This window comes from Amblyraja radiata, chromosome 15 (assembly GCF_010909765.2).
Source record: "Amblyraja radiata isolate CabotCenter1 chromosome 15, sAmbRad1.1.pri, whole genome shotgun sequence".
Classification (NCBI taxonomy): Eukaryota; Metazoa; Chordata; class Chondrichthyes; order Rajiformes; family Rajidae; genus Amblyraja; species Amblyraja radiata.
This window is the reverse complement of record NC_045970.1, coordinates 48,164,721-48,236,809: the sequence shown is the minus strand read 5'-3', so window position 1 is coordinate 48,236,809 and position 72,089 is coordinate 48,164,721. Positions and strand designations below refer to the sequence as shown.

The 72,089-nt window shown below is 40.1% G+C and overlaps 1 protein-coding gene across 2 annotated transcripts; it reads left to right on the top strand.

Moving 5' to 3' along the window:
* Window positions 1-28,827: 28,827 nt before the first annotated feature.
* sgms1 (sphingomyelin synthase 1) lies at window positions 28,828-71,313 on the top strand. 2 transcript variants are annotated; one of them, XM_033034359.1, is made up of 6 exons: window positions 28,828-28,906; window positions 38,510-39,402; window positions 41,468-41,585; window positions 63,426-63,579; window positions 68,161-68,327; window positions 69,735-69,920. In XM_033034359.1, exons 2-6 carry the CDS (start codon window positions 38,777-38,779, stop codon window positions 69,918-69,920), a joined length of 1,251 nt encoding a protein of 416 aa, XP_032890250.1. In that variant the 5' UTR covers window positions 28,828-28,906; window positions 38,510-38,776. The 2 variants fall into 2 exon arrangements, with proteins under 2 accessions (XP_032890250.1, XP_032890252.1); XM_033034361.1 differs by lacking the exon at window positions 28,828-28,906 and having other exon boundaries at window positions 38,777-39,402; window positions 69,735-71,313.
* Window positions 71,314-72,089: the final 776 nt, after the last annotated feature.

Below are 72,089 nucleotides of genomic sequence, written 5' to 3'. Positions count from 1 at the left end.
CCACTTCCTAATCTATGTATCTCCCTCTCCGCTGAGTCTGAAGAAGGGTCTCAACCCAAAAAGTCACCCATTTCTTCTCTCCAGAGATGCTGCCTGTCCCACTGAGTTACTCCAGCATTTTGTGTCTATCTAAAGTTCTACAGCATCCTGGACAACATATCTTGTTTCTTTAAGAAGGAACTGCAGATCGAAGGTAAACAAAAATGCTGGAGAAATCAGCGGGTGAGGCAGCATCTATGGAGCGAAGGAAATGGGCAACGTTTCGGGTCGAAACCCTTCTTCAGACAGGTGGGGGCTGGAAGAGGAAAGGAAGAGGTGGAGCCAGTGGGCTGAGGGAGAGCTGAGAAGGGGAGGAGAAAGTAGGGATTACCTGAAATTAGATAAATCAATGTTCATACCGCTGGGGTGCGAATTGCCCAAGCAAAATATGAGGTGCTGCTCCTGCAATTTACGGTGGTCTTCATTTGCACGCTTGTCTCCAAGTCTCATGCCATCCTGACTTGGAAATGTATTGCCTGTCTTTCACTGCTGTTGGGCCTAAATACCAGAAGTCCCTCCTAACGGCATTGCGGGAGACTTTCAGCTGAATTACTTCAGTGGTCCAAGAATGTGTCTAATCACTGCCTTGAGGGCAGTTACGTATAGGCAATAAATTCTGGGCTTGCCTGTAATTTCAGATTGGCCCGATCCCAAACATTGTGTAGGGGGAGCATCTTCTAAAATTGAGTTCATCAAAAATTTAATATCTATTAATCAATGGCACGCATGAATGTAATATTGAATGGCTTATAGGTTTGAAGCAATCATGGCTCACCAGTAAATCCCTGGCTTACACAGTGATTGGAACAAACAGTCATGCAATGAGTTGACCTTTTGAATAGTCCCCCTGCTTGCTGAGCAGGGCAGTATTAATGCGTATTGAGTTGTTGACTAGTTCCTGTAACTTGGTCATAACAGCTGAAGGATGTTGCTTCACAGAGAAACTAGGGAAACGAAACAAGAACAAAATATGTAAAAACCTGTTTGATTTTGCAACTTTCTTACTTGCCTGTGTAAGCAATTGGAAGTTCATTTCAAGTTATGTTTACTGTAGTATTATTCCTCCAACTTGCAAAATAGCTTTCCTTCATTTATAGTAAAGTTTTATTTTATATTCTCCTGTTTTTATTGGGCAACACTTTTTATTGGACATCACACATTTAAAGTCTGACTAAAGTTATCAGTCTCTTATATTTGGTAGTTAACTTTGTTGCTTGGGATAGGCTTCAAAAAACTAATTTGATTGTAGCGTTAGCAAGATGCATTGCATTGAAAAGCAAAACAAGATTGGACTAATTTGAGCCACTTGATCAGGAGGAGTTCATTAAAGCTGCAGTGTGTTTTATTGCCATTGTAGATAGTTATACCATTAGAACTGAATAAACCTGATGTTTGTATCCTATTGAAACAAAAAACAGCAAAGTAATTTTTTTTTGATAGATGAGATGTGTGTTATGGAAAGAGATTCATTCAAGCTCTGCTACACTTACAATTTCATGGGGAAGGGAAAATATGTGAAATCTGTCAGTCATATTCGCATGAGGTTAGTTTCAAGAAACCAGGCTCTTTTACCCTCATCCTGTGATGGCTGACACTTAACTGTGCTTTAGTGGTGTTATTCATGTACTGTAACATGCTTAGGGGGTTGAAGGAGCTGAGAGGATTGGATTGATAACTGAATGATGTGCTATAGTTATTTGAGACCAATAGGGCCAAATTGACCAAATCAATAGAACAAATATTTTAACTTTTGAAAGATTTAAAGCTGGATACTACATTTCAAGTTTACTCAAGAGGCAGAAAGTTTGATTATCAAAAGATACCAAATTTTTGGTCTAATCATTAGATAAATTGATTACATTTATTTCAAAACTGAAAAGCTATCCTTAAAGAACAGCACATAACAAGGCAAAGCTTCCATTTCTGTACATGATATTTTTTTAGGTAATGCACGTGTCGTGAGTAATTACTCAGGGTAGGCAGTCAGTCGGCTTTAAAAGCGCAGATTGTTCTCCTCTCCGTAAAAATAAAAAATAAAAATAAGTAACAATTCAATTTGCCCAAGGCTTCCAAATCTCCTTCATTTTGAATTACTGAATGGGTGGGGGGTGGAGGATGACGGCAGGTGGAGAGATGGTGGGATAAACGGGAGCACACCGGGACAAGTTGAATCAATTGTGATCTTATTGAATGACAATACTAGTTCAAGGGACCAATTGGGGGGAGAGTTCCTTTCACGGCGTGTTGAGAGTCTAGCCAGGGGTTAAAGTTGCGGGGAGGGCAGGAGTTGAGAAGGAGGGGGTCGGGGATCATACCAGTAACTCTCTCACCGCTGCCGCGGCACTCCAGGCAAGGAGCCACGGCATTGTGGCCGGGGAGGGAAGCAGCTCGGGTGGCTGCGAGCAGCCGCCAGGACCTCAGCGCTTTCTGCCAGCCCGCTTTCCTTAGGCAGTGCTCTCCGTCTGAACATCTCTCACCTGCCGCTCGCCGGCTTCGCTCAACGCGGTGGTTCTGTGCCCGGAGCGTCGCAAGTGGGTTACTGGCATGACCCCCGACCCCCTCCTTCATAACGCTCCTGCCCTCCCCAAAACTTTACCCCAGGCCAGACTCCCCAAACGCTGTGGAAGGAGCTTCCCCCCCCCCCCCCCCCCCACCACGGGAAATATGGTATTTAAAAACATATAGCATCAAGAGATTTACCTACCACATTATTGGTACACAAACTCCATTCTTCTCTCTTTGTTTCCTAAGATACTCTTAAGATAATGACAATCCATATTTGAAAAACCCGTCAAGAAACTTGCGCTGCGCATGCGCAGTACTGCAAAGGCAGAATTTCAGCTGCCTTCAGCTCCCCTTGAAATTGACGGCTTGAAGAAGCACAGACGGCACGTCAGCTGCACAGACTTTCGCGTGTTGCAAGTATTGCGCATGAAAGGCACTGAGAATTATGCCTACCTAAGAGATCGATCTCTTAGATAGGCATAATTCTCCCATGCCTTTAGTATTTATATTTAATAATTACCATTTTATAATTTTAGTCAGTGTAGGCAGTGCCTTCCCTGATGGCACGTGCCTGTGCCAAAGAGAAGCAATGGCTTTGACCATGTCAAAGTAATATCAAATGAAGAAATCCTGAATAGCATGTTCTGCCTAAAAAGATTTTGCAATTATGTAAAATATAACGAAGCAGCAATGATCATATAACAACTTTGTTTAAAAGCAGATTTGACAGTGCATCATTGAAGCATAAATCAACAAAGGCACACAGAAGTTCTGGCATTGTCCAGAGTTGTTTCATTTGTCAAAATAAAGCCTGTCTGAGATTTGAAAATAAAGTAGTACGTTAGTCTATTCACGCAAATACAAAATATATTTTGTTAGTTTATGTTAATCAAGCAGATTTCAGATGCAAGCAAGTTGAATCCTGCTTAAGCAATCACTCAATTTAGATTAATTGCAGTTTAAAATAAATAAAGTCTTCTGTTATTCTAGCAAACATATGGTGCAACACCATGGATTTGTGGAATGGCCATCCTGATGAGGGAGAGGATCCCTTTTGAGGAATGCAGACAGGCCTAAATTTATACCATTGTGGGTACAAGTAGAGAGGAGAATGGCCAAGAGTAATAGCTATTGAGCATTTCCATCGTCAAAAGAGCAGATGTTGGATGTTTTGTAGTCTATTAGTTGGATGGTATGAACTCCTTAACAGGCTCAATGTTATTACTGAGTTGCTATGATAACCTCAGAAGGGAAAGGATGAACAACATGAATCCTGGTCTGTATATAAACCAGTGACATAAGTGGAAAATTCTGAGTCATGGAATGCCATGTGCTAGTGGGTAGAGAAATAGAAGGATACACATGAGCCTTTAGTTGGAGGTGATTATGTTGGAGCTCTTAGATTGTTGTGTTATTGATGCTGGTCTTGGCAAAAGTGGAACCTATTCAGTGGGGTTGGGATCAATATCTTTGTAGACAACTTTGACAGAGTGTTTAACTTAGTTTGGCAGCTGGACGAGAAGCTGAGCAAAGACTGTGAAGGAAGAAGAGCAGATCTGAGAATACACGACAGAAAATACTAGTTTGGAAGGCTGGGGAGAAGTTTGACCAAAAAGTCTGCCTACACTCAATGGTACACACCTAAAAGCAAAAATGAGACAGATGAGGTGAAAGGACATGAATGTGTAATTGTAACTATCGTGGAATTGTGGCTCGCGAAGGAACAAGAATTTGTAAGTTTCCAGCCAGGAGGCGAAGCAGAGCAGCAGTAAGAAGATTTAAGATCATTGTCAGAAAGCTGAGCTAGTGCATTTCTAGCCAGGAGGCAGAGCAGAACAGTTGGAGGGGAAGCCCACATTTGTTAGGCATTGAGGAAACCTATCTGATTGGCGGATTTGCTTCACAATAAGCCAGGAAAATAAGGCAGGGTGTAGCAGTAGGTGATCAAGGCTGAAGTGCTTGTTTTGAGCTAGTTGGATACATAATTGGCTTGATGGTAGGAAATAGAGGGTGGTGGTTGGTGGAGGGTTGATTGTTTCTTGAACTGGAGACCTCTGACTAGTAGTGCGCCACAGGGATTTGTGTTGAACTCGTTGCTATTTGTCAACTATATAAATGATTTTAGATGAGAATGTGCAAGGTATGGTTTGTAAGTTTGCAGACGGCACTAAGATAAGTGGCGTTGAAGACAGTGTAGGAGACTATAACAGGTGGTGAAAAAGGTGTTTGGCACACTGGCCTTCATGTCAGCATTGAGTATAGAGGTTGAGAAATTATGTTGCAGTTGTACAAGATGTTGACTGCAGTTTTGTTACCCCGCAATGGGAATGATGTAATTAAGCTGGAAAGAGTGCAAAGTAGATTTAGGAGGATGTGAGGACTCGAGGACCTGAGTTATAGGGAGAGTTTAGGCAGGCTAGGACATTATTCCCTTGAAGCTTAAGAGACTGAAAGATGCTCTTGGCGAAGTAAATAAAATCATGAGGGGCATAGAAAAGTTGTATAGAAAGTGATATTTTCCCAGGGAAGGGGAATTAAGAACTCGAAGGCTCAAGTTTAGGGTGAGGGGGGGGGGGGGGGGGGGGGGATGTTTTAAAGGGGACCCGAGGAGCAACCTTTTGCACATGCAGGTGGTGTTTATAGTGGAATGAGTGCCAAAGGAAGTGGTTGAGGCAGGCACAGTAACAGCTAACTTAGATGGGTATCTTGGTCAGAATGGGTCTGTTTCTATGCTGTTTTATTCTAAGTCTCAACTGGAGTTTAGCATTCAGGCTTGCAGAATTTTTGTTTGAGATGGGGGATTCTAGAAAGAGGAAGGGTGTGGTATTGATTCAAGATGATAAATCAGTTGTGAAAATCAGTCATATGTTGCAAAGATGAAATGAGATGATCTTTTTCAACATGTCATTCATTCTGAGTTAAAGTGAAAATAGAAGGTACAGTTGTGGTTGGAAATGTGGGAAAATTGATGAGCAGATTTGCAAGAGTGTATTTGACGAGTGTAACTATACTAGGATAGAAATAGTTGGTCGATTGTATGTTAACTGAAATGCCATTAGTACAAATGATATATAGGGCACATGGTTGTGCACATGTACTTGAGAGAATACTATTTGGCAAGCCCAGCCATGAAGTGGCTTTGGAATGGGGGTGGGTTCAATTGTGGATTTAGTTTTTGGGGGGGGGGGGAGAAAAGGATGGGTGTTCCCCAAAAACTAAATATTATCAACAAAATAATGTTTTGAGTAGTGTTGATAATTCCATTCTTTTCTACACAATTATGGAAATTTAATAAGATATAGTATGGTATAAGTTCCTATCCGGGATACAGCTTTACTAGACTGAAGTGATTGAGCAAAAGTAAGCTGGAACCCTCAAGTTGTCAGTGAATCGGTCTTAGCAAGGAAGGCATTTGGAAAGGAATTCAGAAGTTCAGGCTAAACAATGGAAAAAATGTGGGTTTGCCAAACGTAGAGTCCTTGGACAAAGAATTCCATGGAACATGGCAAAGAAAAAAGTGGGCTATTTATACAAGATATCAGTAACAAAATACTGTAGAACACAAAGAAGAATATTGAAGGTGTAAGATTGAAATTAAAATGTAAATTATGAGAGCAAAGAGGTAAAATAAAAAAAACTAACAAGTAAAATTGAAAGAAATCCAAGAAATGAACATAAAAAGCAGGAAGTTATATAGGGAAGGAGAAGAGCATGTTAGGAACCAAATGATATATGAACCCTATGGGGAGATGATTATTAATATTTTTCAGTACTTTGCAGCTGTTTTTCTGGAGAGGGTGACCATTGATGTAGTTAAGGAGGAAGTGAAAGAGATGTTGGATGGGATAAGTATAGTAAAATTGGAGGTAGTAAAGGGTTTAACATATTTGAAAGTAAAATTGTCACTGGACTAATCTGGTCTTTGTCAACCAAACCTTTCAGCATCAAAGATAGATAAGGTTGTTATTTAAAAAAAGGCACATGTGAAACTTGCTTTTATTAAGTGAGGATCAGAATGCAAAACTAGTGTCTGAAGAAGGGTCCCCACCCAAAAAAACACCCATCCTTTTTCTTCAGAGATGCTGCCCGACCTGCTGAGTTACTCTAGCAACCATTTTTTTGGAAGGCAGGATTTGCTTAGGTAGATTTGTTTTTTTGACTGGCACAAGTCCAATCGGGTGAATGGTCTTCTGTGTCAGCATTTTATAAGTGTACGATTCTATGATTTTAAAAATGCAATTAGTTTTAAATTCCTACCTTCCTCTTATTTTGCAATTTTCTTGCACTCAATGTAGTGATATCGCTCCACATCTGGCCTCTTGATTTCTGAAAACCAATTCATCTATATGCAATCTTAATATCAGTAGTCATGGTGCTGATCTCTGGAATTTCCTCCTTGAACCTGTCTGTTTCCCAATTTCTACACAGGGCTATCTCTTTGACGAAGAGTGTGTAGGAAAGAGCTGCAGATTCTGGTTTAAATCGAAGATAGACACAAAATGCTGCAGTAACTCAGCTGGACTGAAGAAGGGTCTCGACCTGAAGCCTGACCCGCTGAGTTACTTCAGCATTTTGTGTCTATCTTTGACCAAGAGTTTGGTTGTGTCCAACCATCAACGGTTTGATGTCAAGTTTTGTTGCAAGTGCTGTAGGTCTTGGAGTCATAGTTATACAGCATGGAAACAGGCCTACTACCCAACTTGACATGCCAACCAACATGCTCTATCTACACTAGTCCCACTTACCTGAGTTTGTTCCATATCCTTCTAAACCTATCCCATCCATGTACTTATCCAAATTTTCTTTCAACGTGATAGTACCTGTCTCAGCTACATCCTCTGGCCGCTTGTTCCTTATAACCACTATACTTTGTGTTTATATATTTTTTTTTAAAGTTGCCCCTCGGGTTCCTATTACAACTTTAAATCTGTCATCTGGTTCTTGATTCCCATACTCTGACTAAAAAACTGTGTGCTTACCCTAGCCATTCCTTGCTACTTTAAATATGCTACTTTGCTAAAAGCTATTGTTGCTAATGGATAAACCATAACTTGGCACTCTGCGCACTTTGCCACTAAATCAAAAACCTATGGAATCTGCCTCTTCTAAAACATACATAGAAACATAGAAACATAGAAAGTAGGTGCGAGAGTAGACGACCAGGTCCGTCGAGCCCGCACCGCCATTCGCTCATGGCTGAACACTAAACAGACACACTTACCCACGAACAGTAGACACAAGACACAGAACACAAGACACTACCCTCCCATTTATACCACTATCACCCCTCTCCACCCCAAAAACCTCGTGATCTCCTGGGGGAGGCAAAAAACCGGATAAAAACCCAGGTCCAATTCGGGAAAAAAATCCGGGAAATTCCTCTCCGACCCCAATCCAGGCGATCGACACTTGTCCAGGAGATCACTCAGGTCTTACTATACTAACCATACCTAGGTCCATATCCCTGCCCTCTCACGTAGCCCCTTATCCCCTTGGCAGCTAAAAAACCATCTATTTTAGTCTTAAATATATTTAAAGTTTCTGCTTCCACTGCTCCCTGGGGCAGTGAATTCCATAAATTAACCACCCTCTGGGTGAAGAAGTTCTTCCTCATCTCAGTTTTAAAAGAGCCCCCCCTTATTCTGCAACTATGTCCCCTAGTTCTAGTTTCCCCGATCATTGGGAACATCCTCGGTGCATCCACCCGATCAAGGCCCCTCACGATCTTATATGTTTCAATGAGATCGCCTCTCATTCTTCTAAACTCCAAAGAGTAGAGTTCCAGCCTACTTAACCTTTCCTCATATGTCAATCCCCTCATTGCAGGAATTAATCTTGTAAACCTTCGCTGCACTGCCTCCAGGGCTAGTACATCCTTTCTTAAATATGGACCCCAGAACTGTACACAGTATTCCAAATGTGGTCTCACTAATACTGTGTACAGCTGCAGCAAGACCTCCGTGTTTTTATACTCAATCCCCCTAGCAATAAAGGCCAAAACTCCATTGGCCTTCCTGATTGCTTGCTGCACCTGCATACTAACTTTTAGTGATTCATGTACTAATACCCCTAGATCCCTTTGCGTTGCATTACAACGCAGCTCCTCCTCATTTAGAAAATAACTTGCCCTATCATTTTTTTTCCCAAAGTGAATGACTTCACATTTATTAGTATTAAACTTCATCTGCCAAGTTGTTGCCCACTCACCTAGCTTATCTATATCCTTTTGCAGACTCTTCCTATCCTCCTCATCCCCTACTTTTCCTCCCATTTTTGTATCGTCCGCAAATTTTGATATATTACACTTGGTTCCCTCCTCCAAATCATTTATATAAATTGTGAACAACTGGGGTCCCAGCACCGACCCTTGCGGAACCCCGCTAGTTACCGGTTGCCATCCCGAGTATGAACCATTTATCCCCACTCTCTGCTTCCTATTTGTTAGCCAATCCTCTACCCATGCTAATATATTACCCCCAATCCCATAATTTTTTATTTTTAGCAATAGTCTCTTATGTGGCACCTTGTCAAAAGCCTTTTGGAAGTCCAAGTATACCACATCCACCGGTTCCCCTTTATCCACCCGGGTTGTTACTTCCTCAAAGAATTCGAGCAGATTCGTTAAACAGGACTTCCCCTTCACAAAACCATGCTGGTTCTGTCCGATGAAGTCATGTTTATCCAAGTTTATCCAAAGTTGAAGATAGACACAAACTGCTGGAGTAACTCAGCCAGACAGGCAGCATCTCTGGAGAAAAGGAATAGGTGACGTTTCGGTTTGAGACCCATCTTTGTTGTAAACCAGCATTTCTGCAGTTCCTTCCTATGCATTTGGTCTCCTAAAAAACCTGTCTTCAATGCAGCACTCCCTCAGAATTGCTGTGTTGGAGGGGCAGAATTTTGGATGTGATCGTTTGGGATAAGACAAGAATCGTAGGCACCATCTCAAAACAGTAAGGGAAATTCTCCTGTGCCCTGACTAATTATCTCTCTGCCAACATCCCAAAATAGACTAACTGGTCATTAATCTAAATGTTGTTTATGCAATGTGCTGTGTGGAAATTAGCTGCTGTCACTCAACATTACTCCACAGTGATTCCATTTCAATGGTAGTTCACTGGCTGTGAAGTGATACAGGCTCTCCCAAAACACTTGGCAGCCAGTCAACTACTTTTGAAATGGAATCACTGTTGAGTCATGGCTGTAATGTTGAGTGGCAGCAGCTAATTTGTACAGAGCAAACTCACATAAACACACTTAGATTAATGACCAGATATACTATAACCATAGAGTAGTGGGGAGAGATGAACATCAAACCCCACTTTAAAAAGAAAAGTGCTGAAATAACTTTGGGTTGGGCAGCATCTCTTGAGAACATGGTTAGATGATGTTTCAAGCTAAGACCCTTCAGTCTAATTGTAATGGGGGTGGGGGGAGAGCGGGGAGCTGGAAAAGGTGAGGTCGAGACAAAGCTAGGCAAGAGACAGGCTTTGCACTTGCCAGGCTTTTCCCACCCCCATCTCTTTTCCAGCTTTCTTCTGCCTGCTCAAATGAGCCTGAAGAAGGATGCTGACCCAAAACATCCCCTATCCTTGTCTTCCAGAAAAGCTGCCTGACCTGCTGAATTACTCTTAACACTTTTTAAAATATAAACCAGCCTCTCCACTTGTTTATGAAGATACTGCAGATGCTGGTCTAAACCGGCGATGGACACAAGATGCTGGAGTAACTGAGGGGGACGGGCTGCATCGCTTTAGAAACCCATTCCTTCTCCCCAGAGATGCTGCCTGTCCTGCTGAGTTACTCCAATATTTCATGTCTGTCTACAATTGCTCGTGTCTATATTTTAAACCACATTTGTCTTTACTTTTTAGGAGCATGCTGTACTCGGAAATATTATGGGTTTTATTTCTTTTGAGAGCCAGCTGGTGTCCCTTTTTCCATCCATCCACCAGAGTGACACGTGGCAGTGTGGGTGGAGACGGGCTGCTTTATGCCCCCTCCCTAGATCTGCTGGGGAAGGTGTGGTTCCTGCACACAACACTCTGCAGACCTTGGAGTAGGTTCAACCATTGGCAGCTCTTTGCCAGAGGGCAGACTGACTCCTCAAAACCTTCACATGCAGGCCACTAAACCCCAACTTTCCTTGCTCTCTTAATTGTCACATCAAACGATCTGATCAAACCATTCTGCTTCTGGCCAGCACAAACAGATTTTGTCATGCTTGCCTACTTCTTGCCATTTTTATTTTCACTGTCTCTCCCTTTCTCACATTTTCTGACTAAGGTCTAGGAGGGTGAGTGTGCCAAAATGTGTTGAAGGCAGGGTGGCACTTGGCATTACTGGCTCGGGCTAACAAGTTGCAGCAGAATCGCAATGATGCACAATCTGAAATTTATACAAAATTCCAGTTACTTTTACTTCTGAGTGCTCTGTAGAAGATTGAGTTACAAAATTGGTATGCAAGGACAGTGAGTAATATTTTAGATAGAATGTTGATCTTAACTGGGTAAAGGGAATGAAGTAAGTATGAGAGCAAGGAAATCTTTGTTGCACCTCTACAAGACACTGTTGAAACTAGTTCTGCTGTGCTCTGCATAGTTTGTCTCCTTATCCCCAGCCAACTGCATTTACTTGAGCTGAATGAATTTGGTTAGTAGGTGAGGTATTGCGTGTTGCCTCCTGTTAAAGCTGGGAGATGTTCTAATTGTTTGTGAATTTCTGATGTTCAGAGACGCTTACAATCTGAAGAGGGTTTTGACCCAAAATGTCACCTATTCCTTTTCTCCAGAGATGCAGCCTGACCCACAGAGTTACTGCAGCATATTGTATCTAGTTTACAGGTGCTAGTTTACACCAAATATGGATACACGATGCTGGAGTAACTAAGCGGGTCAGGCAGCAAATCTGGAGAAAAGGAATAGGTGATATTTCGGGTCAAAACCCTTCTTCAGTCTGAAGAATGTCACACTTCTCGAGAGTCTGAGAAAGTGAAGAGTATCCTCTCACACTCCTTTCTTGTGACTTGTAAATGCTAGAAAGGATTTTGTTGTTGAGGTAAATTGCTTGCCATAAGATACCTAGGTTGTAAATGTTGTAGCCATAGTACTTGTGTGGCTGTTCTGATGGAGTTTCTGTTCAGTGGTGGCATCTGAAAGGTTGATAGTTGTGAACTATTGGGCAGCACAATTGTGACACACATGTCAATTGCTTTTTTTTTTAAAGCATTTCTCTGAATAAAACTATTAAAAATTATATCAACATTTTAAATCTTCTGTACTTTTAAAAATTGACAAATGTCCCAAACTGCTTCAAAACAAAGAATTATTTATTAAAAAATAAAAAACATGTTCGAGCAAGTGCAAATAATTGAGCAAAATAAACTTTTATTTGCAGCCAGAACTAAAATGGTCATTGAAATAAATATGCTCATGGATCCCGAGTCAGATTTAAATGCTGGTGAAATCTCAGCAAGGTCCAGCTGTTGAATTCTGTGGATTCCTGTTGATGAATGCAGCCACTGTCTTATTTACAGCATGGAAGCTTATTTTTGGAAAATAATAGGAGTTGATTGCTTGTGAGGCTTTGTGAAGATGCAGCATACAGGATATGGACTTCACTTGTCTTGCAATGTGACTATCTGGTGCACTTTCAATGAGTGTCTGGCTGCTTATTCTCTTGGACTTGGCTGAAAAAGGAGCTCGATCCCTGAAAGTGACCGGTCGTGGCTCGATGAAATACTTTCACAGCCAGTTAAATTATGCCCCAATGTTTCTAACCCCAAAGAAATGAAATGCTTGTGAATGTTTCTGACATTATCAAAGATTGAAAAATATTCAAAAACTTTTATTAAAAAAAAAGAAGATAGTATTCAAATGCTTAGACAACACACGAACAATGATCTCTATTGTGGAAAGATTAAAATTGCTTGAAACTTTCTTACAATTCCATTTTGTTTGAAATGAATGAAAATGCTGAAGATTCAGCACCCAAATATCCAATGCAACTGTTCGGAAACTAAGATGATGTTGTTCTGCCACATTGTAAGGCAATTAGAAGAAAAATGGTGAGATTGGAGACCTCCACTTTTGCTTCAGTTTATCATTGCCTCTCCTACAGCAAATTGTGTACCATTTATTTAGCTGATCTTAGTCGATGATTAGATTAAAGCTCTCTATGTATAAAATGAATGAAGAATAGAAAAGCTTCATGCAAGCCTTTCAATTATCCTGTCATTTTATAGCATGGTAGAAAGACCAATAACATAGGAGACAGACTTGCAGAAATCAGAAGTGATTTTATTTTTGGCCAATGAAGGTGCAGTTGTCTTAAAGAGAATTATCAGTGAACCTCTCGCTGAAATTACTATGAAACTAAAATCCTATTTTTATGCTATTTCAGATCTGCCATTTGCTGGATTCAAGTTGCAGTTCAAGAAATGTTCATCCACTAGTACCAAACTGCAACGGTAGACAAGGTATGTACATGTGTGTGTTTATTTCTATGTAAATGTAGGTTCTTTGAGTTCCAAGTTTGTTGTGCTATTCGTCAATGTTTCTAAGCAACCCAGGAAAATAAGAAAGATTTTTCTCCAGAGTTGAGATTCTGGTGAGATCTTTATACAATACCTTTTTAATAGATTAAAATGTATTAGCAAGATGTAAGCCTCAGAAGAGATTGGGAGGGGGACAAAAGCATGGCTGAAGTTTTTAAGAGCTCCTAATTTTGTGGCAGGAAATTAAGCTGCTTTCTAGATTTTTCCAGAAGGCTACTAAATAATTCTACATTTTGGACCTGGAGGATGAAGGCACAATTGGCACCAGAGGAGTGATGCAGGCAAACCGAGATCTCAGAAAATGATTACACAGAGGGATGGGGGAGGGGGTTAATATGAAAGATTGCGAGGGGTGCTGGCATCAAGGGATTTAAAAGGATGTTTTGCCAGACTAAGACTCAAATTTATGTTTGCCAGCAAAACGGCACTGATAAACTGAACTTAAACCAAGTTAAGGTACAGATAACCACATTCTGGATAAACTCAAATTTATAAATGTATTCCAAAGGGAAGATGGGATTAGTCATGTCTAAATGTGACAAACTCAACGATGAAAACACATTTAAAAACAAACTAATTTAAAAAAGTGTATTCCTAAATACCTCCAGAGAAGATATTACGGTATTCACTTCAAAATTGAGCTTTTACCTCCATCACTGTAATACATAGGATAGTAATTTATCAGTATTAGGATACATTGGGAGGAACGTTGGTTGTAAAGTCTTGGAATTATCCATTGAATATAGTATTCGTATGACATTGGCACACAGCCTGACTGGAAATATGCACACAATATTTAGAGCCAGGTTTGGCAAGAACAGTGACTGCAATTTGAATTTTTGTTAAAGAGGGCATTGATTATTTGTAGGCACTATTGTGAGGATAATTGTCTTGGTAATTCAGTAAAAAATAGTCTTATTTGAAGATATGGTGATTAGACAGAAGCCACAGAGAATCTTTTGAGGCTTGAAAAGATTGAGGCCATTAAAGACTGAATTAGGACTGAATTAGGTCGCCTGCAACAATATAATTCACCAAAAGCATGTGCAAATTCTCATACTATCTCTAATTTGTATTGTTCCTCGGCAGAATACAAGTACAAGGCATGTGTTAAAATGGCAATTGTAAATTTGTTGCCAAGTATTTCGAGTTAAGAATAAAATCACTTGCTGAGTGTGAGTCTGTTGAGCCTTAAAAAACAGTAGTATTTGTGTAATGAGTTCTGGTTGGAGTGGACCATTGTAGTTGTTTGTGAATTTCAGCAGTTGTCAAAATGAAAAATTGTCTTGTGACTAAAGCATTTTAAGGAACGATCGGTTTAATCCCACTGATATCGAAATCATGCAGTAATTTTATAATGTTTTTTGCAATGTTTTTCAAACTAATACATCTAAGCATTCATAATTTGTTATATCCTTTTTATACCTGTTTTAAAAAAAAATGTGTTTAATGTATTGTAATGTTCCATGTTTTGAGATTAAATTTGAAGCAAGAATAATAATGTACTTTTTTTGTATTATGGTGTGTATTTTATCTATTTTTTTAATGGCTCCAGCCACGTAGGTTCTATACTGACCTCCTGAGCTGCCTGTGCGGAGTTTGCATGTTTTGCATTTTCTTCCTGTGATCATGTGGGGTTTTACTGAGTGCTCCAGTTCCTTTCCTATCCCCAACCAAGATGTGGGGGGAGGGATGGAGTTGGCGGCAATGTGGAAAGCATAAAATGGATTTGAGTAGGATTAGATATTAAAGGGATGTTTGGTGGTCTTTGTGGGCCAAAGGGCCTATTTCCATGCAATATCTTTCTGACTAACATTAAGTGATCGGGAATTACATCCCTTCAATTGATCTTGTGGCACAATCAATCAAAAAAAACTTGCATAACTTGATTTGCGACCCTTGCTGTACAAAACTTCTGAACATTTAGTGTAGTAAACTGGTTAATAGCCCCACTAAACTAACAAGTAATTGTGTGGCCTGTGGCAGTATTGTGGAGAGGATGAAATGAGGCAGATATTGACAGCAATGTATACTTAATTACATGTTCAGTTTCACTTCTAAGATAACCAAGGGAGTAAAAATCGGTCTTAGATTACATTCAGTATTTAAATCAATGGTATCAAATATCTGAAGCAGGTTACATTGTACATATGCAATTATATTATATAATACGTGCATATGACCAAGGAAGAATTTTGGCTTCCAAGTTTATAATTGGTAGCATTATTTAAAGGGTAGATTAAAATGCATTTTTAATATGAAACACAAATTTCAGTTGTATTAAGTTGTTTAGATCCAATAATATCTCATTCTTGCCCAGTCATTAAATTAATTTAGATGGGGGAAATCATTATTTTAACATTTGAAGAAATGCACTTTTATTTTAATATTCAGGAGTGCACCAAGTGTCCAAAAAGGAAGGGCATGGGAATGTTTCCATTCTGGTAAATTTCATCCAGAGAATGAGTACCCAATCCACCTGGAAATAAATGCATAACCCATGTTTGATTGATTCTGTAAACACTGAATTACTCCCCAGAGAGGTGGGAACTTTATGAGCATTGCTTAAACATTCAACATTTTTTTGTGCCAAATAGGGTGTAGTGAATGCAACTGATGCTGACTCTACTTTTGTATGGTGTCTTTTAACATTATTAAATGTTCCAACACATTGCACCTGAGAATTCCTATGCATTGTTTAAAAGGGAAAGTTGGCGGCATGTTTGAAAGTATTGGTTATGAGGAGGCTTTTTAAGGTCATTGATTGGGGACTGGAGGGGCCCCAAAGTGGTTGGAGGTTCTGCTAACAGATTGAAAAGAGGATGAAGTAGGAATAGTAATACTTCATTCTCCCATGTGAGATTCTTTGCTTGCATACACAATGTATACAAATAGCAGCTACAAATTCTCTACAAATAGTAAAGAATGGTGCTGAGCAGGAGAAAGTTGGTGAGAGAAAGATTGCAGTAAGGTCAATGAATACTCAATAACGCCATGAGCAAATATTTTTAGCAATTATTTTCACAAACAAGCATCCCCAAAACAGAAAGTCTGAACATAAATGGATATGAAGAATTTCAAATAAAAACACTCACTTAATCATAAAGTTACTAGGCAAACAAAAAACATTTTAATGTCCAGTTTGCACTACCTGCAGTCCCTCCCTTCACTTAGCTGGGATCCTGGGGTGGAAAATATTTGTAATACTATAAAACATGTGTATTGTTTGAACATAAACCAAATTTCATGCCTGTTGTAGCATTTGGATTGATCTTGACTGTCCTGCAACTCTTTACTTGCCTTGAATTCAAATTCGAGTTGACCTCAGGCATCTAGTATTTTGGAGGCTATAACTTGATAATCCTACCATGTTCATTCATAAGTGGTCCAGTTTCAGTTTTTAAATTGTTTTTATTCTTGTATTCTGGAGTGTGTTCTTTAAATCTTTTAAATGAATGGCCAATTAGTGATTGGCATCCTTGTAATCTACTCTGGGAGAAGCATCCTCAAATAAAAATTCAAATTCGAGTTGACCTCAGGCATCTAGTATTTTGGAGGCTATAACTTGATAATCCTACCATGTTCATTCATAAGTGGTCCAGTTTCAGTTTTTAAATTGTTTTTATTCTTGTATTCTGGAGTGTGTTCTTTAAATCTTTTAAATGAATGGCCAATTAGTGATTGGCATCCTTGTAATCTACTCTGGGAGAAGCATCCTCAAATAAAAATTGTCAAGCGCTATCTTCCCTTCATGAAACCAGAATATGTAAGTTAATGATTTTTTAATTTTTTATCATGACTTTAGCAGTAAACGTCAACATTTTGTTGAAAATAACTGTCAGACTATATGTGGTAAAGTTTGTTTTTTTAATTCCCTTTGTACCTAATTGTTGAAACTCCATGTATTTATATACTATGTTATTCACTCAATGTGCCTTTCAGTAGTTTGCATTTTGAAACATTTTGAAATCATTTGTTTTGAAATTGCAGTGTTATAAAATTGTTAATCTAATACCACACTTAATCTCCTTAACCATGGGTTGCTATTTTTGTACGGCGTTTTTCTCCTTGGAATTTTTGAAATATTTATTTAAAAACTTTCCATTATTTATCTTAAATCTTTGCACCTCAGGCCATTTCCCCTCAAACCAACATTTTAGACCTTACATTCAAAATTCTAGCCTTGATTTATGTGTCTCTCTTGAATATTATTGTTTTGTCACTTTTCCCTGGAGTGTCTCTTGCTTATAGGATTACTAATTAGCTCTGTCTGACTACATAGGTTAACACCAAGGATATCCTACCCCGCAGTTTTAATCATAGCCCCTTCTATCAGAAAATTATTGTTAATGCATCTTCCAATCCACTTCAGATATTGATTTGCTCAATTTTTTTGGAAAATCAAAGTTCCCTTGATGTATCATCATTAATACATGCTTTACTTATTACTTGATTTAAGCCTTTTTTTGCTCTTAATTTATATCTGATTGTATTTCTCATTCTTCTAGACTAAAATCATGCTTCACAAAAGCCTATTTCATTCTTTATTATGAGGGCTGTGCACAACTATCTCCTTTTTTAACTTTGTCTGTGCAGCTTTAATAGGTTTAGGTGAAATACGTCACGTTTTGTGCCGTTATGTATCTACGCAATATTAAACTTTTCAACCTTTTGAAATCATATGTTTCTCAAAATGTCAAAAGTAAAATGTAAAGTGCAGCGTTTGCCGTGACAAGTTTTGAAAGCAGCATTGTGCAGTATCTGCCAACTGACCCCTTCTGATTACATTTGGTGATTGCAACACAATTCTGGAAGTAAGATTTGTGTGGGAAAAAGAAGATAAATCTTACCTTTTCAAATCTGTGAATATGGTGCTCGGCTATATTTTATGTTTATCTTGAAACGACAATTATTAATGATAAATTGTACCGCATTTTACGATGGCATTATCAGTATTCGATGAAAATCAAAGACTGCAAATACTGGAAATCTAAAATTAAAAGCAGAAAATGTGAGAAGTACTCATCTTGTTACGTCAGGCCTCATTTATGTTAGTGTTGCAGAACTGTAGTGAAGGAAGAATGCATACTTTTTGCCTGGAATGAGTAAACTCCATGTTGAGGCTATGGGCCAAAATACAAATTAAAGTGTCATAGATCACAGATTCAGCTTCTTCAACCAATCAAGTCTATGCAGACTATCGAGTAGCTATCCCCACTAGTTTTATTCTTCCCTTGCTGCAGTCAACCAGTCACCTTCATGCTCGGGGCAGTTTAGAGCAGCCAACTTCTACAGATGCACCATAGAAATTGGGATACATCACACCCAAGACTATAAGAAATTGCAGAATTGTAGAGCAGCTCAGTCCATCTTGCAAACCAGCCTACATGGTTTATCTCTGTCCCCACCCTCCTCAAACCCCATCGATCTGTTTTGTAGTCAATGCCTACTATGTTCTGTTGTGCTGAAGCAAAGCAAGAATTTCATTGTCCTATCAGGGACACATGTCAATAAACTTACTTGAACTTGAAATTGATAAGATGAAGTTGGCTGAGTGTGGTAAACCCCATGAAATGGAAAATAGTATGGTAAACATTTACAGATGTAAAATGCAAATTGGTTGGTGAGAGCACAGTGATTTTTGTCATGATTACGCTATTAGTGGCTTTGTTTGCTGCCTTTGTAGTGTGGTGGTGGTGGACGTGGTTCAACTAAGGAGTTGAAGGTACACATTGACTTCTGAAGTTCCAATACTTTGAAGGACTGTACACTGAACCACGTGGAACATGTATATTAGGCTATCATTCACTGCCTAGAGCTTGGCATTCAACACCAGCATCCTTTCAAATCTTTTATTGTCAAACTCGGGGAACTGGGCCTCTGTTCGATCCTATGCAACTGAATCCTCTAATCCTCATTGGCAAACCTCAAACAGTATGAAATGATGACAACACCTTCTCGCTGATCATTAGTACAGGCATCTCAAGGCTGTGTGCTTAGACACCTGCTCTATTCTAAATCCATGACTGTGTAGCCATAAGCAGCTTCTATATCATCATCATCATTAAATGCACCGATGATACCACCTTTAGACGAATAATATTTAATGTCAGAGTGTAGGGGGGGGAGATCAATAATCTTGTTGAGTGGTGCCCCAGGTATAATCTTGCTCTTACCATTAGTAAGACCAAGGATCTGATTGGGAAAGGAAAGTTGAGAGACCATGCACCTATCTTCATCGGTGAGACGCTGGTGGAGAGAATCAACGGCTTCATGCGTGCACATGTCAGATCTGTCCAGGGCACAATGCCTCTACTTCCTCAAAAGTTTGAAGAGATTTGGCATGTCACCAAATTTCTACATGTTTACAGTGGAGAGCATACTCACTATAGCATGGTTGAGAAATTTGAATACTCAAGATCGAAAGAGGCTGCAGAAACTGGTAGGTGTTACCTGTTCTATCACAGGGATTATTCTCCATGCCATTGAAGGGAAGGAAGCATTACCTCCACAAATGCTTTCCTTCAGCCTCTTGAACCATCTGAAGAAGAGTCCCGATCCGAATGATCATCATTCATCTTTTCCAGAGATGCTGCTTGACCCGCTCAGTTACTCCGGCACTTTGTGTTCATTGCAGGATTTAAGCTGTAGCAAATAAGAATTTAATTGTTCCTGTCCCAGTGCTTGTGATGATTAAGTACTTGTGAAGAAATGAAGGTTGGTGATGAGATAGTATTTTGCATAGGTGGTAGGACCCAAGCAAAGGATGATGGTGGTAGATCAGAAGATATGGGCATCTACTTAGAGGAGGGAGAGTGTACATTAACAAACTTGCGTAGATCGTGGACCAGGAAGAAACATTTAGATGGTAGACAGGTCATGAGAGTAGGGTTCAAAGAGGGTATGAGTGAAGGAACTGGTAGATCAGTTCACTTTAGTAATACAGCATGGAAACAGGCCCCTCGACCCACCAAGTCGACACCATTGATCAACCACATACTGGTTCTATGTTATGTTTTCACATCCTACAAATTAGAGGCAATTTACAGAAGCCAATTAACATAGAAAATGGGTGCAGGAGTAGGCCATTCGGCCCTTCGAGCCTGCACCGCCATTCAATAGGATCATGGCTGATCATCCAAGTCAGTATCCTGTACCTACCTTCTCTCCATACCCCGTGATCCCTTTAGTCACAAGGGCCACAAGAGGGAGTTACTCTTAAATATAGCTACAATATACTAAATTAACCTACAAACCGGCACGTCTTTGGGTTGTGGGAGGTAACCGGAACACCAAGAGCGAACCCAATTGGTCACAAGGTGAACGTACAAACTCCACAAAAACAAATCCGTAGTCAGGATTGAACCCGAGTCTTTGGCACTGAGGCAGCAACTCTATGGCAATGCCACACTGCCGCCCTTTTTAAGGGGAAGAATGATGTTGAGTAGAAAACAGAAAATGTGAGCTAGGGTTGGGAGAATACAAACGGAACCCAAACCTACCATGTAATAATATACCTCTTTTAAAAAAGCATTCAATGTGACTATAATACATGGATTTGCATATTATTTGAGTTTGTCAGAGGAGGCGGAGTTTTTTCTGCGAGAACGCTTGGTTTGCTACTGAAAATTTACAACAATGAGCTGTTCAGGATCTGAGCTTGCAGTAAAAGGGTGGAAGTCAGTGGAAGGAAAATAAGGTTGCGTGGAGGAAAATTCATTTGAATCTGTCTGGATTGCACCGCTATCTCGTATTTCAAGATGAAACAAGGCGGATTGTCATTACTGCCAAGTCAGACCATCCTGATTTCTAGCTTGGAATCGAATTATTTCTTCTTCTTGCGATTGAGGCAGTAGAAGACTGCGGCAGGGTGATGCCATCCGGTTTGATATCTGTAGGTTCCCGCCCTAAAAAGGCGCATGCTCCAGGTTGGCACTGCTGCTGCTGTCTCTGTTTGTTGTTGTTCGCCTGACTGAGGTCAGTTGACAGGGCTCACCACGGGGTGGTCGACAATATGAGCCCCATCAAATTATTTGTAAATGTTTCACATAAGTTGCTCTTTACTACATTGAGTGTTTTGTCTGACTTTTAACTGAGTTATTTAGTTTGTTCATATGTGGGCTCCATTCAACTCTTTTTTCTTGAAAAGCTTATGACCTTTTCTCCTCTGATTTGACGACTTTGCAGTTCAGCAATTTTAAATTTGAGTATCATCAATACCTGCCCAATTCATGATTATGGTGATAACAAATTTAAAATATATGATTCGGTTTTGCATAATGAGTGACAAACATGTTTCCTTAAGCACCAATAAATCCACATTACCTGACACTCAACAGTGACATTTTAAAATACCTATTGGTCTCAAAGCACTTTGGTAAAGCTGAGGTCATAGACAGCAACATTGGATGTATAGAAAGAAATTGCAGATGCTGGTTTATACCGAAGATAAACACAAAGGCAGGAACGAGGTACTGATTGGGGATGATCATCCATGATCACATTGAATGGCGGTACTCCTGCACCTATTGCCTATCATCTATTGTCTAAAATGCTAGAGTAACTCAGCAGGCTGAAGGTCTGAAGAAGGGTCTCAACCCAAAACGTCACCCATTCCTTCTCTCCAGAGATGCTGCCTGTCCTGTTGAGTTACTCCAGCATTTTGTGTCAGATAATTGGATTTTCTCTTTTCTCATACAATGCTGCAATTGTGTTCAACATTACAAGTATGCAGTTTGAGCTAAATATTTCTCGTATTCATCTTGCAATTAAAAGTTTTATTTGGTGCCAGTGTGTTTTGTACTATGACGTCCAAGGTCTGAATCCTGGACCTGCTACCAGTTAAGCTTATTTTGTTTTGCTTTTATATTTTATTACTGATGCATAATTTCCTTTTTATTCCTCCATGGGATATCATTTTGAGGAAAAATACAACATACGTGTAAAACAATTTCAAAAAGATATATGGAAAATATTATTTAATCCAGTTTGTGCTTGGACAGGAAATTGGCTGGAGAGGAAGTTGGAGTGTGAGGGGCAAGATTGACATATCAAAGATAATGGAAAAGGCTCTGCTAAGATTTGAGTGGCTAAATTTAAAAGAAGAATTCTGAAGTTGGTAATATTTTCATTGTTACCTAAACCATGAGCAACTCATCGGGGGTGGAAGATTGCAACCTTCATGTGGTCCGCCCTGTTTTGACTAATGCATTCAACTCAACGTGCACAAATGGAAGATCAGATATCAAGTTGTCCAACAACTTTTGGCTGTGCAGCCACATGAAAGAAGAAGAAGAAGCAACTCATCGCAGTATTAATCAGGTTGAATGTTGATGAGGTGAAGTTTTGTTTTGACACGTGGGGCATTAGCATCAGTGCTGGTTAAGTAAATAGCTGTTCCATTGAGATGATGCACACCTGAACCACGTTGCGACCAGAGTTCTAGTGAATTGAATAAGGCAGTAAAGATTCAATAGATTTCAGATACTGGATACTGGAGCAAAAAACAATTGTTAAAGGAACTCTGTACATCAGGCAGCATCTGTGAAGCAAACATTGTGGGTCAAGACCATGCATGAGGACTGAGTGCAGAAGGGAGTTGGCGAGTATGAAGAGATAAGGAAAAGGGGCAAGGCAGGAGGCAGAAGGCAAACTGAGCGAAGAGGCAAATAATGGGCAGATCAAGCCAGGTGATAGATGCTGGATAAGTAGAGACAGCAAAAAGCTGCAGTCTGGAATTTGTGGGAACGGTGGTATATGTGGAGGGAAATCTATAGTGCTAAAGGAAAATGACAATACAACAATCCAGCAAAGTAATCGGACTATGGGTAATCAAATTGTGTCAGGAAATGATAGAGCATATAAATGCTAGATCATTTATATGCACAGAGCATTGTGACAAATTGGTTCCAGTCAAAGAAAATGCTAACAGGACAAATAGGACCATAATACAAAAGTTGTTGATGAATAAAAAAGACTAATATAAAGGTGTAATGGTTGAATACAAGAAACATTTGTAACTAGGCTGACAAAGTAACAAATAGATGTAACTGGATATGGTATAATTGTCATTGCAGAGAATTAGCAGGATGACCAAGGCTGAGAAGTGAACATCCAAAGATCTGAAATACTTTGAAAGGATAGATGAAAAGGTGACGTGGCATTGGTGACAGAGGCATGTCTTTGTCCAAGGCAGGGCATGGCTTAGAAATTGATTGCTTTTTTGAGGAGGTAACAATGCAGATTGATAAGGATAGGGCAGTGGATGGTGTGGATTTCAGTAAAGCATTTGATAAAGTACTCGTCCATAAGATTAAAATATATGGGATCCGCAGAGCACTGATAGTTTGTTTACAGGACGGTCTTGCTCATAAAAGACAGAAGGCAGTTGTGGGAGGGTGTGATTTTGGCTGGAGGGCTGTGACCAGTGGTCCGCAGGGATCTGTGCTAGTACCACTGTTTGTGGTATGTATAAAATGCTCGGATGTAAATTTAGATCAGTTGGTTAGTAAGTTTGCAGAAAATGCCAAAATCTGCAGTTGTGCAGACAATGAGGAAGGCTGTCAAAAGATGCAGTGGGACATGGATCAGTTACAGAAAAGAGTGGCGAAATGACCGATGGAGCTTAAACTGAGCCAGTGTGAGGTGATGCACTTTGGGAGGTTGAATGAAAGGTGAAAGTATAGAGTTAATGGCAAGACCCTTAACAACATTGATGTACCGATGGATCCCTCCACTGGCTGCCTGTGTACTTTAGAGTTCATTTTAAGATTCTTTTATTTGTTTTTAAATCTTTAAATGGTCTCGCCCCGCCTTACCTCTCTGAGCTGCTTCATACCTAGGCTCCTGCTCGGTGCCTCAGGTCAGCTGATCAGCTGCTCCTGGAGGTACCGAGGTCTAAGCGGAAGCTCAGAGGGGATAGAGCCTTCTCTGTTGCTGCTCCGACATTATGGAACACTCTACCTTTGCACATTAGACAGGCCCCTTCACTGTCCATTTTCAAAACTAATCTTAAAACCCTTTTCTATTCCTTGGCTTTCGACCCTGCATGAGACTTTGCTCCTGTTTTAGTGTTTCTATTGTTTTTTATTGTTTTTACTGTCTTTTAATGTTTTTATTGTTTTGTTTTATGTTTATGATTAGTCATGTACAGCACTTTGTTGCAACAGTGGTTGTTTTTAAAGTGCTCTATAAATAAAGTTTAGTTCAGTTCAGGAAACAAGAGGCTTCAAGGCAGCTTGGATAAGTCGAGTGAGAGGGCAAATACTTGATAGATACAGGACAATGTTGATATAATGAAGTAATCCACTTTGGTATTTCAAAACAAAGGCAAGCTAATGTTTAAGTAGTACCTAAATGGGAAATGGTGATGCACAAAGTGATCTGGGTGCCCTTATACATAAATCACTGAAAATAAATATGTAAGTGCAGCAAGCATTTAAGGAGACGGCGTACAAAAACTTCAATGCTTCAATGAATGAGGTTTTGAATATGACAATCATACAGGGCCTTGGTGAAACCATACCCAGAGCACTGTTTTGAACTACAGATGGTATATTTGCCATTGTGAGAGTTTGACAAAGTTTACCAGATTGATTCTTTGAATGGAAAAGCCATTGTATGAGAGTGGTTGGGTTGACTTGGTCAGAACACGGAGGGATTGCTGTGAGTGCGGTGATATTAGTGTTTGCGGTGACATCGTGACATGAGAACATCTTGGAGTCTGGTGCGAGTGTGGACAGCTTTCTGACTGTTCGGGCAGACCGAGACTGTAGACAGAGTGACAGCGGTCGGTACAACTCTGGTCCCTTCACGGTGAAGGAGTGTGTGTGTGGCCCGGACATTGAACTGATGGCTGTGGGTCTCTGCTTATACTGTGTGCCCTAGGGATTCTCACACGCCGGTATGGTGGCTGTTTATGTTTAATCTGTATGTAGTTTTGTATCTTGTTGCTTTTTTGGTTTGACTGTATGGTAAATCAAATTTCACTGTACCTCAGTTCATGTGCCAATAAAGGACCATTGAACCATTGATTATTCAAACATTTGAAAAAGATATTGGTAGTATTGATAACCTATTGGCCTTTCCCTGATGCAAATATCATAAAAGCTTAACAGTTAGGGATACCAATGACAGCATTATATTCCAGCAATATGGAAGACTATGAGTGGGATTTGTTATGGACAGTGCTTGTTATGGATGGAGTCACAGGGCTGCCAGTTAACAGAAGATCCTTGGAGCAGCCAAAATGAGCCACGTTAATTTCTGTGACCATGGACTTTATTTGAAATAAGGTGAAGTAAAAAATCAATAACAAAATACAGGGCTTACCATTATAATATTTGAAATACGACCTTTAAATTAAAAAAATACAGCCAATTCTGAAAAAATACGTAAGCTCTTTATAAAAGCCTGCTGTCCACTGTCAGGCGCTGTAGTGTATCTTTCCTGTTCCAGGTTAGCAATCTGAACACTCCCTTCCTGTCCAAAACGACCATCCTTTTTAGAGTTGGCTTTATCTGAGAATCTGTTGGCAATGGTTTATTATTGTTCTATCAATTTCATGTACGTATATCTGTCACCAACAAAAGTAGAAGAAACTCTAGGATAGGGATGGTAATTCAAGGAATCCAGCTCATCCATTGTGCCTCCAACAATTGTTTTAAAGAGCTCTTTAAAACTGCATGTAGTGCCAGATTGAATGGCTTCTGGTACTGCAGGCCTGGCATCAGGCGAGCGGCAGTAACTGGGGAACCAGTAAATACCAGCCACTGTCCTCACTATCGTTGGTTGTCACTTTCTGGAGTTGTAACAAAGTTGAGCACCCCGGCCCTATTGCCTCTTCTGCTTCTCATGAAAATTGGCATCCTGAATCGTGTCTCAGTTGCACAATGCTCTATTGCACAAAAGGACTTATTTTGCTAATTCTTGCGAAGCTTCACATTTTTCCTTGTGTTTGGCAGCCAAACCTGGAGACAATATTTTGGTTTGTCATAACCCGTGTTTTATAAAGATTTATCACGTATTCTATGCATCTATTGATAAAGCCCAGGGTTTACCAACCACTTTCTTAGTCTGTCTTACCAATTTCAATGAATGGTGCTGGTCTATCTCTTTAATAATTGTGCCCTCTAGTTTATATTGTTTGTTCTCAGCTCTCGTACCAAATGCAACTTTATCATCATTTTGCTTTCTTTTTGAAGACTTTTACAATTGTTTACACGGCTATTACAATCCTTTTCTACGTTTTGTCACCTGCATATTTGAAAATTGTGCTCTCTGTACTTGTAACCAAATCATGAAAATGTTATACTTGTAACCAAATCATGAAAATGCAAATTAAGAAAAGTACTGGTCCTAGACTGTTCCCAGGAACGAAACGGTTCCAGCTGAAGGAATCATCTTTCACAACTATTGTTTCTTGTTACTTAGCCAATCAATTTGGAACTAGCAGAATAGAACAGAATGGAAAAATGTTGAAACGTTAGATCAAATTAACGCTAGGCTGATTAAATGAGGGCGAGGCAGTGGATCAATTTTTGTATGTGGTTATTTATGGAAGTGGCCAGTAAAATCTGTATCGGTTCTTTATTGACATGCTACTGTGCATGAAAGGAGAATTATGATGGCAAATTTTGAGGAATATTAAAATTTTGGTGTTCTGTGGAAGCCGTGTCTTTAGGGAGATTTTGATGCAGTAAGAAAACAATTAATGTGCTTGGCAGCAAGTTAGATTGGGAGTTGAATCAACATTTAAATTGAAATTTAACTCAACCAGTGAAAGCAAAGCTTGAATGGCGACCGTTCAAATGTGTGAAGTGTCATTCTTTTAAAAAAAATTTAAATATACATTATTCAAGAAATAAATATATACAATACATGATCCTTAAACTCCAGCCCACATTCTCTGAGGCTATACATAAATTCAATACTGTTCACACAAATCATAATTCCCCCCCCCCCTTCCCCCCCAACCGTGCCACTAGCGCAGAATCCCTTCCTTTATTTTGAGGGGCGTCTGTACCACACCCTGTGCATTGGGATCAGTGCTGGGCTGTAACTGTGTGCAGAAATCATTTGTAGCTAGGAACTCCCCCAAAAAAGTGTAAATGACAGTTTATACCAATTACAGCGTCAAACAACAATGAAGAAACAGTCTAAATAATAAAGGGATCTGGGTGTTTTTTATTACATTTCATATGGTGCTGAGAAAGTTACGAGTAAATGAAGTAATTGGCTTTAAGCTGTAAATGCAAGGATAAGGTTTTGATGGGTAATTTTCTATGTTTTACCACCAGGGGCGCCGGGGAGATGGCAACCCTGCCGGCAGTCTGTTCGTTTTTTCATCTTTTGTTATTTTTTAGTGTGTTAAAAGTCTGTTTTAATGTTCTTCGGTTTGTTTTATGTGGGGGGAGGGGATCGGGGGAAACTTTTTTTCAAGTTCTTACCTTCCCGGAGATGTGATTAATGTTCGGATCACATTCTCCGGGCTCTGCGGCCTACCATCGCTGGAGCTGGAAGCATCCTCGGACTGTCGTGAGCCTCACCGCGGGGCGCGGACTTAACATTGGAGCTGATCCCTTGCCTGGGATCGCTACCACCGCGGAATCAACATCAAGGGCTCGCAGTCGGGAAAGGCTAGTCGGAAGCTTCAACGTTCGACCAGCCCCAACGAGGGGGAGCTGACATCCTCTCGATGCAGGAGCTGAACGCCTCGACGCGGAGGGCCCGAACGCCGCCGGCTACGGGAGTCAAGATCGTCCCGTCAACGGGGGCTCGAGGCCCACGACCGAGGAAGAACAAAGTGAGGAATGTGTAGGAGTCACTGTGGTGGATGTTCATGTTAAAATGTGTTTTTGACTGATCTGTTGCTTTTAGTTGTATGACTGACCTGGCCAGTGAAATTCCTCGTATGTTGCAATACATACTTGGCGAATAAAATCTGATTCTGTATTATCAAAAGGAAAGCACGGACTGTAAAAGTCCAGTGTATGCAAGGGCCAAGCACAACAAGAAAATTATGTTTTTTTTATTCTATACGACCATATATGAAGAATATTCCTAGTATAGTGCGAACATTGTTTGTTTAATTAATAAATTGTTTAAGACATTCAAACCATAAAACCAAATAGATTCAGTGTATCTATTTAGGGGGACCGAAGGATTTCAAGATAAATTGAACCCCGTTTGATTAATGTTAGGGGGTTGTCAGTGTTTCTGAGATGGCACATGAAGACGCAGGCTCATATTTAGCAACAAGTTAAACTCATCATTTTGATATAATAGCCAGAGCTTTCTGATTGCAATGCCAAAGGAAGCCCAGTCATTTTAACAGATTGCCATTAATATTATGTTTGGAAATGCAGGGTAATTACTTTTCACCATGAGTGATGTACTTGGAGAACCCATTCGGGAAGATGTCAGAGAAAATTGGAAAGATATGACGGGACTGGCTAGATGGATTGCAGTCTTTTCAATTCAATGTTTGTTCTTGCACAAGGTGTGGTTTTAGCATCTAATTACTAATTTCATTACAAATTTAATCCAAAAGCAGCACCCTTCTCGGCATCTGCATACAATGGTGTCTTGTGCGTGGTGGAGGAAAGATCGGTGGAAACAGGGCCATGACGTGAACGCTCTTTCCTTGACCCCCTCGTCCAAGTTCATACAATAAGATTTTGGTTGGTTTAATACCATAGTTGCAATTCATATACTGACGATTGGAAACCTTTGTTTTCCAGAAATATCTTATCCGGAGCCTTAATCGTCTGGTTTTGCAATACTTTTGAAGAGTGACACATCAAGTCAGTAGGTTAAAATATTTTAATCAAGTAGATTTGCTCGTAGCTTTTAAGATCATTGTTGCAGTTCTAAACTAAAGGTTCCTGTATTTTTATTTAAGATACTAGTTGGCATCAAGTTAGCAGTGAATCATTCAAGACTTGAGGAATTAAGACGTTAGATGTTTAGCGGTTGTTTCCAAAGGATGGAAGACGTGAGCGGCACTGTGGCGCAGCAGTAGAGCTATTGCCTTACAAAGCCAGATACCCGAGTTTGATCCTGACTGTGGGTGCTGTCTGTACAGAGTTTGTATGTTCTCCCCGTGACCTGCATGGGTTTTCTCCAGGCGCTCTGATTTCCTCCCATACTCCAAAGACGTACAAGCTAATTAGCTTGGTGCTGGTCTGTGTCGATTTGGTGGGCTGAAGGGCCTTTTTCCACACTATCTCTAAACTAAATTAAACTAAACTAAACCTACGAATAAGGAGCATAGTCACAGAGTAAGTGATTTGCTTTTTAGGACAATGAAGGGATTAAAGAGCCTCCCACGATGCGAGTTCACACAAGAGCTCTCCTGAGATTTAAAAAAAAAAAATCAATAAACTCATGGTAAGTACGTAGCTGGTAAGTACGTAGCGGGTACGTCGGAGCTCGTGGATGTCTCGTAGCGGCTCATAATGCTAACGGCAGGTACTCGGGAAACGTGGAAACTTGTGAAGTTATTTCCAACAGTGTGAAAAATTTCCAAGTAAAAAAATACTCGTGATGAGGCACCACGAGTTTGATTTTGTTTAAAACTCGGGAGAGCTCTTGAGTGAACTCTCATCGTGGGACTGGCCCTTAAGTCTTTGTAATTCTCTGTGCCAGAGGGTAGTGGATGCACAGACACACCACGTGGTTACATACCCTCATGTCATATTGACCTTCATACAAAGATGAATTGCATACTGCAGCAGGAATGACGCTGCAAGTGTACAGGAAGTTGGTGAGGCCACATCTCAAGGATTGTGTGCAGTTTTGATCTTTTCCAGGAAGGAGGTTCTTGCCATGCTCTAGACCAATTCTTCTTATAACAGGACTGACATATGACGAGGGCTTGCATTCCTTAGAGTTCAGAAGAATTAAAGGGGGACTCCATTAATTCTTGTCAACAGATTAAAAGGAAGTAGAATGATTGTAGTGAGGTTATTGTTGGACAGATAAGAGTAAAGGCATATGAGATGAGAATTATTTTCACCCAGAATGGTTGACCAGTCAAATATCCCACCGCAGAATACAGTTAAGGCAAAATTATTAATTATATTAAAGGAGGCAAATTTTGTACTAATGGCAGAAAAGATCAAGTGGTTTGGGGGGAAGCAAGAATTTAGTTGATCATATTGAATGGTTTTCTGCAGCTCCTTTTTGTTTCTATTTAATAAATCTTTGGCCACAATTGTTTTTTGTCTGAGTGTATGTGCATGTAATGGTGCTGCAAGCACGATTTTTCATTGTAACTGAACCTAATTGTATTCATGACAACAAACCTGAACTTGGAGTAGGTTTGATTGGGCCATATTACTACTTCAATTTATTTTGCTTTTATATCCTTGTTCAAATGCCACGATAAACAAATTAATGGCTGGGGGCATTTTTAATTTTTATTTTTTAGCAGTGCAATGATGTTGTTAGCCTCTGACCTAAAGGTTGATTGCAAAGGTCATCTGCTCTTTGTGATAAAGGTTTCACCTTTTTAGTTTCAGTTGCTCTCGGAGATCTCATGGAGAAACTGTAGCAGTGAAAATGTCAAAGGCTAAACAGTGAATTCTCATGCAGCACAAACAAAAGCCTTTTTGTTTTGGGAGAGTGAAATACAAATCAGGTTGCAATTGCATAAATGTATTAAGTCAAATTGAACAACGGGAATTATTATCCAAATTTAAATCTGGATTTTAAGCAGTCAGATACGTATCTGAGCGGTAATTATGGCTGAGTATTTCTTTAGAAGATATATTTCATGCAATGAAATATGCTTTAGAGCTTTTTATAATGAGAATACTTTATAAATATCTGAAGTATGCTGGAGTAGATTGCAAAACTACTTTCTCTATTGAACAGAAAATAACTGATGTGCTATGTTTGTGTCAAGCTCGCTTCTGACTTTCTAATACGTGCATCTGGTATCTAATTTGATTGTTTTTATTTGGTCGCAGCTCAACAACATTCTGTAACGTTAGATATATATCAAAATATTGTTTTTGGAACATGCACTGAATGTGAAAAATGAAAACATTTAATAATAAAAATAGAAAAAGCTGAAAGAATTCAAGAGGTGAAGCAGCATCTGTGGACAGAAAATCAGTCAACCTTTTGAAAAAGTGAGAAATCAAGCAACTTATAAAGTTGTTAAAAAAAATGCTGGTGAAACTCACTCCAGCGTTTTCTTTCGAACTTCAATTTTTCCAGCACCTGCAGTTTTTTCTTAAACATTCCAGGTACCGGAGATGACGGAAGTCTGCGGGCCGGATGATTGCGGAACAAAAAAATACGCTTGTGGGCCAAATTATTTTAGGTTAGGGGCCGGATTCGGCCCGTGGGTCATAGGTTGCCGATCCCTGGTCTAAAGAGTGCACTGCAACATTTTTCGTCAGCAATTCCCAAATGCAAAGTCCGACCTGGACATGATAACATGGTTACTATATTAGCTGCAAGTTAATCCTGGAAACTGCACGAAAGGAGTCCATTCAAAACAGGCTGATGGTTTATAAAGGCAACTCACTAGCACAATACCAATTAATTTGTAAACAAACTCTGTCACTGTGAACAAGTCAACATTTTGGTTCTGTGTCAATTGTTCAGAAATTAAGACAAATGGCAACAGATATTTGAATCAATAGGTTGCAGATGCTGGTTTCCCAAAATAAAAGCAAAGTGCTGGAGTAACTCAAGCAGGCGGCAACTCTGGAGAACATGGATCAGGCAATGATTTTGGTTGGGACCCTCCTTCAGACTGATTGTACGAGTGGTGTGGAAAGCTGGAAGAGATGTAGGGATGGGACAAGGTCTGGCAAGTGATCAAAATATTTGATTGGACAAAGGCCAAAAATGAAAAGGCAAAATGTGAGATGAGATATGGATGGAAGATGCGAAATGTGAAGCCAAAAGAATGAGAATGGATGAAAGAGGAGTGGGGTTGGGGGACGTCTTTAGTTTAGTTAACTAAAATCGAATAATTCAATGTACATACAGTCGTGTAGTGAACAACCCAAATCATGCCCCCACCCTCCCTTTCCTCCACTCTCTGTGCACCACCTGCTTGAGCATCCATCGCTCCCCTTCCCCATCCCCTTCTACCTATATTCCTCTGGGTTCACAGTTCACGCCTTTTCTATTGTTATTTCCTTATTGCGTACCTTGTCCTTTGGCCTTTGTACAGCTATCTGCCAGCCAAAACTCCCCTCACTCCATTTACCACTTGCCAGACTTTGACCCAGCCCCTCCTCACATCCAGCTTTCTTCCCTGTTTCCCCCCTCCCCCACTACAATTAGCCTGCAGAAGGGACCCAACCTGACCTTACCATGTTCTTCAGAGATGCTGCCTGATCCACTGAGTTGCTCGGGGATTTAGTTCAAATCAGTGAAGTTGGTGCGAAAGAATCAACATATGCTCCAAGTTCACCAGGTTAATTCCCGGGATGGCGGTACTGTCATATGTTGATGGAATGAAGCGGCTGGGCTTGTATACTCTGGAATTTAGAAGGATGACAGGAGATCTTATTGAAACATGTAAGATTGTTAAGGGATTGGACACACTTGAGGCAGGAAACATGTTCCTGATGTTGGGGGAGTCCAGAACCATGGCCCACAATTTAAGAATAAGGGGTAGGCCATTTAGAATGGAGATGAGGAAAAACGTTTTCACCAAGAGAGTTGTGAATCTGTGGAATTCTTTGCCTTAGAAGGCTGTGGAGGCCAATTCTCTGGATGCTTTCAAGAGAGAGTTAGATAGAGCTCTTGAAGATGGGGAGAAGGCCGGAGTACTGATTGTGGATGATCAGCCATGATCACAGTGAATGGCGGTGCTGGCTCGAAGGGCCTAATGGCCTACTCCATCTATTGTCCAAATATGGAAATGTTAGTTGGGTTAAAGGTCTCGCAGACTATTTCATGTACCAGCCTCGTGCCTCAATTGACTGGTAATCTCAGTTTTATTTGAACGAAAAAGATCAAATAGTATCTGCCAATGATTTTTGTTTAAATTGCAAAAACCCATCTATGATTTTAATAACCAATTATTATTAATCAATTATTTTGAAATCACCAACAAAGCTAACATATTTTGTTCTATCTTTTTACTGAACTTTCAAATATCCATTATTTTCATTTGTTTTTATTGAAGAGGGCAGTTGTCTTCATGGGCAAAGATAAAGCATTGTTTTGTGTGACATTTTGTCATTTTACTTTTCCCGTGTAAAAAAATATTCTTGAATATTTCAATATTTTGAAAGGGATATTTGACTAGTTCAATTTCACTTTTCTGTTTCCACGATTTGGCAAAGTGCAGTAATTAAATATGCTTCTTTGTTTCAAAGTCAGTGAATGCATTTTTTTCAAACACTGCAGATTAGATTTTCATAATCCTTGTGCTTTCTTGCTTTCAACCTGTGGATTCAAATAGCATTTGTTGTACTGATCATGAAATCTTATTGTACTGGTTAATCCTTCTACTCAACCCTCTCTAAAATGTTTGGTTTGTAAAATGAGTATTGTACAAAACAATATTTAATTATACCATGTTACTCGAGGAGGAAATGTTAATACACTTCTGCAAGCATCTTGTCAAAAGATCATGACTAATTCTGCCAACATTACAGACATTGCCAAAGCCCATATAATATATTGAAGTCAGTGTGGTTGTATAAAATAATCCTGATTACGACATCACCTAAACCTTTTGATAGGATTTTAAGACTAAAGAACTATAGAAGTAAACTGTTTTGAGGTACCTAGCAGTGTAGATTTGCATATCGTTCATATCCATAATATTTGCATCTTTATATCTCTTCTTTAACTAGTGTTAAAGCAAAGTTGCATTTACTTTTGATCATTTTTGTTTCTCTGTGGTGAATTGATCTCTTAGTTTTGCATGCTTTTGCATCCTGTCAAGACCAGAGACCTATCTTAAGAAACTACTATTGTTTATGGATATGAATTTAATGCCTGAATCTTTTTTCTATGCTACTTTTTGGATTAACACCTCCATTTAAAGCATACGGACATCTCAAATGCTTGAAAGTATCTATTTATTTGTTTAGGTTGTAGGCTCCTTGGGTTCTGTTCAGAGCTTGCTTTGTTATGTTTATCTTGCCATATTTTTTAGGCCTTTCAGAATATTCCATTAATCGATTTTGACAATTGACTTCTGCAGATTAGACTGCAGAAATCCAGCTAGTGCGAGTTTATGAAATGATTGGCCTAGCTCAGTTTAAGGACATTTTTGTAAAGTGTGATTGCTTTAAATGGGCTTCATTGTGAATTGTTCTTGATTAAACCGTATTTTTTGTATGGAGAATTGGAAAAGTTATCTGTGGGTGAGTGCTGATGCGCCTTCAGTTCAATTTTGTTTATTTTGGATTTTTGTTCAAAATGAAAAGTGTTGCATTAACAAATGACCAGTAACAACATATTTCAGGAAAAGGGATAAAGGCAACAAGTATGCTTGTGCTATAAATGATAGCTGCAAGACAGGCAGTTACTCCAGCATTTTGTGTCTACCTTCGATTTAAACCAGCATCTGCAGTTCTTTCCTACATATCTTAAACTGACTTTTTGCTTTTATCCAAATAGCAACTGTAAAGGAGTGATAGCTGACACACTGCAACCTATAATGTAGTTACCTCATCACCACTAACCACGCCCCATCATATTAGTATAACTGTAGTATCCTCCCTTTGTTCCTCCCACTAGGTCCCAGTACGCCTGAAGGCTGGATGCAGTCAGTGCTGGGACGTGTGTGCCATGTGCTATATTAAACTCCTAGTAAAGGTTACAGTGTGTCAGCTATCACTCCTTTACAGTTGCTATTTGGATAAAAGCAAAAAGTCAGTTTAAGATGTGTAGGAAAGAACTGCAGATGCTAGTTTAAATCGAAGGTAGACACAAAATGCTGGAGTAACTCAGCGTGACAGGCAGCATCTCTGGAGAGAAGGAATAGGTGACGTTGCTGGTCGAGATCCGTCTTCAGACTGACCTTCAAATTCAGTCTGAAGAAGGGTCTTGACCCAAAAGGTCACCCATTCTTTCTCTCCAGAGATGCTGCCTGTCCCGCTGAGTTGCTCCAGCATTTTGTGTCTACGGTCAGTTTAAGATGTCATCCATGGGAACTCGGTTATGATTCATTATCTTCATTTCCGCTGAAATCTCTAAAAGACCATGAGATCTCCAATGTGTGACGTTTCGGGTCGAGATCCTCCTTCAGACTAGTTAGGGATAAGGGAAACCAGAGATATAGACAATGTAGAGAGATAAAGAACAATTAATGAAATGTTAAGTAATGTTATAACATTGAGGAATATGGAGTGTTGTAAAAATATGGTAATGAGGGTAGTATTGACTTATTATTGTCATGTGCAGAGATGCAGTGAAAAACGTTTATATTAACCATGAATGTGAATAATGAATTGGGAAATTCTGCCATGACTATTAATTAATGTGGTCCAATAGGTTAAACTAGTTCCCAGCGTGGTGTTACCTTGTAGAGTGTTGACTCTAGTGTCAATCTGTTCATTTGCAAGTATGTTTTCTTCCCACCACAACACAATAGTTGACATCTTCTCAAGCTGCACAGTGCTGGAAATCTGCCCAGATTCTCTACTCCACACTTCTGCTCTGCGAGGATCCTACTATGATTACCTTTACTATGTGTTGTTGGGCTAGGAACGTAGTATGAATATCTCCCTGCCCTTGGTTCTCCTGTGGCAATGAATTGCCAACAGTTCCACATAACTGGCTGTCATGCTTGGTTTGGGAAAGCTGGGCTCTAAGCTTGCTACCACAGTAAAATCTCTGGGCTAGTGCGAAATGTAAACCAAAGAAGGGAAGGAGACAATCAGCTTCTTTCAATCATTAGTAGTTGATGAGAGAGACTGTATGATCCAGACAGTCTGACACATGGAGAAGCCACTGCCTGCCCACAGTAATGGGCTGCTTATAATGTGTCAGTCAGGGTGTTGCCCTGAGCTCTTGTAAATGTCGGGAAGTGAGTTAAAAATCACAAGATCTGCTTCTGACACAACTACAATTTGTTTCCAGTCATTTGCAGCATGTTAATCGTAGGACACTTAGCAATAGTAATGCCATTAACTGGCTTCTGGAGTTTCTGAGTGGCAGTCCTGTTGGTTAGAATGGTTGATAACATTTCCTCCACCCTAATCCTCGAACGCTGATGCCTCTAAGGGTTGTGTGCTCAGTCCCTAGATCTACTCTGTACACGCATGTGATGCCAACTCGATCTTTAAATTTGATATTGTTATTATTCTTGTTGGCCGGGTTAAGAATAATAAAGCGAAAAAGATTGAGAACATGGTTTCAGAACAACAACCTCACCCTTAACGTTATCTACACAAGTTAGTTGTTGACTGAAGGAAGTGAAGGGGTGAATATATCCCTGTCATCCATGGAGCTGCTGTAGAGTTGTTGACAGCTTCAGGTTTTGCGACATCCATATCACCAGCAATGTAATCTGATCAGATGATCAAGAAAGTTCATCCATGTATTTCCTTGGGCATCTGAGAAAATTCTTCATGTCCACCATGAGCTTCTTGAACTTCTACAGATGCTCTATAGAAATTATTCTGTCAGGCTGCAACCCTGTCTGGTATAGCAAGTGCTCGGCTCTTGACTGCCTTAAACTGCATAGTGTGTTGAACCCATCCCAGTATATCACAGATTCATCACTTCCTTCCATCCACTTCATATTCACAGTGCACTGTGTTAGGAAGACTGGTAATAATGTCAAGGATACCTGAAATGCAAGGACTGATTAGGGATTGTAGGCGTAGCATGAAGTGTGAGAAATTGTGTCTCACATTATTTACCTAATCTCTTGGTCAAAATCCTGGAACCCCTCCCTGTAACAGCATTGCGGGTATTCCCACATTGCGAGAACTGCTGCAGTTCAAGAAGGCAGCGCACCATCACTAATTTCTCATGGGCAATTAGGGATGGGCTATTAAATGCTGGCTCAGTCTGCGAAGCCCATAACCATTGAATGAATAAAACAAATTGTGTGCGTCATAATTTTGTATCCCTGAATATGATCATCAACCTGCTGCAAAGGAAACAAACTTTGCCTATTCCAGTCAGTCCTTGTTGGTGAAACATTGTACATCAGACAAGTTCCTGATGATTTCCTCTGCACTCCCCAGCCCCATCACCAGTGCATCATTTCCTTCCTGCAGTACCACATACAGTACTACAGCTGTGGCCAAACCTATATTTTCCATAATTATACCATGACATCCATGCCCTCTTATTCTATGCCCTGGCTAATGAAATATCCCATGTGCCTACTGAGCCTGTGCCGTGCTCTTCAGGGCTCCTTGAACGTGTATACCAAGATCCTCAAGTACCTCAGTACTTCATAGCGTCCTGCCGTTCATTGTGCAAGTCATAGCATTATTAGTCCTCCCAAAATGTGTTACTTTATTCTTTTGGGTTTAAATTCCACCTTTAATTTATTTAACCAACTGATCAATATTGTTTTGTAGCTGAAGACTGCTCTCCTTATTGTCAATAAAACCACGAGTCTTCATGTCAGCTATAAATATATGCCTCCTCTGTTAACATCCAGATTGTTTTCATAATGTAGCGCTCATAATACAACCAGTTGGCCTATAAAATATAAATTAAAAATCAGCCATGTTACTATGAGTTAAGATTAGAGTGGGCAAGGATGGTAGATTTCTCTCCATGAAGGACATTAATGAACCAGGTGGGGTTTTGCTGATCATAGCTAAGAAACTTTTAATCTACATTATTAACTTTATCTTCTATTGCTCAGTGTGGGATTTAAACCTCTTGATTCTGCATCATTGATCTAATCCATTAGATTATCAAAATGGCAGTTTAACCCGCCACTAATGAATTCATGGATAGGAACTGAATTTTGTGATAGAGAAAGTGCAGTGCTTTATTTTACAGTAGCATTTAGTAAAATGCAGTACAATAATGGCCAGTTGCTAAAATACAAGAATAAAAATAGGGGAATTTAACAAAATAAATGGATGTGAACAGAGCAACTCACATTTTGTGTTGGATTATACAATTGTGGGATTTCGTGGGTAGTTTTGAGTTTTGCTCTGAGTGTTTGATGACTCTCATTCCTGCCTATAGCTTCTATAAATTTTATTGAATTTGGACCAAAATTTTCATTAATGTAAAGCAAGTTTTCTTCACAGGCCTTAATGGATAATTTATGTTTCTTTTATTTGACTTACATTCAAGTTTTACAACAATATCTTCAGTTTAAATTGGAACTAGTGTTACAGGGGTATGAAATTATCCTGCCGACTTAATTTAATTCTAATGTTATACTTGCTTTTGTCATTTTTGCGCCGAGATGTTCAGTTTTTTTTGTTTCCTACCCCATAGGTTCACTTTTCACCTCACAAAATACGAAAATTGCACCTGAAAAATGGAAGCTATTTGAGGATCTGCTAGCTGTGAGAAAACTTCAAACCAAATCACCAAATAAACTTTGTGCCAAACAGGATTCTTGAAAGACGTTTTTGTTAATGTGCTGTTACAATGAACAAGCCATGGGACGAACCCTTTTTTAACCTGAGAAGGGGAGTTATTCTTGAAGATGCTGCTGCCAATTAGTACTTGTTTTTAGTGCACCTGAACTTTGTCACTGAAATGAAGGAGGTGGTGGAATGGTCATCCAAAGATGTGCTAGAATGGCTGACGGAACATGGCATGCAAGAATATACTGATGCATTTCAGAATAAGCTCGATGGCCTGGGCTTATTAAGACTTTCTCGAGAGGATTTCCATAGGCCACCGCTGTCTCTTGTTGCATCAGATAATGGACAGCAATTGCTGGAAAAAATAGAAACACTAAAGATGGAACATCACATAGAAGTGCACAAGAATGGACATGCCAATGGTGATCTTCACATGAGTTCCCTGAAAGCCGACAGCCAGAATGGCATCCATAATAAAACCAAAAGAACTGGGTTGGCCAATGGTTACCGAAAAGAAGCGATTCAAATCAGTATGCCAGAACAGGAGTGGCTTCCATCTTCTCTGGAATGGTGGAAGACTGGTGTGGCTTTCCTTTATGCACTTTCCTGTTTTATACTTACAACAGTGATGATATCAGTTGTCCATGAACGTGTGCCTCCCAAGGAGGAACAGCCACCTTTACCGGACAAATTTTTTGATTATTTTAACCGGGTGGAATGGGCCTTTTCCATCTGTGAGATTAATGGCATGATACTTGTGGGATTATGGCTGGTTCAGTGGGTGCTAATGGAATACAAGTAAGTAAAATAAACTATGTAACACATGTTGTGTTTTCAGGTGTGCCGATTTAATTCCATTTATGTTTTAAGAGGTACCACTTCAATAACCTAATAAGCTAGCCGATTATATTTAAGATCCAGATTTTACCCTCAAATTTAGTAATAAAAATAAAGTAAATTTTGGTTTTATGTTCGTATTCTAAAAGTGTAATCTAATTGAATTTGCACTTGAAGAGAGTAGCATTAAAAACCGTGCTAACCATAAAATGGATTTAATTTGGAATGTAATTATCTGTTTTAATTGAATATATTGTGGAGTGCTGATGTACAGGAATTTAGATGAGATGCAGTTGGCAGTCACATTGGTGCAGTATGTGGTCAGAAGTCTGCCAGACATGTTATTACACTCAAAGTTAGGATATTTAGTGAAAGCAGACTTTTTCTCAAGCTATATTAAATTATGCAATCATAGTCAAGGTGGCATAGCGGTAGAGCTACTGCCTTACAGAGCAAGAGACCCGGGTTCAATCCTGACCACGGGTACTTGTCAGTACACAGTTTGTACGTTCTCCCCATGACCTGCATGGGTTTTCTCTGAGATCGTTGGTTTCCTCCCACACTACAAAGACGTACAGATTTGTAGGTTAATTGGCTTATATAAATGTAAAATTGTCCCTAGTGTGTGTGTGTGTGTAGGATAGTGTTAATGTGCGGGGATCGCTGGTCATTGTGGACTCGGTGGGCCAAAGGGCCTGTTTACGTGCTGTATCTCTAAACTCAACTATAAACTAAATAATCATAATAGACTCAGCATATATATTCAATCATGTGTAAAGATATTATCTGTCTGGAGGGGATTTGGTGGTCAATGATTAAGAATGTATCGGACTGGAACATATTTGCAGGTGAGAGGAATAAGTCTGCAGGATTTACAAACCTCACTGTGGAAAAGATAAAATGGAAAAAGACTGAAAATAACTGATGCTATTTTGATTACAGAGAGGCTTGATAAATATTTGATGAGGGAGAGCAAAGGCTTAAGGAGTAAATGTAGACTTAAATATGCATAAATGATTACAGTGCCAATCCTAAGAGGACTGGAGTTGAATAAAATTGCATAAACAAACTCTAATTCTGTCTTGGGTTTAAACACTGGTGTGGGCCATAAAGAAAATGTATTTTTACTCCTGTAAATATAATCTGGCATAATTCACCCTGACTAAATCGAGTATTGACAAAGAGGTAGATTCTGGGCATTATTATTTATTTGTTATTTATTGTTATTTTTTTATTTTTATTATATGTATTATTAATAAGTTGCCAATTAATTGATTATCAATTAATTACTTAATTAATAATTATTAACTAATATTGAATATTGTTATTATTTGTTATTAGCCTATAAAACACCTTTCCAGTTACATTGGTGTAATATATTATATACAGTGTTTTCTCTGGACACCATATAGGTTAGTAGTTTAATGAAATACCAGATTTTAAAAATAACCTGAATCTGGATAAAGAATGATTTCTGACCCCTAAAGAATACCAGGAGAAATTATATTAAATCTTATCAAATATTTTTGTTTGCTTTGCATGTTGCTTGAAGATAGTTTACAGCAATATCAGTAGCAACGCAACTGTACAGACCAAGAAATTGCAGCTTCAGTGCATGTAAAGTTAATTGTTTTGAACCAGAATAGTCCCACAGTTGCATCACAGCCTGTGAGCAAAAGGGAGATCTAGTTGGACACTCTACTTTTGATTATTCTTGATTAATTCTGCATTTCGGCAGCTTAAAATCGGCACTGTTATCCTTATGAGGAGAGGTTTGCTTTGGTTGCACTGCCTCCACGTAGGCAGTCACCCTCTGTGGAGTCTGTCCCATTTTATGCCCCTTAAAGATATAATAATGAAAGCATTTTTATTTATGTTTATGTCGGAGAGGGAGGGGGGGGGGGGGGGGGGGGGGGGGGGACAATTCAGCCTTATTTGATTGCAATTTTGATATTTGAAATTTTAATGTTTCTTTTCCCTTATCTTTTATTCTTATCCTTCACTCCCCCCCCCCCCCCCCAATCAGATCCATTGTTGGCAGGAGATTCTTCTTCATAGTTGGCACCCTTTACCTATACAGATGTATCACAATGTATGTAACAACACTCCCAGTGCCTGGCATGCATTTCAGCTGTTCTCCAAAGGTGAGTTTTCCCACAGTAAAGTAAAACGAAAGAAAAGCTCTAAATTCCCGAAAGGTGCAGAATTGTGTTCCATGCTCTTTGTAAATGTAACATTAAATGACCAAGTAAAATTAAAACAAAAAAAAATTCTAATCACACCAACTGAACATTTGATCATTTTCAGTGAAATTGCTAGCCAAAGTATGCATTTGAAATATGTTCATCCTAAAAATAAAAAATATTATCTTACTCTTAATAAAATTTGACTAGTTTCTGCAAATTACATGCAAATATATGTGGAAGGATACTGAGGAGGATATAACTCATTGACGATTGAATATATCTCATTAAAGTAGAACAAACATTTAGTGGGAAAAGTTGCGTGATGTTTAACTGTTAAATAAATTATTGCTATTAATTTCTTGTTCCAAAATAATTCAATCAGGGAAGCAGTTCCTGACTTCCCTACATTGAGAATATAATGACTTATTTGATCTGATGTTGAAGTGGTTTAAATTTTGCTTAACCATTTCTACTCATTTGATTGTCAGCACATGAGACGTGGTCGCCCTGTCACTACTTTGTTTGTCTTTCGTTTCCAAGGGGAAGGATGTAGATGACATATGCATGTGACCCTTAATATAGTTACCTCATCACTACTAACCACTCCCCATATCACAAGTATAATTACAACCTCCCCACCCACATATCGCTCTCTAGTTTCCGTGACAGACCACGTACAGCTAGTGCTCTCTGTAATGCCACAGTATGAATGTAATAAAGAAGTAAAGTCACAGTGTGTCGATAACACATCTTTACAAATTCTTAATCCAAAATTTCTAAATTTTGAATTTGAGTTTGACAATTGCAGTTCCTGCAAGTGCTCAGTCTGACAGCTCACTTGGTGGCTGCATGGAATAGAGGAATGGAACAATCCAAATTATCAACATTGGAACTAATGGTTTATTGAATTTTCTATTGACTGTGGATTTGAGCTTTTCCAGCTTATGAAAAGGCTGAGTAATGGGATTAATTAATGCTTTTTCCATTGATTAGTTTATATATCGTTCCTTGCTGGTATTTCTTAATACATAATTCAAATGCTAAAAAAAACATTAGTCTTAAATTGAATGAATAGCACTCCTATTAACGCCAACTTGATTTAATGTTTTAAAAAAAAATCAGTTATTGTCCTATGTAATTCCAAGAATGCTTCATACTTAAAAGAAACAACCCAATGTAGTTGAATGTAATCAATTATGTTGAAGCTAGATCTGGATTAGTTGTAAATTATAATTTGTTCATTAATAATATGTTCTACTGGATTTGGACTGTCCAAAGCCAATTCAGTAATCCATTTTACTATTCACTATTTGTGCAGTGCTTGATTTTTGGTTTCATCAGTTGAACTTCATATCATTTTAATCTTATTGAAGGAAGTGCTCTTGGGTTGGTTATATTTTTACATGTTTACATGGCAAATATATAAATAGCTGAGATCTCAATCACTTGATATCTAGAAGGTCTTGTGATCATTTGAAGCTCCGTATAATACATAGGAATTTGTCCTTTGAAAATTGCTTTTGAAACGCTTCAACTAATTCCATATTGTACTTGGTATTACCTGTGTTTATCTAGTGGAATCCTGAGAGGAAAAGAACCAGGCCATTATAAATGTCTGTGGTTAAATTTGTGGGATTAAAATGCATCAACATTGATGAGCAGTTCAATTTACAAAACATATGTCTTGATAGTGGGTGGGGGGGGGGGGGGGGGGGGGGGAGGAAGTCAAATAATGGGAGCATTACTGTTTTCATCTTTATATTGTGATGTCAGTGTTTTTCCAGTTGTAAAACTAGCCTCAATTTTTGAGTGTTTTTAAAATTTGGAATTGGGAAGGATGTATAGGAAAGAACTGCAGATGCTGGTTTAAATCGAAGGTAGACACAAAATGCTGGAGTAACTCAGCGGGACAGGCAGCATCTCTGGAGAGAAGGAATGGGTGATGTTTCGGGTCGAGACCCTTCTTCAGACTGATGTCAGGAGTGAGTGGGACAGAGATAGAATATAGTCGGAGACAGTATGACTGCTGAGAGAACTGGGAAGGGGGAGAGGATGGAGAGAGGGGGAAAGCAAGGGCTATTTTGTATTTGAAGTTAAAGAAGTCAATGTTCATACTGCTGGGGTGTAAGATACCCAAGTGAAATATGAGGTGCTGTTCCTACAATTTGCACTGGGCCTCACTCTGACAATGGGGGAGGCCCGGGACAGAAAGGTCAGATTGGGAATGGGAAGTGGAGTTAAAGTGCTGAGCAACCGGGAGATCAGGTAGGTTAAGGCGGACTGAGCGGAGGTGTTCAACGAAACAATCACTGAGCCTGCGCTTGGTCTCGCCGATATAGAAACATAGAAAATAGGTGCAGGAATAGGCCATTCGGCCCTTCGAGCCTGCACTGCCATTCAATATGATCATGGCTGATCATCCAACTCAGTATCCTATATGCAGCAGATATTTGGAAATGGGAAATTGTGTACAATTTGATAAGTCCACGGAAAATAAATGGGGAGATGAGATGTGATTAAGGCTAAGGATTGGAAAGTTTTGGAAGAATGGGTCTTTTATTAATTAAAAGGGGTGGGTAGGGACTGACATTGTTGAGGTGGTAGAAGGTAGCAGTCATGTGAAGAACCTTTGGATATATTGGAGAATCAGATTTAGAACCAATGAAAGTGAATCTTGGAAATATTGCGGAGGACAGCGTGTTGTTCTTGAACCAGGGCTTGGGAGTTCTTCCAAAGTGACTTTAGAGCCTCCACTCCACTAATACAAATGGATCATAGTTGGAGATATAATGAAGATTGTTTCTTTGAATAATGGAGGGTGATGAATGAAGGTGTTTGGTCTGAGTTCTTCAAGAATTTCCACCTTACTGAAATTTGCAAAAGGCTCTTTAAAATATAAAGTAGTTTAATATAATTAATTTTATTGAAAAAATCTCTGATTTCCAGAAACACTGGAAAAAACACTAGTTAAATGGACCTGCCGAATTTAAAGCCGAATAGTAATTTACAGGGACGGTGGGTGAATATTTTTGGATCAACTACTTACTTTGGCATTGTGTTCCATATACCCACTACCCTCCGTGTGGGAAATAAAGGGTCAGATTCCTATTAAATCTTTCCTCGCTCACCTTACACCTATACTCTCTAGTTCTTGATTCCACTGTCCCAGGAAAAAAAAGACTGCATTCGCCCTATAAATTCTGATGATTTTATACATCCTGAGCATCCTGTGCTCCGCAGTATAAAGCCCACCTCTCCCTATATTTCAGGCTTTCAAATCCCAGCAACATCCCGTTAGATCTTCTCTTCCCCCGTTTCCAACTTAATGGCATTTATCCTGCAGCAGGGTGAGCAAAACTAAACATAATACTTAAAATGCAGTTTTGCCAATGTTCTTTACAACTGTAACATAACTTCCCAACTTCTATACTCTATTCCCTGACTGATGAAGGCCAGCATGCCGAAAGTTTCTGCCTGCAACACCACTTTCAGGGAAACTATGTACCGTATTTCCCGGCAATGAAGATGCACCTTTGTTGAAGACGCACCCCCAATAACTACCCGACAACCACTGTTTGCGCCTGTGCCAAAGGACACCGTGGCTGGTTGGCGGGCAGACCAGCAGAAGGCGCTGATGTGGCGGCTGGTTGCGCTGTCTGGTCCCGACGGCCGCTCGCAGCCACCCGAGCTACTGAGGGAGTTGCTGGCATGATCCCCCGACTCCCTTCTTCTCAACGCTCCTGCCCTCCCTGCAACTTTACTTCTGGCAGCCCAGCCAAGTTTGCTATTTTGTGCTGACCCGGGCCAGACTCCCCACACAATGTGAAAGTAACTCTTCTCCCCCCCCCCCCCCCCCCCAGCGGCGCTGTCCTTTTAAATCAGCTGCCAGCAATGAGGGATAGACTTGACATCGTTCTTGATGTTGCTGTACTGAGGGATAGCCAAGTCTATCTTTCTTGGCTAACAATCTAAACTTTGGCCTCCACAATGTAGGTAAATTTTTGAGTCTTATTTTAGGGTAAAAAATAGCGTCTTCATTGTCGGGAAATACAGTACTTGTACTCCTGAATATCTGTGCTCTTCAACACTCCCCAGGGCCCTACTTGTTTACTGTGAAGGTCCTGCCCTGGTTTGACTTCCCAAAATCGAGCACCTCACATATCAGAATTAAACTCCATTATCCATACTTTGTCCCACTTAATCAGCTGATCAAGATCCCGCTGAAATTCTTGATAACCATCTTCACTATCTGTAATACCACTATTTTAGTGGATCTGCAAACTTACTAATTACGCCCTGTCCATTCTCATCCAAATCATTAATATAGATGACAAACAGCAATTCTTCAGCACTGATCTCTGAGGCAGACTGGAATTAGATGTGACATTTTATATAAGATTTCTACTGTATTATAATTGTAGGATGTGCGCATCTTTACAACAAGACATTTATGTTATGATTTTGGACTGATTTTATGTTGACATTTTCCTTTGTGAAAATGAATCTAATCAGTGCACTAGGGAAATAGATCCGTTTGATGTGAGGTTTTTAGCTAACCTCTTGACATGTATGTTAGCGAAAAATGGTCTTTGCTAGCACATATAAATTGCTTCATCGGAATTATTAACCATGTAAAATTTGGTAGAAAAGATTGCACAGCCACAAATTGCTGGTAAGAACACAGTTTGAAATGAGTTGCCTTTCATTTTTTGGTTGTCCAGATCAATGGGTTTTGATTTGTATTCGCGTAATGTTGAGAGATTTTGCTTTTGGGGGAATCATTTATTTATGGGGAATATGCTTTATTTGAGATGATTTGATTTCTGTCAAATGGGGGGAAAAAGGCTAGTCAATTCCCCATGTTCATAAATAGTAGAAAAGTTAAAACTCATTTATAACAGTGATGTAAGTGTTGTGTTGTTCTTTTGTCATTGGATATTTAAGGTTGCATATCTTGAATTTGTATGTAGCCAGTCAAGTTGTAACCATTGCAATCTTATTTTCTGCTGCCTGAGAGATTGCATATTTTATTTTTGGTTTTGCTTAATTTCTAAAGACGCCACAAGGTCAAACAAACACAAAATATTTGATGCCCAATATGCAAAAACTGCAAGCATGTCAGTGTGCAGTTTGACTGTCCAAATATTGTTTTCCTATCACGCCTCGTTTCCCACATTCTCTCCTTATCTTTGGGCCCTCTATCCTCTTGAGTCTGCCCCTTGCTGTGCCTCTCCCAACTGTGAGAATCCCCTCTTGCCAATGAGTATAGATTTTAGCTCTTTCTTGGATGCCAACTAAAAATTGTCATTGTTATGACTTGCTTTCCATTAACTGTTCAAATATTAGTTAAGCCACATGATGGAACAGGCAACATGAGGATATAAGCATTGTAATACCTTGTCTTGAGAACAGGGCCCCGCTTAGCCATTCTGCCTCTTCTTATAGTCCATGCCAGCTTGTGAATGACTAGACTCAGGCAGATGCATCCTGTTAATAAAAGTTTAAGGTTCTGCAGATGCTCAATACTGCAACATAGCTTCCTGTACTTTCCTCAAACCATACTTGTAGCACCAAATATACTGTAGTTGAAAACTTGTCTGCCTTGCTGCTCGAAAAACAAGGAACTGCTAGAGAAACAAGGATCTGCAGATGCTATTTTTTTTAATGAACACGGCGCTGGGGTAACTGATTTATTTAAAAAAATAAAAAAATAAAAAAAATATTTAAAGTTGAGCAAAATTTCCAAATTAAATTCCTTTAAGACTTGTGTTAATCTGCTGCTGAGTGCTGCATCAGTCCTCGGGCACAAAGGACAATTACTGAATCTTTCACTACATTGAACTTGAGGCCTAAATAGCAGTAACTGCACACGTGTTGATTTGACTGCCCTGTGTTTAATTTGTCAAATTATCTTTTTAATTCTTCAAGCATTTTCACTTAAATAAAACACGTTTTGAAAAATCTCTCATAGTCTGTTGCTGTTTTTAATAAAACTATACAGATCACTGGGATCTGTTTTGGGGTAAGGGGGAACTGTACAAAAGGGACGGATTGCATCTTAACAGGTGTGGGACCAGCATTCTGGCAGGCAGGTTTGCCACTGCTACACGGGTGGTTTTAAACTGAATAAGGGGGTGGGGTGTCGAATGGGCTAGTGGAGGATGGAGTTAAAGGGAAAGGGTTTCTTAAATGTGTGAGCGTAGAGACAGAGGGGTGTAAAATGAGGGTAGAAGCAATAGGTAGCAAGGTGAAAAGTAAAAGTGGCAGGCCGGAAAATCCAGGGCAAAAATCAAAAAGGGCCACTTTTCAACAAAATTGTAAGAGTGTTGTAAAAACAAGCCTGAAGGCTTTGTGTCTCAATGCAAGGAGCATTCCTAATAAGGTGGATGAGTTGAATGTGCAGTTAGCTATTAATGACTATGATATAGTTGGGATCACGGAGACATGGCTCCAGGGTGACCAAGGCTGGGAGCTGAACATCCAGGGATATTCAATATTCAGGAGGGATAGAGAGAAAGGAAAAGGAGGTGGGGTAGCGTTGCTGATTAGAGAGGAGATTAACGCAATGGAAAGGAAGGACATTAGTTTGCAGGATGTGGAATCGGTATGGGTAGAGCTGCGAAACACTAAGGGGCAGAAAACGCTGGTGGGTGTTGTGTACAGGCCACCTAACAGTAGTAGTGAAGTTGGAGATGGTATCAAACAGGAAATTAGAAATGCGTGCGACAAAGGCAAAACCGTTATAAAGGGTGACTTCAATCTACATATAGATTGGGTGAATCAAATTGGCAGGGGTGCTGAGGAAGAGGATTTTTTGGAATGTATGCGGGATAGTTATCTAAATCAACATGTAGAGGAACCAACGAGAGAGCAGGCTATTTTAGACTGGGTATTGAGTAATGAGGAAGGGTTAGTTAGCAGTCTTGTTGTACGTGCCCCCTTGGGCAAGAGTGACCATAATATGGTTGAGTTCTTCATTAGGATGGAGAGTGACATTGTTAATTCAGAAACAATGGTTCTGAACTTAAAGAAAGGTAACTTTGAGGGTATGAGACGTGAATTGGCCAAGATTGACTGGCAATTAATTCTAAAAGGGTTGACGGTGGATATGCAATGGAAGACATTTAAAGACTGCATGGATGAACTACAAAAATTGTTCATCCCAGTTTGGCAAAAGAATAAATCAGGGAAGGTGGTGCATCCGTGGATAACAAGGGAAATCAGGGATAGTATCAAAGCGAAGGATGATGCATACAAATTAGCCAGAAAAAGCAGCATACCGGAGGACTGGGAGAAATTCAGAGACCAGCAGAGGAGGACAAAGGGCTTAATTAGGAAAGGAAAAATAGATTATGAAAGAAAACTGGCAGGGAACATAAAAACTGACTGCAAACGTTTTTATAGATATGTGAAAAGAAAGAGATTAGTTAAAACAAATGTAGGTCCCTTGCAGTCAGAAACAGGTGAGTTGATCATGGGGAACAAGGATATGGCGGACCAATTGAATAACTACTTTGGTTCCGTCTTCACTAAGGAAGACATAAATAATCTGCCGGAAATAGCAGGGGACCGCGGGTCAAAGGAGTTGGAGGAATTGAGTGAAATCCAGGTTAGCCGGGAAGTGGTGTTGGGTAAATTGAATGGATTAAAGGCCGATAAATCCCCAGGGCCAGATAGGCTGCATCCCAGAGTACTTAAGCAAGTAGCTCCAGAAATAGTGGATGCATTAGTAATAATCTTTCAAAACTCTTTAGATTCTGGAGTAGTTCCTGAGGATTGGCGGGTAGCAAACGTAACCCCACTTTTTAAGAAGGGAGGGAGAGAGAAAACGGGGAATTACAGACCAGTTAGTCTAACATCGGTAGTGGGGAAACTGCTAGAGTCAGTTATTAAAGATGGGATAGCAGCACATTTGGAAAGTGGTGAAATCATTGGACAAAGTCAGCATGGATTTACAAAAGGTAAATCATGTCTGACGAATCTTATAGAATTTTTCGAGGATGTAACTAGTAGCGTGGATAGGGGAGAACCAGTGGATGTGGTGTATCTGGACTTCCAGAAGGCGTTCGACAAGGTCCCACATAAGAGATTAGTTTACAAACTTAAAGCACACGGCATTGAGGGTTCAGTATTGATGTGGATAGAGAACTGGCTGGCAAACAGGAAGCAAAGAGTAGGAGTAAACGGGTCCTTTTCACAATGGCAGGCAGTGACTAGTGGGGTACCGCAAGGCTCAGTGCTGGGACCCCAGCTATTTACAATATATATTAATGATCTGGATGAGGGAATTGAAGGCAATATCTCCAAGTTTGCGGATGACACTAAGCTGGGGGGCAGTGTTAGCTGTGAGGAGGATGCTAGGAGACTGCAAGGTGACTTGGATAGGCTGGGTGAGTGGGCAAATGTTTGGCAGATGCAGTATAATGTGGATAAATGTGAGGTTATCCATTTTGGTGGCAAAAACAGGAAAGCAGACTATTATCTAAACGGTGGCCGACTAGGAAAAGGGGAGATGCAACGAGACCTGGGTGTCATGGTACCCCAGTCATTGAAAGTGGGCATGCAGGTGCAGCAGGCAGTGAAGAAAGCGAATGGTATGTTAGCTTTCATAGCAAAAGGATTTGAGTATAGGAGCAGGGAGGTTCTACTGCAGTTGTACAGGGTCTTGGTGAGACCACACCTGGAGTATTGCGTACAGTTTTGGTCTCCAAATCTGAGGAAGGACATTATTGCCATAGAGGGAGTGCAGAGAAGGTTCACCAGACTGATTCCTGGGATGTCAGGACTGTCTTATGAAGAAAGACTGGATAGACTTGGTTTATACTCTCTAGAATTTAGGAGATTGAGAGGGGATCTTATAGAAACTTACAAAATTCTTAAGGGGTTGGACAGGCTAGATGCAGGAAGATTGCTCCCGATGTTGGGGAAGTCCAGGACAAGGGGTCACAGCTTAAGGATAAGGGGGAAATCCTTTAAAACCGAGATGAGAAGAACTTTTTTCACACAGAGAGTGGTGAATCTCTGGAACTCCCTGCCACAGAGGGTAGTCGAGGCCAGTTCATTGGCTATATTTAAGAGGGAGTTAGATGTGGCCCTGGTGGCTAAGGGGATCAGAGGGTATGGAGAGAAGGCAGGTACGGGATACTGAGTTGGATGATCAGCCATGATCATATTGAATGGCGGTGCAGGCTCGAAGGGCCGAATGGCCTACTCCTGCACCTATTTCTATGTTTCTATGTTTCTATACTGCTAGATTTTGTAGAAATTGACAAGTGATGCCATATGGTCCTAAATTACATTTTATAAGTTTTTTGATACCGTTAATCTATCTCAGTCATAATGACACCAAAGAAAGTTTTGATTTACTTTCCCTATGTCTATTCAATTTCACTTTGAAATTATTGATGGTCGTCATTTCTACAACTTTATTGGCATTAAGTTTTCTTAGTTTATTTTAGAGATACAGGTACACAACCTTTTATCTGAAAGCCTTGGGACCAGACACTTCTCGGATTTCGGAATTTTTCGGATTTCGAAATGTAAGATTTTTAGCGTAGATTAGATAGGCGGCTTGAAAAGTCTGGAGCGGCTGCCTCCTCCCCGGAGACCAGGGAATCATTATAAATCATTGCTTAAATGTTAGTCAGTTAGTTTGGAGGTATTTTATGTGGTGGGGGGGGGGTGAAGGGGGAAACTTTAATTCTTAGTCCCCTACCTGGTCAGAGAGGCGGGGAGTGGGCAATGCCTTACCGGGTCGCCATGCAGTAAGCTCCGGAGCGCTGTGGCCGCCGACTCCCAACATCACGGAGCTGGGGCTGCGGGCACCCGGTCGCGGGCGGCGCAGGTTAGAGCTTCGACCCCGGCGAACTCTACCCCTGGCTGCGCGGTGCTCCAAATCCAGCGCTGCCCGCGGCTGGACGCCCGCAGCCCCAGCTCCGCGATGTTGGGAGTCAGTGGCGGCCACAGCGCTAGGATACCAGAGGGGAGCGGGCAATGCCTTACCCGGTCGCCGTGTGGTAAGCTACGGAGCGCTGTGGCCGCCGTCTCCCAACATCGCGGAGCTGGGCTGCGGGCGGCGCTGGATTTGGAGTGCCGCGCAGCCAGGGGTAGAGTTGCCATGGGTCGGAGCTACAACCGGCGCCGGACGCCCGCAGCCCCAGCTCCGCGATGTTGGGAGTCGGCGGCCACAGCGCTCCGGAGCTTACTTCACAGCGACCCGGTAAGGCATTGCCCGCACCCCGCCTCTCCGACCAGGTAGGGGACTAAGAATTAAAGTTTCCCCCTTCACCCACCCCCCCCCCCTCCCCTTCACATAAAAGCCCTCCATACTAATTGACTAACATTTAAGCAATGATTTACAGATGTTTAAGTGTCTCCCCGGTCTCCGGGGAGGAGGCAGCCGCTACAGTAGTACAGACCTGGGTTGACCGTGGGTCGTTTCGGGTCAAGTTTGGCGCCAAACGCGAGCTTTGGTGTGCAGACGACATCCTGGAAAAAATGTCCGGTTTTCGGAGCTTTTCGGTTTCCGGAATTTCGGATAAAAGGTTGTGCACCTGTAGTGTGAAAACAGGCCTTTTTGCCCACTAAGTCCAATGCTGACCATTGATTATCCATACATCCCACCTTCACATCCTACACACATTAGGGACAATTTACAGAAGTAAATTAAGCTACAAACCTGCACGTCTTTGGAATGTGGGAGGAAACCGGAGCACCCGGAAAAAAACCTTCGTTGAGGTACAGCCTGCCCTTTAGAATGGGTGTCTCATGCCCACCAGGGCTATTCTCAATTCTCCACAAATCTGAAACCTGCCTTCTCTACACCATGCCTTAAGCAATGTATCGATGTTCCGCATCTTCCAGAGATTATTACCTCCAGGGTCCCTACTTTTTAAAAGCCTGACTATAAATTTTAAATATCTGTCCTCACTCTTTTGTTGTTATCGACATGGGCTATAATTTCTGTTTTATTCTGTTAATCCTGTAGAATATTCTGCACATTTTCCATGATGCCCTTCATTCTGCCACGGAAAGGCAAAATATTGTGAGGATGGTTACAGAAATGGCTGATTGTCCATCTCCTATAGTATCTCCTGTAGGACAGCTTTCCTATATTTTGCTGTTCTTTTGGCACTTACCATTGGTTCTATGGTCTTTACTGGGCTCCTTCATGTCAGCATATCAATGTGGTACACAAACAGAAGAATGTAACATTTTCTGTTTCCTACATTTCCATTTACTATCCATAACCCACTATCCTTATTAGTTGCATACTGTTTTACAGTGAAATACTTTGTGGTATCCAGGCACATCATACCACACATGAGTACAACAGGTAGAGCAAAAGAGAAAATAAAGTGCAGGTTAAAAAGTGGCCCAATTAAATAGACTTTAGATCCTTAATATATGTAAACTCTGTTCAAGTGGCTGATAACAGTAAGCACAAAGCTTTTAAGCTTTTGTTTATTCAGCCTGATGGAAGACGGGAGAAGAGAGAACGACCAAGGTGTGAGTGGTCCTTGATTATGTTGATTGGTGGATGGAGTCGATTGCGTGGTGGTGAGGTAGAGGGGAGAGGCTGATTTCTGCAATGTCCTGGGCATGTCCGTGACTCTCAAATTTCTTGCAGTCTTGGGGAGAGCAGTTGTCATCTCAAGGATGTGACAGGATGGTTTTGATGAATCATCGGAAGAAATTGGTATGGGTCATTGGTGACATTTCCATAGACTTGAGGACGTAGAGGTGTTAGTATGCTTTCCTGGTCACGTTGTTGTTTTTGGTCCAGGTCAGATTGTTGGTGAAATTTCCCCCAAGGAATTTGATACTGTTAACCATCTCCACCTCAGTATTATTGTATAGGCTGGAGCATGTAGTTCTTCTTGCTTCCTGAAGGTGATCACTAGCTTTATCATTTTGTTGATAATGAGGAAGAGCTTGTCTTGACATCATGCTGCTAAACACTTATTGTGCTCCACAATTCAGCCCACTATGGTGTTGTAAATGGAGTTGGAGTGGAATTTGGCCGCACACCCGTGAGTGTATGGGGAGTATAGTAAGCTGACAGCGCAGCTTTGCAAGATGCTGGTGTAGGGAATTATCATGCTTGTTGCCGAGTCATGGAACATGTACAAATGCAGAGGCCTGAAATTCCTCAGTGGCACAGAAATTACAAATGACAACCTCAGCTACACATCCATGAGCTAAACGTGGATCTCTATTCTCCATGTAAGAATTTAGTTACTACTTTGTTTCAACTATTTTAATTAATGCATCCAGATCTCTACTGTAATCTAGCTGGGATTCAAAAACTATAATCCTCACCTGCATCTTTGTATTCTTCCTATGTTTTTTTTTCTCTCCTTTAGTTCAATGCTCCCTATAAAGTCTCATTGCAGTTAAAAAAAAGTCCTGCCTTTTAATCTCCAATCCCATATACTCGTTTTGTTTTTCAATACTCTGCCTTTCATAGTTGCCACCTAATTTTTACTTGGTTTTTAGTTTGTTTGGTCAACTGTTTAATTTCAATCATCAATCTATTTGATAACCTTGTGTTATAAATCTTAGTTGTACACTTTTATCATTGGGCAATAATTTAGACCAAACCCCTTACTGTAAAGAGAGGAATATGAAGGCTGTTATACTCGCTAACCAGTCATCTCACAGCCTTCCTGTAATGTCACACTGTTTTTCTCTCTTTTTCTCCCCAAACTCAAGCACCTGGGCCTCAGTTTATCTTCTCCTTGCTGCTCTCGTTTCCTCTCAGGTCCACTCCTGCTGCTGAATCTCTTGGTTCCAGGTAACTGGTGGGTAGCTTGTTAACTTTTAAGCTTTAGTGGGATATTCTGTCTTGTACGTAAAACTTGGTAATCCCCCAGTAACTTTGCTGCTTGCAAACCAGATTTTTTTATCAGTGTAGATGAATTATCATTGGACTTGAGAGAACAGTTGAAGGGCCTGTCCCACCAGCATGCGATAGCATGCGTCTAGTGCGACCAAACGTGGTCACTTGAGGCGCATGGCCTCACGGGGCCGGTCCCACTTCGATCGCCGGAGGCGTATGGCTGGTCCCGACATCGCGCGGGGCTCCAAAAATCTTGCACTGTCCGAATATCCCGCACGACAACAGCCTGTCAGCCCGCAGCCGCATTGAGGCCGTACGCAGCGCCTCGACGGGCGTACACAGCGTCTTGCCGTCGTGCGCGATGAAGTCACCGCCCGGCGTGCCGTTGCGTGATGAAGTCACCACCCGACGCCGTGCGACGTCCAAATTCAATCGGCCCACCTCCTGCCCAGCTGATTGGTGAGTATGATGTCGGGACCAGCCCCGCACAACTCCATACGCCTCCGCAGTTCGAATTGGGACCGGCCCCGCGCGGCCGTACGCCTCAAGCGACCACGTTTGGTCGCGCTAGACGCATGCAATCGCATGCTGGTGGGACAGGCCCTTGAGTTTCTGATCTAATATGTCAACTTTATTCCTGCACAGAAACTGTATTTCTGTCTTTTTCAGTTTGTGTTTTAGATTTACAGAATTCAGGTGTTAGCTTTTCTCCTCTTTTAGTGGCAGAAGTGAAACATGTTGAATAATATCAGCTGTGATTCACTGACCACTGACACCTGCAATTGTACTGCACCTCATATCATGCACATTAATATGCAGAAGCAGTTTAAGCTGGGCTGCCTCAGGTTTACCGTAGTTACAAGCATTCTGCTTGATTTCTAACAACCATAAGTTATCTAGTTTTTAATTATTATTGTGACAGGTTTATTGTAACTTTTTTTCGATAAGAGGTTGTATTTGTGTTAGAGGTTGTAAGGAGGGAATTAATTAATTCAAATAGGATTTGACGTCTAACTCGGTTCATTTTTTAGCTTGCTATTTTTGCACAGAGCCATTTAGCCAGAAAATCTTTTTATTTGGAAGCATTCATTCTTTTTGCTTGGTTAAAATGTAATTTTTGGATTAATAGTTGAATTATCTTCGAGAAGTGACCAAACCCTGGAGCGAAGCATTGAGATGTGGATTCATTTTGTTCAATGTAAAAAATCTGGTGGAAATATGACCTTTTGTAGATCTACTTATTAATTAAAGTGGGATCAAAATAATGTATAAATGAGAAGATTTATCCTCTTTCTCCATATTTAATACACATACCATTTATTGCAAATAGGTGTTTACTGTTCAGGTTAGTGTGTACCACAGCAGCTCATGGGGAATTGTTATTTAAAAAAAGCATTTGAAAACAGTCTCCTGTCCCTCTCCTTATTAAACAATACAGCTGTATTTCATGGTAAAGCTGTGTACAGAGGGGCCATTCTTTGGAAAGTGAATCAAAATGTCACACACGTTATCAAATGGCATCACATAAAGTAATGCATTTAAAAATTCTTGTAAGAGATTAATCTTATTCATTGCTGTTTTCCTACCTACAGAACTATAATGCATGTCTGCTAAAGATATGAATATTCTAGCTTTTTTAAATTCACAAGTTTGTACGGTAAAACTGAGTGATGGAAAAAAATGCTTCCGTGTGAGGCCACACATGACCAATCATATTTGACCTCTATAATAATAATAATAATAAATTTTATTTATTGGGCGCCTTTCAGACATCTCAAGGACACCTTACATAGGTTAACAGGAAATATAAACATATAATCAGAATAAAATAAATAATAAAGACATCACAGAGACACAAATTAAAAATTAAAAACAGAATTCAGTCCAAAAACAAAAATCAAAAACACAATGTGAAGAGAGAGCAGCAGCAGCTAAAGCGCGCCAGCGTCCACTCTCCCTTCACGGCAGCCATCTTGGACAAAGACTAACAGGATTACCTTACAGACAAAAAATCATCCCCCCACAATGGACACCACTGTGGGGGAAGGCACAATGTCCAGTCCCTATCCCAAGTTCACCCCAAAGTCAGGCCTATTGAGGCCACCGCAATTGCCTCTACGGAGGCCCGATGTTCCTGGCCGTTCTCACCGGGTGGTCTTGCCCCGGCGTCAGTAGAGTCCTCTCAGCGGCTGGGCCACCTGGAACGGCCGCTATCTAGTTGGAGACCGCGGCTTCCGAAGCCGACAAGGCCGCGCCGGTTTGGAGCTCCCAGGCTCCCGATGTTGAAATCGGCGCCGCCCACTCCGCTCCGCAGACCCACAGCCCGGAGGTGTTGAACACGGCGGTCTCAGCTCACCAGAGCTCCAGCGCGTCGATCCAGCGCGGCGACCCAGGCAAGGCATCGCTCGCTCCGCTCCGCAATAGCGCTCCAGCGCTGTGCAGCCACCGAGGCCGAGGTGCTGGGCGGTCCCCGCCAGGAAACGGCGCTCCAAGCCTGCTGGTAGGCCACGAGGACGGGTCGACGGGCAGCCCGGAGAAAAAGCTGCCTCACAGACCAGGTAGGGACCTAGAAGTAAAATTAACCCCTACCCCCCACATTAAAAAGTCCATATCCCCTACGGACAAAAAACAGGACTCACTAAAAACTTTAAAAAAAGCGAATTAAAACGGACGGCTGCTGGCTAGCAGCCGTTCCCCAAGATGGCTCCTCCTACTCTGACCTCTGACTGTAAACAAACATTGTCAGCCTAACATAAATATTTCACTTGATAAAATTAAAAAAATATGAATCATATATACAGTACAAAACAATCTACCTGTAATACTTTCAGAAGTAGAAGTGATGTATTCCACCAGTTTTCACATGTTTGGTTACACATGTGACTAAGAATGGGCATGAGATGTCTCAAAGGCACGCCTTCATGGAAAACGTTTAACACAATTTCAGAAATCAAAAAACTTGTAATGCATTGTGAGTATGTTATTGTGTATTCTAATGGGAGCAGGGTGATACGTTATTCATTGCGCTGACAATAGATCAAATATTTATACCTTCAAGAGACAATGGTATGATAGCAACGATTCATAAATCAAGGACTAGCTGCTGTATAACTGAGGACAGCTTGGATAGAAATTCTCCAATATGTCCCTGCTCTTCTACTTTTGAGATTTCCTATGGGTGGTCATGAAGATTGAGGGGGGGTAAAAAGTACATGTACTCATTTTTGGGTGGGCTTGTTGAAACGTGATGTAAGTAATGCAAGTGTTTCATTTGTGTCTTGCAATCATTTACGACAGGGCCTGTTAACTTCTCATCTAACATTATAATAGATATTTAAATGTTTTGCTTGGTATGTAATCCATGTTGCTTCTGCTCTGGGTAGGATGGTATTTGGCAAGTGAATCTACGGCCCATCAATTATGTTCACGGGATGATCTTTTTCATTTTGTCGTCAATGTTTATTTTGTGGTAAGACGCTCATTTCTGGTGATGTTGGTAATCACATTTCATGAAATTATTAAATTTTTGGAGCAAAAAAATGCCAGCAAACATTAATTAGATAATAGTAATGCCTACAGTGGTACAGTTGGAAAAGTGTCCCTAGCATTTTAATGAGCAAAAGTTGATATAGGAAGTGGCGGAGAAAATAAGTAGTAGGTAGTTGAGTAACGGGGTGAAGGATTTAAAATCCTGTAGATTGCTTTTCAGTGCATGGTAGAAGATAATACTGAAGGATTTCGCAATGGTGCTCAAGGGTTAATTATGTAGTAACTATGATTTAGGAATTACAAGGATAGAACACCTTTATAGAAAAGGAAAATTTCTTTTATTCCAGGAGTTACAAGATATTTATGGATTGTCTCCACAACATTTGTTTAGGTATTTACAAATTAGAGATTATATTAAATCCAATACACAAGATTATAAAAATAAAGAAGCAGGATTGTTAGACGAACTGTTTAATTTACATCCAAATACAGAAAAATTAATAGCCTATATATATAACATCATTTTGGATAAGGAGAATCCAATAACGGAAACATATCGTCAAGCATGGGAAAATGAAATGGGATTGGCTATAACAAAAGAAAACTGGGAAGAAAGTCTACAACGAATACACCGGTGTTCATTAAACGCCAGACATATACTGATACAATTTAAAGTATTATATAGGTTACACTATTCGAAAACTAAATTAAATAGTATTTTTCCGAATCTCTCCGCTATTTGTGATAAGTGCAAGAAAGCAGAGGCAAATTTAATACATAGTTTCGTTACATGTCCTAAATTGAATTATTACTGGACAGAAATTTTTAAAGTTATTTCTGAAGTCATCAAAGTTAAATTGGACCCTAACCCAAAGCTAATAATATTTGGAATTCCGGATTTACATCTATCACTTACAGTAAATCAAAGAAATTTCTTTGATTACTGTTTGATAATTGGGAAAAAAATCATATTGAAATTTTGGAAGGGAACATTATCCCCCACAACCAAAATGTGGGCAACAGAGATGATGGAGACGTTACATCTGGAAAGAATTAGATTTGTCCTATTGGACAAGTATAATTCTTTTGAACAGATATGGTCTCCATATATACAGTATTTAGAGAAGTAGCTGTTCTTGGCAACACAGCTCGGCGTGCACCCTGCGGGATTTGGTGAGAATAATTCATTTTTGGAATTAACATATATGTCTTTATTGATACTATCACTTGTAGTAGTGTTATTAATAATACATATTGTGGTTACTCAAATTTTTTTTATTTTTTTTCGTTTCTCTTTTCTTTCTTATATATAATCAAATTATTATTTAATCACTCTCTTAATGATTTATAACTGTTCTATTCTTTCTCTATCATTATTTCTAAAAAAATAGTAGATAAGTATTACTAGTGTTTTACTTAATGCAAATTGAATTAATTTGATATAAAGTTGTTTGAAGCATTGTAATTGATTATCTTTAATAAAAAAATATATTAAAAAAATAAAAAAAAATTATGTAGTAACTGAAATTTCACCAACCAGATGATGAGAAAACAAAGTGTCAGACGGGGGAAATGTCAGGCAGGACTAAAGCTGGAAAAAAAAGTTGGAAAGATGGGTTATTCCCAGCCAGCGTGGCAGTTAAAATTGTTAAAGAATTTGACATTGATTTGTCGAGCATATAAATTGAATAAGATCTACTAAAAGATTGGTCTTGAGAGTTAATTCAAGCAGTGGTCCAGTGTTTGTGCTCACTCTGTTGCCCCTGAATCAAGCTCTTCTCTCCCCAGCCTAAGATTGCATGCATAACTTTATCTGCTATTTTTCTGGAAGAAAGTTATACTGTGTTATGATTAGCCTGTTAAAAGATTGAATAGCTGGAAGGCATGGTGGCGCAGCGGTACAGTTGCTGCATTACAGCGCTTGCAGCGGCAGAGTCCCGGGTTCGATCCTGGCTACGGGTGCTGTCTGTATGGAGTTTGTACGTTCTCCCTGTGATTGTGTAGGTTTTCTCCGAGATCTTCGGTTTCCACCCACACTCCAAAGACGTACAGGTTTGTAGATTAAATGGCTTGGTGCAAGTGTAAATTGTCCCTACTGTGTGTAGGATAGGATTAATGTGCTGGGATCGCTGGTCGGCATGGACTCGGTGGGCTGAAGAGCCTGTTTCCACGCTGTATCTCTAAATTAAACTAAACTAAGCTCTACTTTCAATGTTGCTGTGCCAATTTTTAACCCTAAACAAAGCCCATCAAAGTAGATTATCTAATTATGGGATCTAACTTACAATTTGATGTTTTTTGTTAAACTGGTGATCAACAAAGCAACAAAAAAAAGCTTATATGCCAATTAAGCACTTGGACAGAATTATCACATGAAAGGCACTAAACAAATGTCTTTGTTCACTCTAAGTTGTTGGTTAGATGGGGTGAGAGTTAGATGAAAACTAAACAAATTGGACAATTATAGAGTATAGCATATAATCTTAATGATCACGGAGAGGGTAAGGGATATTGAATATGACATGAGCAGTATTTTGTTGAGAGAAGAAGACATGGTGTGAGGGAGGGGGGGAGGAGTCAAAAGTCTAAGGAATAATGTTGCTCTGTAACCGAGGTGACAATGGGGAAAGTGGGTAATTTTCCCAACAGAGAAACATGGAAGAAGGGACTAAAGTAATGGCATGTTCAATGGTTCCTTTATTATCACGTGTATCAAGGTACAGGTAGATTTTTTTTTTGCAGACAGATCAGTGAGATTATTGCCACACAAGTACAATTCCTGGTTAGTTCACAGTGCAAAGAAACTGCCAACTGAGTACATATGCAGTAGTCGCCAGATTTTGCCACCAGTTCACAGTCCCAACTGCAGCTGGCCACAAAGGCCTGTTTCAGCCGTCACTTCCGTCTGGTCATCCTGCAAACAGTTGTCTTTCTCCTTGTCCAGTCATCTTCAACCTTTGTGCCCCAGGGTCACCTCTCACAGCTGACCTTGAAGGTGCGGACGGTAAGAACAACCCCCCCCCCCCCCCCCCCCCCCCCCCCGGTTCTTCCTACCGTCCCTTGTCCAGCATCCACCGCCATCACCAACTCCCTCCACCACCTCTCCAGTTCCAGGTCTTTGGGGTAAGTAGGGGGTGGTGGGGGGGGGGGAAGGCAGGGCTTGCTAGCTTCCCTCTTCCGGTTCTGCAGCAAGCGAGCAAAGCCTGCTAACAGGATATGGCCATGGCGCGCTGAGACCTTTGGCCTCTCGTGGCTTGCTGGCCCTGTGGCTCGTGGCTTGCTGGCCCTGTGGCTATGTTATGCACTGAACAGATTTACTGTTGCACTGAAGAGTACAGGGAGCAACCTTTGGAGTGAAGGGTTAAATTGAACTGCAGAGTTGAGAGTCATGAATGTGCAAATAAACATGATCCTAGAGACTGCTCCAAACATTATTATCAGGATGTAACTAAGGATGGTAGTCTGGGATATGTATGTAAATAGAGAAGTTTTTGAAGGAAATGGCCTAAGCAAAACAGCACTGTGTATCGTATATTTTACACAATACAAATAGTTGCATTGGGTATATCTTGTTCCCATCTTGATGGACATTAAGCAATTAAACAGCTTTCAAGGGTATTTTTCTACTGTGCCAGCTCACGAATTTCAGAATTTATTGAATTTAAAAAAAAAATTCTGGTTTGAACACTTTTAAATGCCATGTCGACACTATACATTCCTTTAATTCCAGTATAGTTTAAATACAAACATAAATATTATGGGTTGTTTAAGAAAGAACTGCAGATGCTGGAAAAATCGAAGGTAGACATAAATGCTCGAGAAACTCAGCGGGTGAGGCAGCATCTATGGAGCGAAGGAATAGGTGATGTTTCGGGTCGAGACCCTTCTTCAGGCAGATGTGGGGGTGGGGGGAAGAAAGAAGGAAGAGGCGGCGACAGTGGGCTGTGGGAGAGCTGGGGAGGGGAAGGAGGGAGAAAGCAAGGATTACCTGAAATTGGAGTTCAATGTTCATGCCGCAGGGGGGTAAACTACCCAAGCGAAATATGAGATGCTGCTCCTCCAATTTGCGGTGGGACTCACTCTGGCCATGGACGAGGCCCAGGTCAGAAAGGTTGGATTGGGAATGGAAGGGGGAGTTGAAGTGCTGAGCCACGGGGAGATCAGTTTGGTTAATGCAAACTGTACGGATGTGTTGGGCGAAACGATCGCCAAGCCTGCGCATGGTCTCATCGATGTTATGGGATCAGTAAAATCTTATGTGCACTGTTCCACGAAAAATAGATAGGCAAGGAATAGAGAAATAAGGGCCATGTGCAGGCTGATGGGAACAGTTGCCATTGGCATTGTGGCCGGCACTAATTCTAGTTCTGTTAGTTTTTTAGTGCATAACAGAAAATGTTACAGATATATGACTAGTCTTGTCACAGAGGAAACAAGGAACTGCAGATGCTAGTTTACAAAACAGATACAAGGTACTGTAGTAACTGGTCAGGCAACATCTCTGAAGAACATGGATAGGTGATGCTTTGGGTTGGGACCTATCTTCAGTCCAACCCAAAGCGTCACCTACCCATGTGTGACCATGGAGTTACTCCAGCACTTGTCTGGTCTTGTCACTGTGTGCCTTCCTTCACATTGGGATGATCTGTTGCCCATCCTCTCTAAAAATATAGATGGATTTTTTGATGAATATCTTCAGAACTCTGTCACCCCTAAAGTGTCGGTACATTATGTTGAATTGCTTAAAGTGTAATAAATGTGTATCAAACGCAAAGTTGGATGACTTTCCTTGTTTTGCAATGGTTCCTCAAAAAAAATCTCATTTATTTTTGGAAATGTTTAACATTAATTGCTATCCAGAAACTTATTCTGAAATGTTTCAAAATACTGTTTAAATTCCATATCAATCAATGTAATAACATATTGGCAGGATAACAAAAGGTGTTTTTTCAAGTTGAATATTTTGGTTCTCAACCAGAACAGTTTGTTAAAACTGTTTAAAAAAAGACTGGCATTTTTGAAAAATCCAGTTAGAAAGCATGGTTCCTCAAATCTGTTACAAATTTGGCTGATTTATTCCATCAAAACGATTGAAACCAATTGCCAAAAAAAATGATGAAACACTGCAAGGAAACTGGGAGGGTTTGTGTTAATGCATCTGGTAACATTTCTGGAAGGATAGAGAACCTTATGCAGAGGAAGAACTGAGATTAACCAAACAAGACTTCACAGTAGAATTAAAACTACATATTTACGGCCAGTCTGTGAAGTTTAATGTTCCCAGTGAGAAACCCTCTATCATTTGAACTAATTTATTGTATACAGCATGGTAAAAATATTTATTATGTTCCAATGCGGCTTGTTGCATGATAATGTTACTTTACATTTTCCATGTTTTGGATTTGATTATTCCATGTAACTTTATTTCAGTTTGTTTCAAGATGCTTTCTGTCCATTTCATTTTGCAGCTCTTTGGAGACGTGGAAGCACAGTTCAGGAGAATTATGAAGATGATAGCTGGAGGTGGGCTGTCTATCACAGGAGCGCACACCATGTGTGGAGACTACCTGTACAGTGGGCACACAGTTATGTTAACACTCACCTACTTATTTATCAAAGAATGTAAGTTGCTACTTTCTTGAAAAATTTACATTGACTTATTTCCTTAAACATAATGAATTTTGTTAGGGTACAACTCATTGATCCCTCAACTGATTTAAGAGGTAGCAAAGTATTGTTTTTAAAATAAAAGTTATGCACCAGCATAAATTCATGTAATCTGATATTTTTGCTTGCAATGCTAGCTGCACTAGAATATAGATTATACTAGCCGCACTAGAGTATAGATTATATCTTGCATTCAATGTGGAACATTTGCTGAAGTAGTACAAATTTTCCCAATCGCTTCAAGTCAAGGAGATCAGAATATCAAGATGGGTAGATGCTGGTCAGCATTTTACTGCTTGATCATTGATCACGTGTGGTCGCAAAAGAGAGTGCAAACTCCATGCAGACAGCATGCCCTTGCATTGGATTGGACCTGGGGCCATCTAGCTGTGAAACTGCTGTGCCAACTGCAGCATCAACAAGATATCCCTTTGCACTTGTACCCTGAATCTCTTGCAACAATTGCTAAATACGATTCGCCTTAGTAATTGCTTGATGTATTTGTAGATTTTTTATTAAGAGTGGCACGGTTGCGCAGCGGTAGAGTTGCTGCCTTACAGCGCCAGAGACCCAGATAAGATAATGACTATGGGTGCTGTCTGTATGGTGTTTGTATGTTCTCCCTATGACCATGTGGGTTTTCCCTGAATACTCCAGTTTCCTCCCATGCTCCAAAGCGCACAGGTTTGAAGGTAAATTGGCTTTAGTAAGAATTGTAAATTGTCCCTAGCTTGTAGGATAGTGCTAGTGTTTTTGATTTTTTTTTGCATTGTTTTAATATTTTAGACTGCAAGATAAAAAGATCAGGTTGATAAATCTGATGCTAAGTTTATCATTTTGGAAATCATCCTCCAAATAGTTACACTAACCCACAACACATTGTTCAGTAATGCAATAATAGGTAAAGTTGCTGAATAATCTATTTAGTGCTGTCCTACATTGCTCCTCTCTATCTAAAAACATCTCATATTTTCAGAGCAGATTTTCATTCATTTAATTTTTGACTGCAAGATTCCCTTCTGAGATTCCCTTCATACTATTCTATTAATTTTCATTTACTCAGATTTTAAACATTTTTGTGGAAATATGTGAATGTGGATATTTCTGTTGTGCAGATATATGATCAAAGCTTTTGCCATTCAGCACATTCATTGTCTCCCTAAGTGTATAGTCTGTCTTAATAATGACATTGATGCAAAACATTCCATATTTGATCTCTTCTGTGCAGAAATTACTCTGCGGGGGATGTTGAATGTTGCTGGAAACAATAACTGTAGCTATTGCGTAGAGAAGCTCAATTGTTCCCTTTTAGGATAAAATTCATGTATTGAATATTTGGTATACAACATCTCGGAGATTGGCTTTTGACTTGGAGATTAAGATAGGAAATTAATTTCAGTCTATGGCTGATATATTTGCCTCATCCTTCAGATCCTCCTCTCCAATTTCTGGGGCTTACTAATTTGTTTGTCCTTCGATAACACCAGCCTGGACTATTGTACGATTAGATTTAATCTATTCATACAATCTTCTGTAGTTTTGTAAAAGCATAGAGAAAAAGGATTTGAGGCAAGAATAAATTCGGAGTGAATGCTAGAAGTTAACCATTGAAGCAAGATAACATTGCATAATATGAATTTACGAAGCTTTAGCTTTGGGGAAAAGATTGCTCTCATTTTAAATTTTCTGAAGAAATGGATAGAAAACATTCCTGGTTACAAGATCTGGATCTCTGCTTTTCTCTTCTGTGCATAAAATTCATAAGTATAATGCCCTGCTGAGTGCCCCCCACCCCCCATGGACTGTCTCCCTCGGATGGTCACGTCGCACAGACACATCTGCACTTTAGTCTGTTTGAACTGTTTTACTGTTGTAATGTTCTTTTTACAAACCATGTTTCTCGGGGTATCTAAATCTAAATTTTATTAGTTATTTAAGTTATGACATCGGATGGAAGCTGCAAACCCAAATCTCGTTGCACTTATGTGCAATGACAATAAAATATTATTATTATTATTATTACGTATGTTTAATCTACGGCAGCAATGTGTAATACGGCAGATCTTGAGTTCCCAATGGACAACATCCATGGCAGTCTCCTGTAAAGTAATTCAATTTAAATAACTAGATTACTGAAAAAATACAAAGGAATCATTGTTTTATCTATGAACTGTATCTATACACTGTAAATGGATCGATTTTGTAATAATGTTTAGGAAGGAACTGCAGATGCTGGTTTAAACCGAAGATAGACACAGAAAGCTGGAGTAAATCAGCGGGACAGGCAGCATCTCTGGAGAGAAGGAATGAAGTAGTCTGATGAAGGGTGTCGACCGCGAAACAGCACCGATTCCTTCTCTCCAGAGATGCTGCCTGTCCCGTTGAGTTATTCCAGTTTTTTGTGTCTCTTAGTTGTAATCATGTATTAGATTAGATTAGATTCCTTTATTGTCATTCAGACCTTTCGGTCTGAACGAAATTATGTTGCCTGCAGTCATACACAGAACCAATAAAAACAAAACATACAATAAACACAAATTAAACATCCACCACAGTGAGTTCACCAAGCACATCCTCACTGTGATGGAGGCAAAGTCTTTGTCTCCGTCTCTTCCCTCCTTGTTCTCCCTCTGCGCTGAGGCGATCGATCCAGGCCGGAGATGCCGCCCTCCAGTCCAGCGGACCTCCGTGGTGATGTCGCCGCCGCCGAAAGCCGGAACGCCGTCTCCGCTCCGAGACGGCCCGCCACAGCTCCAGGCCGCCGCCCCAGCTCCGGGTCGCTGCCCGAGCTCCAGGTCCCGCAGTCTCAGCTCCAGGCCGCCGCCGAAAGCCAGAACGCCGCACCAGCAAGTCGGGCCACCGCTGCCTCAGCCCCGAAGACGGCCAGCCTCTCGTTGGTGAGTTCTGGCTGGCTCTGCCTCCGGAGCCTCGGGGTCAGTCGCAGGCTGGAGGCCGCCAGCTCCGCCATTAGGCCTCAGCGCAGACGGAGGCAGAGAAGGGGGATACGACATGAAAAAGTCGCATTCCCCCGAAGGAAGAGACAGAGAACATGTTTCACCCCCCTCCCCCCCCCCTCTAACACAACCCAACAAACTAAAACTTAACCAAAACAAGACAAAAAAAACAACAGAAAAAAGTAAAGACAGACGGACTGCAGGCGAGCCGCAGCTGTTAACAGCGCCACCACTTCCGGTATTGTCTTCCTGCTGACTGGTTAGCACGCAACAAAAGCTTTTCGCTGCACCTCAGTACACGAGACAATAAACTAAACTGAACTTGTTGAGCATGAACAGGAAGTAAACCAAACATCAAAGATACCTGGGAATTAAAAGCAGATGTTGATGATCTGAAATAATAACAGCATCCTGGAAGGACTCAGCAGGCCAGGCAGTTTCCGAAGAAAGAGGAACAATAATGCTTCGGATCAATTACCTTTCATCGGATATTTTAAGTCTCCCTTATCCTCTCCTTTGATTCCATCAGCCTTTACATTCAACAAATCATCCTGCATTCTCAGCCACATTCTCAGCCACATTCAGCATGATTCCTCTGCCTGACGTCTCTTGCTGTCCCATTCCTTTTTAGTGTCCTGAAAGGACCATTCCCGTTGTGACTCCTCTAGTTTATTCTTCCACTTGCATCAACCACTCTTTCCCCATGCATCTGCCAGAGCTGCAGCAATTCACTCGCACTTCTTATAAACAAGGGTTGATGGTACTCATGGCATGGTGTTCTCTACATTGGATAAACTAAATGTAGATTAAGTGACAGCTTTGCAAACCAGCTGTTAGTGTGCAAGATGAACCTGAGCTACCATTTTCTTGTCTTTTTAATTGTCTACCCTGCTTTGTCTATCTGCATTTAGTCTTGTACACTATTCCAATGAAGCTCAACAAAGCTCAATCAGCACAGCCTCTGTTCATCTAGGCACTTTGCAGATGTTGGGTTTCACAATGATAACCATTTTGGATAACCATCCTCGCCAGTTTTTTCCTCGATAGCTTAACTTTGTTTAGTCTCTCCATAGATTTTTCCTGATCTTGCTGTTTCTATCATTTTCTTTTATATTGGTTTTTCAGCAATTGCTCTCTTCTGCATCATATAATTTCAGCACATTTTGTTTTGACGCCTATTAATTAAATGGCTCCAAACCATAATGTCACCCAGACAGCTTTAATCTCCACTTGATCGCTGATGTCCCCTTTATTTGTTTCACTCCTCTTTCCCAATCCCTCTCCAGCTTCAAACATTTTTTTCCTCACTTTTCCAGTTCTGATGAAGGGTTCTAGTCTTGAAACATAACCTCTGCTACCCTTATCTCCACAAAATGCTGTCTGAACCTGCTGAATTGGTGCTGACGATACCTAATAAATTGTATAAATATTTCCTTTGAAAATTAGGATATTGTGTGTAAGTTAAAGCTGCATTTGTCATGTACTTTAATTGCTAATTAAACATTCAATTTCTATGATTTTAACGGCAAACCTTAATCTGAAGACCACTGATACATTCAACGAGCTTCTATTTTTGTTTCAGATTCTCCGAAAGATTGGTGGTGGTATCACTGGTCTTGCTGGATTCTCAGTATTGTTGGGGTTTTCTGCATTCTTCTGGCACATGACCACTACACTGTGGATGTAGTGGTTGCATATTATATCACTACACGTCTATTTTGGTGGTACCATACCATGGCCAACCAGCAAGTAAGTTTCTGCTTGTGAATCAATATATTGATTACATATTGAAGTGATTGAGCTTTTGATGGCACTGGGCCTGTACTCACTGGAGTAAGGAGGGGACTTTATTGAAACGTACCGAATAGTGAAAGGCCTGTATAATGTGGATGTGGAGAGGATGTTTCCACTAGTGGGGGAGACTAGGACCAGAGGCCATAGCCTCAGAATAAAAGGACGTACCTTTGTGGAGGAATTTCTTGAGTCAGAGAGTGGTGAATCTGTGGAATTCATTACCACAGAAGGCTGTGGAGGCCGTCAATGGATATTTTTAAGGCGGAAATTGATTAGTACTGGTGTTGGGGGTTACAGGGAGAAGGCAAGATAATGGGGTTGAGAGAGAAAGATAGATCAGCCATGATTGAATGGGGGCGTAGACTTGATGGGCCGAATGACCTAATTTTACAACCTATGAACATTAGTTTTTTTTTAGTTTTATTTATTTAAAAACTTAGCCTTGTATGTTTTTATAAATGCCCCTGTTAACATGTGCAACTATAATTGATCAAAGATGATTCCAGTATCATCCTGATTCTGGCCAAATAAAGTTATGCAAACCTTGTCTTGGATATCTTTCTTTGTACTGTCAGTTGTAAACTGGTATGGTCCTGAAATTGAAGTGATCCTGGATTGGAACTGACTATAGCGATGCCATGCATCGGTTGTACAATAACAACATTTATAGCCACGAATCCTTTACATAAATAAATAAATGGATAAATAAGCTAAACAAATCTGCAAACAGCATAAAAATACATGATCAGTTACCCTAGCTCAAACAGTGGGAAGCTTCGATTTTAATGGTGTACTCGCTCTGTACGATATGGTGTTTAAAAAGCTTTTAGGTAGATACATTGATATGATAGAATTGGAGGGATATAGACAACATGCAGGCAGAGGTTAGTTTAACTTGACATGATGCTCGTCACAGACATTGTGGCCAAAGGACCTGTTCTTGTGTTGTATTATTCTCTGTTCTTTAAGTTTGGGGATGTGGATATCCGTGGATCATTTAAGAATGCTACAATTAAACTAGTGTCTGATGTTGGAGGAATCCCTCGTTTTTTTCTACCTCATTTCACAGACAATAGAAACGGACATAATTAAGAGCCCTCAAAAATCTGGCAAACTTTACCAGTGTTAGTTTTAGTGATTGAGGAGATAATATGCAAGTAACTAAGAATATCTAACTGTTATTTCTCTCTTTAACTGGCAAATGATTAGAAAACTAATTATCTGGGAAGAACACGTTTAGTTGATATAAATTGCGGCTGACTGAAATAATAGTAAACTGTGATATGCTCCTAAATTGTTGTAATGTATTTAGTTCTTACAATATTTCTGTATAAGTAATATTTATCTTTCATGTGTTTCAAGGTATTAAAGGAAGCCTCCAAGACTAATTTTCTATCTCAAGTGTGGTGGTATAAGTTATTTTGTTTTTTGGAAAGCAACGTTCAAGGCATTGTACCTCATACATACCATTTGCCATTTTCCTGGTCATCCATATCACAGTTCTTCGGAAAAAAAATTAAATACAGCAGATTAGTGACTGATACATAACACTAGGTACCTTCGAGGACTGTGCCATGTGCTGAAACATCCCTTTGAGCTGATGCCATTTTGAAGTTTCTGCTAATTCATGTCTTGCAATGTTCATTTTTACTAAAATGTTCCAATTAACTGGTCAGCACTGTGATTTATCCAAAGGACTCTAGAACAAAAGCGGTTGACATGCACTGTATAATCTTTTGTTAATTGTTTGTTGGTCTTTGATATTTGCCATAAACACAAAATCACGTTCAATTGTGTTCGATATTTACCGCATCATTGGCAATTGTTCTGTCTGCTCGTGTCTTATTTAGCTTATGTTTGCAAATGTGTTTGGGATAAATTGTATTTTTTCAATCAGAAATTTATCTTCAAAGAATCATGCCCCAAAGACTGGGCTTAAAGCCATTCTCTTAGAAATATTTAGCTATATAAAAATGTTGGTGACTATAAGAACTGGGTTCTGTATGTATTTTAGAACCTGTGGCAAAAGAAACGTGCAAAAATATTTTATAAAACTAATTCTTGATATTTATGTTAAATGAACATGGCAGTGCAAAAAAACAAAACAAATCTTCACAGTAATTTTCCAAGTACTGAGAAGTCTGCATAAAACACTCGTAGCAAGAATAAAATCAACACTGGGTGGAAATTTTGACTGATAGCTTTCTAGTGCCTTTTCATGTCCTGATTGTACAGTCAGTAGGTGGTCTCAGATATAGTATATGAAAATTCAAAAACCTAAATGTATGTTACCTTGAGTATCGAGTTAATAATTAACTGTTGCAGAATTGCAAAATGTAAGCTCAACACTGAGCATTCAATTATGTAGTTATTGTTTTTGCACTCCTTGTCTTTTGAATACTTTGAGATATTGGGTGCAAAATAAATTATGGTAATATTCAATTCACTAACTGTGGGCATGTCCTGTTAGCTATATTACTGTACAAGTAAATTATTTTATTATATAAATGGGAAGTATGACACAGCAAATCTAACTGTTAGTTTTTGACTTCCTTTTTACAGATTTTGCATTTTTCTTAAGTATCAAGTCATAACATGAAGGTGAAATACATTTGTGTGCAGAGGTTATTGTACTAGCAAAGTATTCATGCTCCTCTGACTTGTTGGTAAAAAATCAGCTGCAGAGATACTCTATTTCTATAAATTTTATTATATTTGTGCAAATAATGCATGTAGTCTTTAAATCTCACCCAAATCAGAAGTCGTGAAAATGAAGTCTACTTGCCAATGTGAGAAATAGTTTTTTATTGATAAATATATGATCTCCATTCTGTATTTTATGTGAAAGAAAATTCTTTTCTGTAGTTTTGTGAATACACGAGGTGATATTTGTATTGTAAAACAATTATGAAGGATGAACAATAAAAAGCTTTAAATGTAAGCATTTTCCTTCTGTTCGTGTTATTTGCTTGGATACAATTTTAATTTAAAAAAGAGAATTGAGTTTCAAATGGGAATGGATTAGCCCATATGCTTTCCCCGCAACTGTTACTGAAACCCACTATAGATCAACACAGGAGCAGGTCCTTCCGACCACGCCTATGCCAAATATAATGTGAAGACCAACTCGTATCTGCCTGCACATAATCCATTTCCCTCCATTCCCTACATATCCATGTGCCTATCCAGATGTCACTTAAATGCCACTATCGTATCTGTCTCCATCAACACACCTAGCAGCGCGTTCCAGACACTCTGTTCCACCGTCTGTGTAAAAAAAACAACTTGCACAGCACATCCCTTTCAAACGTTGCCCTTCACACCTTCAAGGTATGCCCACAACTATTTGATATTTCCATCTCGAGGAGTAGGTTCTAACTGTCTACCCTATTTATGCCTTTCATAATTTTATGTACTTTTATCTGGTCACTGCCCACAAATTAGTTAGTTGGCCCTTTTGCACATTGAATTCACATCAACCACCAGTCATCTATCAATACTAATGCTACATGAATGCCATTTTAAATATTTCACACTATTCTACCACTCATTTACACACTAGGGTCAATTTTCATTTTTTAAAGCCAATTAAACTACAAACCTGCATGATTTTGGAGTGTGGGAGGAAACCGGAGCAGCCGGATAAAACCCACGCCATCTCAGGAAGAATGTACATACTCCAGACAAACAGCACCCATAGTCAGGATTAAACCCGGG

What these genes read in the sequence shown, in the direction of transcription:
- sgms1 (XM_033034361.1), top strand. Translation starts at nt 38,777, where the DNA reads ATGAAGGAGGTGGTGGAATGGTCATCCAAAGATGTGCTAGAATGGCTG. An exon ending in TGGGTGCTAATGGAATACAA is followed by an intron (nt 39,403 to 41,467) that starts GTAAGTAAAATA and finishes CCCCCCAATCAG; the next exon opens with ATCCATTGTTGGCAGGAGAT. An exon ending in ATTTCAGCTGTTCTCCAAAG is followed by an intron (nt 41,586 to 63,425) that starts GTGAGTTTTCCC and finishes TTCATTTTGCAG; the next exon opens with CTCTTTGGAGACGTGGAAGC.